General features: G+C 37.7%; 1 long non-coding RNA gene across 3 annotated transcripts; it reads right to left on the bottom strand.

Moving 5' to 3' along the window:
• Positions 1-38,552: 38,552 nt before the first annotated feature.
• Positions 38,553-54,741, bottom strand: LOC111271697 (uncharacterized). Of its 3 annotated transcripts, XR_015315432.1 has the most exons (4): positions 54,270-54,741; positions 48,052-48,419; positions 46,583-46,791; positions 38,553-38,952 (listed from the first exon to the last, which is right to left on the bottom strand). It is a non-coding gene; the product is annotated as an uncharacterized LOC111271697 (long non-coding RNA). The 3 variants fall into 3 exon arrangements; XR_002687042.2 differs by lacking the exon at positions 38,553-38,952 and having other exon boundaries at positions 46,340-46,791; XR_015315433.1 differs by lacking the exons at positions 38,553-38,952; positions 48,052-48,419 and having other exon boundaries at positions 46,340-46,791.
• Between the last annotated feature and the right edge of the window lie 17,348 nt (positions 54,742-72,089).

The raw sequence follows: 72,089 nt of genomic DNA, 5'->3' as shown, positions 1-72,089 counted from the left end.
CTGTCGCGTAAATCTTCAAACAAGACAAAAAAAGAAATAGTTTAGGTTAGGATTTTGAGCAACATCTGTAATGTGGGATGGCGTGAATAACTTCGACAGTTCATTAGTGATTGTCGCCCTGTTTTTGTGGAGTATCGCTGTCGTTAAGTTACGTACTTCTATAGGAACACCGAAGTAGGCGAATGATTTTGAGAATATATTACTTTAGGCAAATCGAAGACTCCTTTAAGATCCACAAAAGTTGCATAAGTACATTGCTAATGCCTAAGGCTTATTTAATGTCGGCAATTAGGGTCTTGTATGCTGTATCGACCGAATTATCTTCTCTGAGTCCATGTTTTTCCTGGAGGACATAGATGGCTTTGGCGCATCTCATTGAGTGTGTTACCAGGTGCCCACACTAAGTAGGGATGCGATTGTGACTTAGATCTCAGCAAAGATCATTACCAGATAATAATAGTAGGAAAAATACGGGACGAAGGAAAAAATAAATTAAGAGAGAGAAGGTTTTATTAATAAGGGTTATAGTAGGTTACAGCCACCGTATATATTGTATGGTCGCGATACCGTTTTATAGATCTATGACGAAAACCCCAAATGAGTCCAGCAAGACCCAGTCTGGTTAGGCTCCTGATGAGGGTAAGACCTTGATGATATAGAAAAAAATAGGTGATTCCAAGGACCTGTTTACATAAAATAAACAATAACTATAAACCAGAAAAAAATTGTTCATATAGTTAATTGTGCATTATACAAACACGTTACAATTCGTTCATATTGAATGATAGCTTGTCCATGATTCCTGAGCCCAAATAGTCGTTTGCGATCGTAACTGTCCTTAAGCTTACAGTTAGTCGTGTTTTAGCAATTTGTCTTATCTCTTTGTAGTCCGTGCTAGTGCCATTAGTCAAAAGTGATTTTATTACCGCTACACAAGCTATATAAAATATCGCCTAACCACAAACCTATACATTTACAGTTATCCCCTTGCAATTCATTTGAAATTCTGTAGTTATCTCATTGCAATTATCCAGTTACACTAATTATGTTTCCCTGTTTCAGCACAATAATTGATGGGTAACACCTACCCTACTCCATATTCCATGTTCTTCCATTGAAATGTTCTAATGGTCTTACTGTCAAGATGCAGTTATCTCCTGAACCTGTTCTAATAATCTAAAAAGCTCCCTTGTTTTGCCACTTTAATAAGTACTACTATCTAGATAAAATTAATCCAATTGAGAAATATGTACCAAATTTTATAAACAATTTCGAAAATTAATCAAATTTGAATTATATCCTTAGCACCCGAAGGAAACCGGCGCCTGAATAAATTGACTCAAACCATTCATGTTATCAAGTATTCATTATTCGGGCACAAATCACAGGCTGATTACTACAAAGTAGAAAGGCTTTTTTATCGCAAATTGAATACTTGGCTTTAAAAGACAGCTACCTTCGCGACATAAATTCTTTGTAAATGTCTAATGGCAGTTGTATCAATAACGAAAAATAACTGTTTGTCTGAAATAACATTATGCAACATTGGGAAAAGGCAAGCGTTTTTTAGGGGCAAAGTATTTCGACAACCGGATGCATATTCTGCGCAAATCCTTTCGCGGTGCAAATTTAGCGACCCACAAATGTTCTCGACCTCGTCATTTTAGAAGACGATCTTTGGTGGAACATGGCCATTACATGAGATTTTTAGTAGAATTGACTGGAGTAAAGATAGAAAGACTAGAGCGTTGCCTGCAATCTGTATTGCTATTAGATACATTTGATCTGTGCAGAAGCGAAAGGCTAATTCTATTTTCAATAGTGACAAGCCACCCTCCAATAGTTATAACCTAACGGTTATACAGTTTAAACGAAGTTCTCCATGCGACACACTTTATTATGCGACACAAATTGGGCACGTTTGCGCACGCAATGCAATTTTCGGAGAAATATACGTTTGTACATTTGATACAATAATCAATGCAACCGTCTTAGCGTTTTCAGACAGTGGTTTGGCGTTAGTCTAAAACGTGAGCAACCTATAAGAAATTGTTGACCTCGACCTATGACCAACTGAATTAATATTACGATCCATAGAAAATAGCAATTGGTGTTCAATAGGAGTTTGCCTGGGACACTTTTCGATTGTTGGTAAAATAATAACTACCTGTACACCCATTAGCGAAGAAGATTACACCGTTAAAATGCTGATCATTGATGCGCAAACGAGAACGGTTGTTGCTTGTGACGACGTTGTTGCGGCTGCTTGCGCACCGTGTCTCTGAACGCTGTCATCGTTAATAAGGACGATGTGTGCTTTATGTCGTTTTCTTTATCAAGTCGAAAAGTCAATTCAGGTACAGAAAAAAATATGTAGCAGTTTGGCTCATCTCATCGTGAGTTTCGACTCGTATCAAGAACAATCTTAGCTACATAAAACTTCGTGACATAAGTGTGACATAAGGTGTGCCTCGGTCGGTGTATTCACTTCTGCGACACTACGATAAGTCGAATCAGCTTTCGGTTAAAGGCGTTATATACTATTTTTACTTTAAACTATTAATTTACAGTTAAGGAACCTGTTTATATTCGTTTTTAGGCTTAGAGATTTACATAAGTATATTTCCACAGCTAGAGAGGCAAATTACTCTGTTTTTCTGACGGTGAGTCATGAACCTCGTGTTGATTTCGTTCCATATATTCGAAAACCAAGCCTTCGTCCTTGCCTACGTTCGACGAAGATTACAGTAGCCGGTGATAAATGTCAATTAATAAAAATCCAAAAAATAGTCGCTTTCTTAGACGCAGTTATCACTTGCGTACACAAATGTACTGCGTTTGTAGCTATCTATTTGCACCAAAAAAGGTCCTGCTGCATAGAACGTACATCAAAGTTTCAGTCATTATTTTGGTTACTGAAGACTCACCAAAATGAAACCCATTCTTCCTCTGAGAAGTTTCTCATAATCCTTTATAAGAAGCGCTTCGGAAGAAAATATTTTTCATTTGCTCCGTCTGGAAGACGCTGCGTTCAGTTGTAACCTTCGGCCGACGACATTTTTCGGGGTGTTCACCCCGAAGTATTAGCTAAGGAGAAGAATACATATCGCGTCTTTATTCAGCTTCGGTATTTTTTTTTGTTTTATGATGTTTTTCAATCCAAATATTTAACCTAGGTGCAGGAACATACATTCGAAATTGACCGATTTTATCGGGATTGTGTTAGAAGAGTACCCTTAAATAAAACACCGTGTGAACTTTATAAACGTCACTTTGTTCTGAAACGAGAGTTTTCAACAAACTTTCAATAATAGCCATCTTTTCCAAGTAGGACTTTCATATTGATGACATCCTTTAAAATGAGAAGAGTGCTACGAAACTTGTTTAACTTTGCCAGTAATTCGTTACCAAACTTCGACATATTAGTAGAATCAAAATCGTAAATTAATTGGAAATAAGAGGAAAATTAAAGAGTTGATTGTGACAGAGTACCTTTATTAATCCAGAGTCATTCCTTTCCAATATTTTACGTCAATTTCAATACTGGCTTATCGAATAAAATTTTTTAAAATTTATATTGTAGGTTAAGTAAGACCTGACTAAAGAATAAGGTAAAACGGCTAAAATGCTCTATATAAGCAAGGCTTTTTTTTAGAATAGCTAAACAAAATGCTAGTAAATGATTAAGGAAGAAAAAGAAATATTTTTTTTAATGATTAGTTTTATACAGTTAGCTGCATTATTTTTTTATTTTATTAGACGAAAGTACATAAAACGTGGGGGGGAAAACCTATGTAACATCATGCATGTTCATTCATAGACTCCGGCTGTAAGTCCTGTTTTTGAGATATGCAAAACATTTTGCATAAGATTTTTCTTCATACCCAACGTCGTTTAATGTGACGTAGGATTCGTTTTTTGAAACGCTACGGTGGTCTATTCGTTTAGATCTATTCCTTATCAAACTGCAACATGTACCGCCTGAACCAGAAGTAATTTTTGTCGGTTGTTCATTACAGGCAATGGTTCAAGGCTTTCTTAACCTCATCACAGCAAATTGAAGTCCGAATTCGGAGATCACCTACTTCAAGTGAGAAGCCTCGTGTTACGGTCAATGTACGAAGTTAAAGTAGAATAAAACAAACTGTTATTACTGGAACATACTGTCTCAACCTTCTTGCTAAATCTTATATAAAACGTATAAAACGAGTTCTCTGTTCCAATTGAGCTGAACGAGGTTTTATTGCTACATTTAACAAATCATGGATTTCTAAATCTGTTTCTTATACTTAGGCCAAGTTTTAATGGTATGAAACAACACGAATGAGACGAGTACTATTCAAACGAACCTCCCTTGCAAATTTGACCATCACAGAAAGTGCTTTTTCATGATATTCTATCAAATTATCAGAATTTTGTATATGAAGACCAAAGCAACATGGCTTTTGTGACAGTAGAGGTAGCATACAAAATAACAGCAGCAGCAGCAGCTAAAGACTGCAAGCTATCTTGGAGAATGGCATCAATCAGATTGGGGTTTTTTGAGTGACAAATGTTGTCGTTCTTTATATCATGTTATATTGTTATGTAATGTAAAATTAACACTTTTCTTGCGCCGAAGAAAATTGAGGCTTTCATGAAACAGAGAATAAATACTCCAATCTGCATACTCCTCGCTTACTTTCCCTGCTCAGCCTGCTTGAACGAGGCCCAATTGAGAAAGAGGTCCCTTAGCCACCTCTCGGTATCACCAGCAGAAGAGTCCCGTTAGAAAAGGCGCCAGCTGCAAGAACTCGAGAACAAAAGGACAAATGAAATACATTCACTTCTTTTCAACCGTTTCTTGGTTCCACACAGAGGAAGAAAACCACCCTTTTTGCCTGTTCACAATTGTAACCTACAACGCTAACGGCGAGCAAGTCTAGATTACAGCCGGAAACTATTCCGGATATGTTGTCACATTGGGATGACTATAGTAAATCCTGAAATTATGTCATGGTTATTACCAATTGTTGAACAGGCCTATAACTACCATACGTTGTCCAAAACAATTAATTTATGCTGAAGAAGCTTACGTACAATGCTAGGCTCCATAACCTTTCATTGAGCCCTGATATTGTCCACTAACAACATTGTGCCTTCTAGTGCCCTGATTAATGTCACACTAATATTTCATGACAAAAATGTGACGTTTAGACGTTAGACTTACACGTGTATGGATTCTGTAGGCGCACAATATGTAGCAAAAGTGCTATTAGCTAGAGTATTACACGAGGTCTGTTTCGACTGATCCAGGAGTTGCGAGATGAGCAAAAAATCAAAGATAAATTACATCTAGTGGTTACTATGTTTTTCTAGTATTGATCCAGATGAAAGTTTCAAACTTCAATAATAAGTGTGTGAAAATTTGTCGTATAAATTGTAGACAAATAAGTGGATACGACAAAACTCCAAATCCAAAGACGCCGATTTAGAGACCATGCATTAAAGCCTTCGGTAGCCTTATTACAAAGAAAAAAGCCTATTATATTTAAGAAACTGCAACATCCTTAAGCGAGCGTATAACTAACGCATGGCAATCACTGACCAACGCAATTTAAGCTTAAGTCTTATTTCTGTGATTTTACAAAACGCATCCACCACCACTTTTGCCATTACGTAGCCTGTGTCGGAAATCACCAACACATTGGGGTTTCACTTGTCCATTCCACCTCGTTTGGTCGAATATATCTATTACCAAGTATACAAATAGATAGAAAAACAAATCACATAAACACGATCGTATTCATCGAAGGTGACACGTGCGGGTCTTGATTGAGTGCTTGATGTAGTCGTAGAAAATGCCTAGTACCGGTAAATGAAGCATTTCAAAAGTTCCATTTTTACGTTAATAACCTGAAAATTTGAGCGCAAATAGACCTCTTAGGCATTTTGCAACCTTTCGTGAAAGTGCTGCTATCACATATCGCCCACTAATCATTATTATGGCACGGCATTGAATCTTGGTATTCCAATAAGTTAAATATTTAAAAAAAAATATGAAGTTCAATTAACGTGCTGAAAACATGTTCCACGCTTGACTAAAATTATATAAACGAACGGCATTATAAAGTAAAATAGGAGTTTTCCAAAAGAAATGACAAACGAATAGTAAGTAATAATAGTAAGTAAATTTTGCAGAACTGTATATACATGGTGTGTTCGTTCAGCGTCACTTAATAGCCAAATAAATGAGGTGCAGATTTAAATTCTATGATTAAAAAAAAAAAACGATTCTGTCAGAAGTCAATATATATCTTAATCGACGTAACAAGAATTATTTCGAAATTTTCACAAGGTAGTCGAAATGTAGGCGTCATAGGTGATAGCTTCATAGAATATGTGTTGTACCCCGTTACGTACAAATGCGTTACGAATACTCATATATTAGCATGCATTCGGGCGTTAAAAGCCTCATAGAATATGGAGGGGACCAGGGAGAGTGCCCTAGCCTACCCCAGCCTTTATTATGTAAGAACTGCGCTGATGAGCAGCGCTGATGTCTTGTCGATATCTTCCTAAAATAGTTAATAATAGTTAAATAAACATCTGTTTGTGTTGTTTATCTAACACATATTGTTCATTTAATTGCAAACGAAAGTAAATTATTTCTATACCTGTATATAACTCAAAGTGATGTAACAAGGCCATACAAAAATCGCTCTCACTAACACATTTTAAAGGCGTGATGGATGCCACGGCATTTCTGTACATTGCAACCTTGTTATTATTTGCAGTTATTGCAGACTAGAAGATTAAAAACTAGCATGAAGTAGTTCGATTGTTATTCTCCAAATATGCGTGGTCAGCTTTAGGCTTCCGAAGGACAGTGAAATGTAGTAATTGACGTTTGGATGAGCATGAGTAAGACTTGTATAATATAAAAAATACCTATTTACCAACCAGAGCAAACACTGCGGTCTGAAACGTTTTGTTATGCGTATACAAATAGAAGAAACACAAATTTCTGCAACTAATCCACAGGATTTGTAGGTTGCTGTGAACCTCTTCATACTAAAACAACTGTCCTTGGATGACTGGAAAGCTTTTCACTGACCTGCGGTACGCTTCACCTTTCCAAGACATCTGTCGTGTCCTGAAATGTTCTCTCCACGCTCTGCTACCTGCAGCAGGGTGCTGTTTCATATTATTCCTCAATGTCACTCAAAACCCGTAATTTCGTAGACGTTTAGACCCTCATACTACTTACTCTTGTGCTGCTTTGCATACACATGTACCACGCGAATAACACACACACACACACACAACCCTACACACGCACGAGGAACTGCAAGATAATACTACCCTTAACGTCTAATATATAGTTTCATCACTAGACGACGATAGCCGACCATTGAAGTGCTCTTACCAGTAAAAATTTGGTTTACGACGAGATAGGGGCACTCCTAGATAGCCCGAAGCAACATTTCCGCTTGGCAGCTACCTTACATGAGGTCTTCTCAAGAAACATTGTAAGGCTCTGTTCCGTGCGAGTTTGTTTCAAAACCCTTGAAATAGCTGAATCTGGTTTAGCTGTTCCACACTGGCGTGTAAGTTTCAGTCGCACGGACTATTAAATATTAGTTTGTAGCATATGTATACACCAAGCATCATCCAACCTATTATTAATGGGAAGGATTTTTATGAAGCGTTGCACCACAGAATATTTTGTGATGAATATAAAAGTCAAGACCCCCAGAACTGCTAAATGCAGCTACATGACAAACTACTTTTAGTGAATTTATAGTCATAATTAAAAAACGGAATAAGCATAGTTATTTTTAAATCGGAAATTCTAATTCCTTTATCATAATGGGCTGTAAAATTGAAAATAACTTCGCAGTTTGTGAGCGGCACAATGCCTAGACTCGTTTTCAAAATCAGTTGAACACACTACGGTGTACGTTTTGTTTCGAATAACTTCTTACTTCGGTCTAGTTACCTTCTCATATGGATCTATTCGTCTTAGAAGTCTTTCTGATTTTACGTCCTGTGATCTTCTAAAAGCTGTTTTTGGTTGTTCCCTGTAAAGTAACTGATCTGTATTCTACTGTTTCTTCAATAGGAACATTAATCCTTGCTTAATTCCGGCACCTGCTACTATCAGGTAACAACAATAACAAATGCTGAGCGGCTAGAAGTTATTTCGCAGGTTTTAGACAATCAGACGTAACCGCATTTCCATTTACTCGTTTGTGATCGTTGTCTAAGGTCGAATGTGATCGGTAAAGACGCAGATAACCTCGGATGATTTTAATCAATTTTACTAATGATGGGCTAATAAAGGTTCAGAGGGTTGTCTACAGCCTCGATGCTTCAATCCGAATTTATATTTTCATACAATGTAGTGCAATTGCATGTACTTGGGTCAGGTACATAAGTGAATGTGTCCTAAAGCTGTACCAACGAAAAAAGCACGATAATTGATTTTCAATACATAAACGAGTACGTTGAACTTAACTGTGTGCTGAACCTGAAAGGAAGGTAAATAAAGAATGTGTATGCACATGATGTAAACAATATTTTTATGTAAAAATGGCTACGTTCAGCTCAGGCAGTAATGAAAGGATTGAAATAAAGCGTATTTAAATAGAGTAAACTTGAACTCAAATAATATCATCATAATCAATAGGATCATGTTATAGAAAATTGATTCTTGTTTCTTTCATTGCACATGCATAGCACTCCTAGAAATTCAGGTCGCGTTGTTATATCCACCGCAGTAACCAATGATGTGTGGGTTTTACGATAGCCTTCAGCTATGACAATTAGACAATGAAGGAACCGCCGAACATACATGAATCTACCGTAAAATATGTTCATTGAAATTTTAGAACGCTAATAGAAAAATACTAATATAAAAATAACAAAAACTCTGCTCCTCTTATAATATTCCGCCGAAAAGCCGAAGTTCTATATTTCTACCGTATTCTCTAAGGAGATCTCCTTCCGATTTTCATCTTAGCACTGTAGGCGTCTTCACACAACTACCATCGAGAAAAATACCGATATAAACTTATAAAATTCATCAGTACAATACACAAAGATGGTTCTCATACGGCAGTTAGCTGCCAAGATATGCTGTACTCCTATATATGTACGATAATAGCTTCATGGCCTATCTACTATATAAAACGACCTCATAGCGATTTGATATATGTTTATGAAGTTGTTCGGGAAAACTGACTATTAAGGATAAACCTAGTGTTTAGTTCAAAATATTACATCTGATGTGAAGAAGCCTTCCACATATGTTTACGGGAGGGGGCCTGGTGGCTGACGATGAATATCAAGGACCATGTAGGAACAAGTAGTAAGCATCTACGAACAACTACCCAGTATGTCAAGTAAGTATATAGCGTGAGCCTTCATCGTAAGAATACTTACTTAAAATTCAAGTGGTCTATGGCAGAGGTAACCAACGTGTTACGGAGCGATCCGTTACGAAGGGTTAGTGAGCGGCCTGAAGTGGCCATTATTATATCGTCCTGCTAAAGTTATGTGGCTTATTTGCCATGCTTGCTTTCCGATAGCTCGTTTCAAGTTGGTGCTTAAGGAGCTCATCACTTGTTTCACACATACTCTTCTTAAAGGCGTGGACTTTCGTTGCTGAATCGTCAACCCCATTTCGATACCGACCTCTTAATGACCCTAGATTTCATTGTCCACGTTGTACCTGTCCAGATGCCAAGCATCATCGTGGCGCTTGTATATAGTCAAGCTTTTAGAACGCATTTCCGAAGTTCTATCTATTCTTGAATGCCAAATTTATGCGCAGAGTCTATTTGAAATCCTATGGCATACAGTACAGCACCCTCCACCCTTACTTCATGACAAGCGTGGGCCCTGGTTCAATTATACCTGCAGCACTCTCCAGAGAGCCTTGATGACTTTCACGCTTATAGTTGAGGTACAGTAAGTCGAAAAAGTATGCTTCACGAAAACAACAATACCTTGAATGGCTCCAGATCCGTCTGGTAGATGATGGAGAACGTTGACCATACAAGTGACGGTCTGCCCGATTAGCTCCTTTTTTAGATATTTACGTCAAAGTATACGGTATTAGGCGCGGTGCTGCTTTTCGCTGCACCATAAGAAAATTGGAGTTTAGTACAATGAGATGTTTTTTAAGGAAACTTCACACTGTGGAAATTAATGCAAGGCCTTGGAACCCTATGTAGCAATAAAGCTGCCTATTTAGATTGGGTCTGCAACGAGCATCTCAAATACGCCGCCGTTCTGCCACTATTTAATAAAGTTTATATATTTGTCGTATTATATAATATAGTGGGGAGATATCACCCTATTAATAATCTCCAGAGGCATGAGCGACCCAGTCGCGCGGGTAATAGCGAAGAAAAGCATTTGTTTTGAGCTGTGCTCTGGCTTGCTCTCTAAACGACTGAACGCCAACTTAGAAAGCGTAAACGTCATCTCAATTGAACAACACAGATTTAGAAGAGAACGCTCCACAGAAGTGGCATGTAGGATTGTAACAGTTGAGGTCAAGAGATTACTGGCCATGGGCCGTACATTCTGCCATATGCATTGTTCGTCGATTTTAGAGCGGTCTCCGACTCAACACCTAGGTACAATGTTATGCTCACGCTGGCCGAGTTGACCATCTCTATTAATGTATTCAATCTTCCCTATGTAACCGAATCCTCGCTTTTGGCATGGACAACTATCCTCGCTCAGGGGGACTACCTAAATCCGTTCTTATTCCCCATCATGCCGAAGGGCGTTTCTGACCAAATAAGAGGACTGAGAAAGCCATTTAAGGTAGTTTTGTATACAGACGAATTAGTAAACGTGAAAGACGCAAATTGATAAACGAGTTCTAGGTCTGACACTGACCGTATACCTGACCAGAGCGGACGTGATGAATTTTAGAAGAAGAAGAAGCAGTAGAGTGACCACTGTCACTTTGTACCTCTCTAGGGTTTCTGTACTTGGGCTTGCTTTACTCCTAAAAAGACCAAAGTTTTACTGCGCTGCACACGTCATTGAAAGATGCAGGACGGGAGCGTTGGTCGCATGGGCAGTCAAATCGGCTCATCCCTTGCTTCTTGTAACCGCAGCTTGTTTGAGCTCAAAGTATCGCAACGTATGGAATATGCTTCCAGTAACGAAAGCTTTCAAGAGAAACCTTTGCCCCTGGAAGCAAAACTTTATGGAAATTTATAGGGATTCGTTTGCTTCGGATGAGATGGGGAACAACGACTAAGAAGGGACGAGCCAGCTAAACAAATGTGTCGTCGTTCGCTTTAGTGAGCTTCGTCGCATAGGTTCCACCATAAGACTTTGCAAACACCAAAGTTTTTACGGGTTTCACGATACGTGTAGCTGCTCCAGATGTGGGAGAAATTGTGATAGAATCTAGATTTCATGCCGTTCCTTGCTTCCTAGTGCCATTTTAAAAACATCTAGCAAATCTCTTGGATGATCTTGGTTTTATAAGACTCACATCACGAAAACTTTTCTATATACTCTCTTTGATATTAGGATGTTGTGTTCTTGACCTATATACACAAAATTTTGACTATTTCCAGCAGAAATAGATAAATAAAATTTAACTTATTTTCTAAGAGCTTCAAAGGGCGAAACTTTTTTGTTTTTTTAGTCGAACATAACTAACCAATGGAATTTCTATTCTTTTATCAATTAAGAGCAATTGAATGTAAGTATACGTAGTTATGCTGTATGTTGAATTAACATTTTGATTGTAGGAAAATAGTAACTATTGTTATCAAATCTATAAACAGTTATAATAAGGAATAAATACAATTTACTATTTCGAGGAAGTAGCATTTCTGATTTTATAAATTGTCGAAGTTCTTGCAGAGTGTAGACACAAAAGATCGTTCTAGCTAGATTTTGTTGTAACCATTTTGTTTTGAATCATTGACTTTTTAAATCGAAAGAATAGGCTTTTAAGGGAAACAGAAAAGTCGAGTTAAACACTGTTAAAGATTTTAAGCGCGTGAAGTATGGGTTAGTGACAATCCATATACAACGTCCTAGTGATAAGGATTTTGTTTTTATGACAAAAATCTACCGACAGAAATGTGGGTATAATAATTCTTTAGTTAGACTAACTATATAAGGAAAAAAAACTGAGCAAAGGCTAGGCAAGTGGAGGTGCTCTCTAACTCTGACAAGTTTAAAAAAATGAACCCTCTATTTTCTATTAACTATATAACTATACTATTAGTGCCTTTTTCCTAGTCAACATTTCGAGAATCTTGGTCAATTTGTAATAGATACACTTTAGGCCAAACGCTCTCTTTTGATCAGCTAGAATCCAAAAGCTATACTTATGCAGATTTCGGTAATATTAGTTATATTTGAGAGAGGAAATCAGATACGCAGGCCAACTTCTAAGACTTAAATTGTCTTTGTCGGTACAACGACCATTGTATAGCAAGTAGGAGCTTTTGAGAGTTGGTCAAGTCCAGGAAACGTAGCCAACTTCATTGATCTTATTATTTATCAACTATCTAGGGTTATATACATATATCCAAATGGTACAAATAAGTCGTTCCTGTCAAAATACCAAAAAAAAGAAAAAAAAAATATCATTACAATGATAACTACACCCATATGCCGTGAATTTATTATGCAACGAGAAATTATTTCATTCGTACGATGCATTACAAATGCGTTTGATATATATTACTACGCACTATTCAACCCCTACTGCATGGTAGGTTTTGAGCCAGGTATATTCTTCGGCACTTTTATTCTCATACTATAAATAAAAATTATAACTTTATATTAAAAAAAAAATCTCTTGTTTGAATGAAGCTATATTTAAAACCTCCGGAACTGAAACATTGAATTTTAAAAAAAATAAATTTGTCGTAAATGGCGTGTTTCGGGCCACACTTTCAGTCGTTTTCAGGCAACCCAGCTAGGCACTAAATCGTTGATGTCATGCTGCCCGTCATCGTTCATCACTCTATATTGGTTTATTTGGGACGACCACTCCATGGCTGCTGGCTACTTCGGAGAAGCGTCTTTCCTCAGACTCAAGGAGGCAGTGCAAAATTGAGGAGCAGCTACGATATCGAGCGGTATCGGAGAACGACAAAAATGCAATTGCTCTGCTTCCTCTGTGTGCTAGCTTTTCTGCGCTCAGAATCGGGTGTTTGGGCGACCAGTAATTATAGCCATCTGAACGGTGTCTCAGAAAGAAACCATTAAGTAGGATTCGCATGAGGACGTCACTTAGACTTGAAGTCATTTTTGAATCGAACTAGGATTGCAATCATTTAGCTGAATAATCGACCTTGTTCGAAAAAGCTTTAGCGCTACGTAACGCTTCATTAACCTAATAGGTGCTGGGCGTATCGACACCCATGCGCTAAATGTTAATAAATATAATAAAAGTCTATGCTTGATATATGTACATAACATTCAACCGCACTAACTAGAAGACGGTCTTTTTTACATTTTATTAGACAAAGCTAATATGTTCCAAGCACTTTCTTTATCTTTTCATCTTATCGAGCAAACAAACAGAGAATTAGCTACGATACGCCAACGTTATAGGTTGTATGAGCAGAAACGATATATGTTGCTTTATAAAATTTCTGCATCTTCTGTCCATAGGAGTTAACAGACATCTCATAGTTCGGGACTTCTCGTTCTAACGTAGTTTTTTAGCAGTCTACCGGTTTCTAGAATTAAGCTGTTATACTCAAAATATTTATATATAAAGCAATGAGAATTATTGCTACGACCTGTTATCTCGTTTATATTATGAGCAAACATTAAATGGTATGTTCATTTGAAACAAGCCTAATTCGTCAATTGGTTATTCTAACTCACATAGTTCATACAAGGAATATTGATACGCTTTTAGTGTGAAGTAGAAAATGTTTATTTACATAGATCTTAAAGCTCAGCACATTTCTGCAGGCCACCGGCAGGACCGAGTTGAGTGTGTCAGCACAGTAAATCTTCGTTTGTGGATAGGGAAATGGTTCTGTATCCGACATAAAACTGGCGAGAAAGGCATCTTCCAGATCCGGTTAAGTTGCAAGCTCTCTGTGATATTTTGATACGGTTTTCTCTCTGTGATACGAATGAACGGTTTTTTGCCACGACGTCTTTCACCGGATAGTGCGTTAAATATGATGAGAGATTTTACAACCTTTGTATGCTCTCGTCAGTTTGGAGCGGGTGTTATAGACGAATTATTAAACAGGTTTACTCTGTACAATTGCAGCCTCTCTACGATCCTGAGAGAAGTCATACGAGTACAAACTGAGAACAGGTACCGGTTTGAAAGTGGTTCTTGACTAAACTGGAAATTGATCGAGAAAGATGATCGCTGCGATAGCAAACGATTAACGGCTAACGAAATATAATCAACTCTCATTAAGTGAAAACTCTAGAAGTTGCATGCGTATCTTTAGAGTTGAAGGTTTTAGGTGAGCACGGACAAGGTGACTCTTCAACGTTTAAAGAGGAATCCGAACCTCTAATCAAGTCAAGCCGTTGACCGTTGACCTTCATGGAGCATGAGTCTGGGATCGTTTATTGAGGTGGAATAATCGATTGCAGTACGTTTTGTCCTTCGGCAATAGTTCCCGGCAAGTCCGCCCAGGAGACGCGGAAGGTTACTACCTGCAGAAGCTTGAGTGCCATAGTTCTGGTGACGATGGGGTAGGATTCTTGACGCCAGAAACCATGCTCAAATTTTACTGCCGTAACTGAACGAGGAAAGTTGTGTTTAACAGTCGTTTCTATCAGTAGATATCAGTATAAAAAATGCAAGTGTTCTATCAAGACAGTATATACCGCTTTACCTTCAGTAGGCACCTCGGCAAAAAATTCATGAATTGAGGTTTGATTCGATTTAGCATTTGCCGTATTCAACAAATCTAGCTGTCAACGATTTTTTTCTGTTTCCTAAGCTTTAAGTTTCACACACACAAAATATATATTTTTGTCGAACGAGGAACTTATAATATTCACAAGAGCGTAACTTGCAGGCCAAAATGTCAACTACAACTCGGACAGGTGGGAAACATCGCACGGAAAAGTGCGTACACTTACAGGAAATGTATATTTGGAAATAAAAAAGCACTTCATAAATCAAGGCTTTTTTCTGCGTTAGGTTAGAAACTTTTTAAATGGCCTAAATATTCGCCTTTAATTATGTTTCATTTTCAAATCATTGCATTGCATGTATTATGAAAGCATGTCCGGCAAGCGCCAGATCGTCTTGTTTTACCCCACAGACGGGGTAGAGCAGTCTCCCTGAATCGAACTTTCATGGATACAGTATGCTTCGTTTAACTATATCAAACTTAAAAACACACGCGACACCTCTAAATCAAGTCAAACACAGTTTTGTATTTTTGAAGCTATGCGCAGGCATTTCAATGTTAACCTCAAAATGAATGGCCTGTCTAACGCTGGTCCTCAAAAGCGTTTTATAGCTACAAGGAGAGTTTAATGTTTAAGTGATTCAGATAAACATATTAGCTAATAATGCCCCATTTAATGAAGAGGTTACAGATTAGCCCTCGTTCATCGGTAAAGTTTTTTTTTCCGGAAAAGGAAAAAGTTTTTTGACTAATGCACGCCTTGCGGTAGCTTTTGTACGTTTAAATCTAATCAAAGAAGTGCTTTATTCTGTCGCCATCGAAACACATATCTGTAAACAGATCTCCATTGTTTTACCCTGTTTACATCATCTGCACCTCTGGACTGCATCATCGTGCTTCATGTTACGCGTTCCGATATTACAACGGTGGACAGCTCTTAGATCATGGCTTTATCCGTTTTCAGGCCTGTGTTGCACGCTATTGAAACGTACATTAGAGCGGGAGGAACATTATAGAGCTGTACGTATAGTTTAGAATTTTTTTTTTTGCACAAATGCTTTCATCGTTCAGAGTTAGCTTTTCGTGTGAGAGTGGCTATAACGTCGTTTTCACATGGGAATACAATTGTCACATAGGCGATGCACTTTAGAAAGGTGGCGGTAAGTATATTTTTTATATATGTCTATATATATAAAGCTCTTTTATAACAGAGTAGTTTATATAACTTTTCCTAGGAGGCAAGAGTTGAAACGGGGATTTCGGTGCTCGAAATGCAATATGGCGCATTTTAGCGCGGAGGACTTTTAGACCATGGTTAGCTTAAAATCAGGTTTAAAAGACCATTCCCAGCACACTTTAACGGTTTCCAAGAAGCAGCTGTTTGCCATTCGTAATTGACTACTGCATCCACTTTTACGTCGTCAACGTAGACTTTAGCATAAATATTTGTAACTGTAACATATTTATATGAGTTAGTATACAATATACACATAAGAGGGCCAGGAATTGTTCTCTGAGGGCAGCCTAATGAGGCTTGGGACTAAGAAAAACGACTACTACCCTTTCGCGCGTAAAAGTCTCCTTTATTTAGAAATAGTGTAATTTAATTAAGTAATTTCTTCCCTACGTCATATTTCGGTAAAATTTTAAGCAGTTTATTATGAGCCATTGTTTCAAATGCCAATCCAGTATCAAAGTATATAAAATCAAAAATTTTACCGTCGTTCATCCTAGTCATTTTGTGTTTCTAACACTTGCATAACGACGGTGTACTTCGAACTGCTTGTTCGAGATTAGACCTCTACAATTTCCATTTTTTTTGTAGACAGTAGAAAATATTAATTTTTTTTCCAAAACATGCAACAAATATGAAGGTAATTGAGCGTTTGTTGCACGTGTCGCTTTTGTCCGTGCATCTGTGGAATAGGCTGAGGGTTGAGAACTACAGCCTCCAAGCAACTTATCGTAAGGCCAATTTCCAAAAAAAAAAAATAGTTCAGCCGTTTGCTTATAATTCACAATGCTTCTAAAATTTAGCACCCAATTAAGTATTAATCTCTTACTTTCAACTACCCACAGTCATATTCTATACGTTTACCCAACCTTGAGTCAATTTCCTTTCTCCCTTGTTGTTGTAATAGCAACAGTCATCTTCATTGCTCTGTGAAAATCCCAAATTTAGCCACAGATATGTTTTGATTTCATATATGAATATTGTTAAATTAGCTTCGGCTCGTAAATTAGCTCGTGCAATTTGCAAGTCGGCACATAGTCCTTGCGGTATATTCATTTATATTTCGTCTGGTAAATCAGCTGGGAGGGATCTTATAGATACGGCCATCTGTTCCAAGTTAAAATTCGCTGATGCAGAGATGGATAGCACTGCTCTAAGCGCATCAGAATCGAAAAGCGATTAATTCCCATCATATTTCTGTGTAAACCCTATTTCTGCTCGGCCTTGTCTGCCGGCGCCACTAATACTTGGCTGTTCTTTTCTCATGACGCGATCTGCTTGTACTTCGTCCGATTGCTTCCGGAGCTTTTCTGCTACAGACTTTAATAGACTGGGTTTTGAGAGCTTCATGTTGTTCGACCGCTTGATCTGTCTACTGGAGGATCCCAGAGTCGATAAGCGTTCAACGTAGAATACACACCGACATAAACCACTGACTAATTTTCGTTTAATTGGGTTGGAAACAATTATTATCGCCACTCGCTTTGAATGACTGACGATTACTTAACAAAGACTTTCTTTGTAAAATCATTCCGTACAGTAACAGGCCGGTTTGCTTATTAGCGGCGACTATGGTTAGATGTCCTGCCTATGTTGCAGCTTCTGCCCATTACCAGTTGGGCGTCAAGTAATATTTTTTGAACTAGTCCGAATATACGTATATAGGTAATGATAAGCTCTGCTTGTAAAATACTCAGACTTTTCCTATTTTGATACTATCAAGTTATTTTTCTCAGTCTGTGCGTAGTGATTACTCCTCTGTATTGGATATCACTGAAGGTAATCTTATATGGATTTTGATGTTGCTAGACTAGTATAAGGCCTTAGGCATCGCTGTATGTCTCTTCATAAATGGTCCATTACCCCGATATACGGCCATGTGCCGAGCCAGTGAATCCAAGCTCAGAAGGCACTTGTCTTTTTTTATATTAGTGGCTCGGCACAGCGACCTTCTATTCACTTTGAGACCTCCTATTCACAAGGACACAAAGTATGACCCGTAATGATTGAATGAGGCTATGTTGTATGGCATGAGCAGCACCGTTTGGACCTTTTCCACTGGAGACCAGAATAGTATCCAACGATGGTCAGTTGACAGTTGGTTGTAGAGCAGGAGACAAAGGATAAGGTGGAAATTGTCGAACACGATGAGCTAGCTAGTGTTGGAAATGAAGGCGCAGAGCTAGATTTGGCCTATCCTCCCAGCGGAAAGGGTTACGCTCCAAATTCTGATATAGTACGGGAACTTTCCTTCAGTGTCGCAGTTGTAGTTTGTATTGCCATTGCAACGACTGCCACACAAGGTGCACATGGAATCGACGCTGAAGGCTCGACAACGTTGAGAAATATGCATACGATCGCTATACAGTGAGAATAATTTTCCGTGGGCTTAGTCGCCGCAAGCATGACGCTCTATATAAGTGCATCTCAAAGAATTCTCGAAGATGTGTGTTATTTCACGAACCAATTCTAAGGAACTATTCCTTCGCCTCTCGCATAGCATCCCGTCCGATGCAATATTATTGGGATATAAACGCATTGCTTATACGGCAGATGTTCGTAGTAGACAGCGTAGGCAAGCCGCAGGAGTTTATTCGTTGAGGAGTACGACGTTGGGCATATGAATGAAGACTTCGATAATCTCCTGTTGAGGCGGACAGGTATGCTCCTTTTTATCATATTTTACTTGTTTATATTTTTTTAATATCACATGTATATATATATATATATATATATTTTTTTTTTTTTTTATATATTGTTAATTCTGTACTTCTCCGTATGGAGTTTCTATATTAATGGAGTTATTCATAAGGCGTCAATTTCCATTGATATTGATTTTGTATTTTTTATGCATATACGGCTGACGTGGTTAAAATTATCATCAATATGGCAAAGTTGTTACGGTAGATCCAATGGCAGTTTCTCTCTCAATGGATTATATATTACTTGGGTATTCAGCTTAGGTGTTATGATTATATTTTTTAATATTTTTCGGTAACAATTTTTCCTCTATTAGCGGTGCATTTTATCTTCAACACACAATTGTTCGTTGTTTATATTTTATTAAATGTAAATATTTACGTTGTTTGCATTTTAATAAAGCCGTTATTGATTTCTTGTATTGTGCAGCTTGGTATATCTTTTCATGTAACCGTCGTGATCACAATAGTCGTATGCAAATTAGTAGACTTCTTGTTTGGTTCTCCAGGATCTCTTCTAGGCGCTATAAAGATGAGTAAGAGTTATTTACATACGTGTACAAGGTTTATCAGTTGTTCAGGGTTGCTAAATAAAGGTTTGCTTCGAATTTCCTTTATAGGATTTGTTTTTTTTTCAGACCCAATCAAATCTATTCAAGCCGTGGATTTTTTCGTAAAAAATAGTATCTTACATATATGTGTTTCGTTCTTTTACAGCATTCTGAGTTGCTTTATCAGCTTTAGGGCAATTTGGTTGCCCACTAGCATTGTCAAAGTTTTATTGCGTGTAAATACTGTATCGGACATAGTGCACAACATTATACCGGCTCTTACTTCTCAACTTTTTCTCTAAGGGTTTTAGATTTAGATGTCAAATCATATAAAACAGGGTTCCCTGGTATAGAAATCGGTCGGCATCTAAATATGTACAACAAGGTTAATATATTTTTTATTTATGCAGAGATTGTTTATGTATACGAACAATTTGGTTACTTAAATGTTGCCGCCAATGACCCATTGGTTGCAACTATAACATCCCAGAAAAATAATCTCGCCGCCTTAGTTTTTATCATACACGTATTATCTGCTTAGCATTAATCTAGTATATGCCAGAAGATTATTAAGACGTTCACCGAAGAAGTACGGAGCTCATATGGGCTTTTATGTGACAGGTGCCATAGTTGAATCCGCCTTGTTCTTCGTAAACCATGTTCCTTAAGGCTGTTGTACATAGATTATGTTTTCATATCAAATGGTTTAAAATGCAGTTATTTCGAAGTACTAACACTTAGAAATGTTCGAAATTTTTGAATCTCGCTACCTCATATCAAGTCTCTCTGTCTTTTGTCGAAATAATCTAGTTTACCTTTTAACCCGTTTTCATTTTGAACACCCATGAATATCGGATTCTGTATAAGTCAGCGGTATCTCAGTGGGTCTATAGGTAAGAATATTATTAAGGAAGTTCCACCGGTTTTGTCAACCACGCTGGTCCTTTACACCTTTAAGGGTTTGCACAACTTACCCGCGCATACCGATGTCCCAAAATACCGAACTAAAGTGACAGTTAACCCACAGGACTTACTTGACCGACGTCTATACATATTTCGATTGCGGGAAGCTAGGCCGTATTAGAATGGATAGCGTAAGATTTCGACCCTAGGCAAGCAATAGTTATAAGCCAAGCATTAGAAATAGCAGACAACTCGTTTTAGCTCTACATCAGACTTTTCTGCCAGAGGGTGCTCAGGACACTCGTCTCAGAGACGGACGTAATAAAGACTGCCGCTGATGCGACATCACGGTCTAAGGTACGGAGGGCGTAAAGTAAGAACCTTTACCGAGCACTATAATCTGAAAGTTGGAAGAGGGAGTTCGTATTCGTACGTGATTAAGGACGGTCTCGCACGCAAGGTCTAGGATGCTCCATATTCGCTCGTCCCAGTCGGAGAAAGACATCACTAAGCGTCACTCAGGGAGAAGTGGCAAGACAAGTCGGTACCCAGAAACGTCACAGCGCTTGACAAAGTGCTTTTTATCAGTGGCGGATTTCACGAATTCGAAATCGAAGAGCAAGTAGTGCGACAGACCCAATGCAAAAACCTGTCGACGGCGGAAGCGGTTCCAGAGGGGCAAGATTTGCTTTATCCAATCCCGGCGCCGAGACGTTGCTTCAAGAGGAAGCATTTGGACTTTTTGAAGTTTTTGAGAGTAGTAAAACTTTCTGTGTTCAATTATCCGTTTCGGCTACGGTTATATTATGCTGAGGACCACATATGTACAGTCTCACAGGTCGCATAACCTATTCTTTTGGCTACTGTCGGTGTGTGATTACACATTTCATTTGTTTTCATCAAAGACCCGCGGCCTTCAGCCTGCTACAGAAGCGGCAAATGAAGTCATAAAGAATCTAAAATGCAACAATAACGAGGTTCGACCGCTCGACTTTTACTTTAGTTGATGATCTTGCATTTCTTTTCAATAATGGCATGTTACCGTAAAAACCGCAAAACAGTGGACAGAATTATTTAATTATTTCAACAATTTTATTGCTGCAAAGAAAAGATTAGATCTGAAATTCTATGTAACACAAAGTACTGATGAACAGTTTTCTGCTACAAGAGACATTTAATAGAGAGTAAGATAAGCATCCCGAATTCGCTGTGACAAGAATTTGTTTTTGAGCATCCGCTCGATACCTCGAGTTTCTCTGACTTTATACCTCAGTCGCATAGCGCACGTACCCCTTGAATAGATCACAGACTACATTTCGGTTTTTATCGACATATCTGATCGCAAACGGTAGAACCCGAAGACTAGATATCAAGATAACTTTATTCTCGAAATTGAAAGAGTTTATTTCGAGCCTAAGTACATTTAGGTTCTTCAGTGATTGCTAAATATGCGTTTGCTATGTTCTGTTGCTAGAATATGATTGGTAGGTCTCTCAATGGATATATCAACGAGACGTATCAAAGAAATGAAAAAGAAGGCACAATTGATTAATTTAATCGTAAATTCCTTAGTGGCCATTTTAAGTATTCTACGTAGATACGTTGAGTTGGTTAGAATATTTGGGTATGTTCGTCGATTGTGCGCTATGACTAGTGGAGAATGTTTGTCCTGCTTGACATGCTTTTCATCTTTAAATGTTTATCTTTTATGTTTTAACTCATTCCGTGTGTGTATGCTGATTTAACACACACACACACACACACACACACACACTCTAAAGCAGCTTTATCGTATTCCGTTAAAGAAAGCCCAAACAGCGGAACTAAACTCCTAAGCTGCACTACGTTCACGTTTAAGTTGACGAGAAAGTACCTTATTCTATTACTATTCTAAAAAAAGCCCCTACTTAAGTTATAAAAACCACTCTCAGAGATATAATAAAAAAGTACACACATTTTGCGTCGTATATAAAATAATTTTATACGCTTAATTGGACTTCCATGCATATATAACATTCTGCACGCTCATTGCTGGTACGTAAATTATCTTTACATTGGTAAGCAGATCTAAACATCTTCATTTTGTATGACTTCTTGCTCACACACACCATTTGCAGAACTTATGGAAACTATCGGTTTTACGTAAAAAAAAATACATCTGTTTCCTTTCGCACAAAATACCTCAGCTAAATTTTCCTAATCACAGATGTACTCAAAAAGGATAGTTGTATATACTGTCTGAGAGAAAATCAGCACCTTCTCTTTTAGATTTCCAGATATATAACTGTTTTTCGATAAAAAAAAAATGTAAATTGTACGTTATTCACAATTCAAAATTCAAATTGGGATTAATATATTAGGTATTAGGTAATTTCCTCTCCAGTTAACAAACTGTTGGCGTTTTTGCTTTGGACTTCTTACTTCGAACTCCTAATAGAAGTGATATAACTACTAGCAGTACTGTAAACCGTCAGTTTCTGGTAACCAATCGAGTGTAAAGTCCTATTTAGGATGCGTACCATTAGTTGATTTCCCGTACATTATACTATGGGGACTTTCAATTAGATTAAACTATAGAGGTAGTCACGCGAGCACCACCGAGTACCTGTTCTGCTAATAAAAGATTCTAAGGATCTAACTTGGATAGAACTGATTTGTTCCGCAAAGTTTAAAATAGCGCGCCAACGTCGAACAAATTCCCCTTGTATCCTGATAATTTACTTTATCACTGAAGCAATCGACGCATCAAGCCATATCGGTGTACTGTTAAGCGGAGATCCATAATAATCCACAAGGAACCACGGATATTTTGAGCTATACCTATTTGTGAGGCCATATACACCTCCTGTGTTTACTACATCATTTATAAGATAAATGTATTTTTAGGACGAATAATTAACGTTACTTGAATTTAAATTAAATTAAATTAAGTTTTTAAGTGTGGGCAAACCTTTCTAAAGTTTCTTACTGCGCGGAAATCGCTGCTAGGTCTCCTATCCGCGTTTTGTTTTGTCGCTCCCTCGTCGTAACAAATGAGACTATAACAATGGTCCAAGTGATCTTATTCAGCTAACGCACAGTGTACACACCAGATATAGTAATAGAATTACATTATGTTAGCTTTTCTATCTTACGCGACAGAAAAGCTCTGGCAATCGAGCACAACACTTTGCATGTAGACAAACGACATTAATAACGACGTTGCGTTAAGGTCTCTCGATAGGTTGCATCCTATGATGAGGAATTTTGTTGAAAAATCACCCAAGAAGACTTTTGCGCTTTAGAAGAGCAACTCCTTTTTCTACAACGTTAATATAAGCCCGTAGTCATCAAAACACAAACAGAATTTTTTTGATTAGCCTATGTTCGTTAAAAATGTTTGACAAAAATAGCTGCTAATTTAAAAAACACCAGTTCCTATTGTATTGATATGATGCGCAGCCAATAATAATAATAATAATCTAGCAATTTTATCTAGTCTTTTACATAGTCTCCCACTTACATTGCCAGCAAGACGAACACTAACTCCAAATTAACACGCACATTTCATAACTTATAAAAAATAAAAAGTTATTTTTTTATTCACGTTTTCGGTGTTTAACTTAAATGAATATGAATTATGGAGACAATGTTACGGGTGAACTTTATTCATTTTCTACTGTATCATGTATGTATTAAATATATATGTATATTATCAAAGGGGGCTTTGATGCGATAAAAATACTTCAAATCGGATTAAAAAGGTTAGATAAATTTGAAGAACGATTTACCATAGAGATAATATAAAACCATACGTAAATAGTGTTTCGGCGGGCGTGCTCAGGGTCAGCCACGGTTCGTTAATATGATATTATTCCGAATTTCCTCAAAAATATATTTTGAAACCCTCTTCTAGCGAGAACTGTATGTCATAAAAGAATTCTGTCTTAAAAATTCGTAAGGGGCTACAGTAGATTTTACTGAACAGTAAATTGCCGCAAAGTGAAGGGTGATTATCAGAGGGGCCTATAATGGAATTTTCACGGACGAAGCTGTCACGCTCACCAAAATCTTACGCAAGACAAGTTACTCAATAAAAGGTGTATCTGGGATCACTTCAATGGCGTGACTGAGTTCCGTATCATGTCTTTAATTGCCTATCAGCTTGCTTAACTTATCAGCTCATGGCCAAAAAATTGTGCTTCAAGAAAAATTTCAGCACGTGGCTGCTTGAAATCGCGCTCGTACGTCGTACAGATTGTAGCCCTTATCATAGTATATATACTGTTATTTTTATGACATTCCTAATACTATACATGTGCTCTAGTTCTGCTAAAATTTTTTTCGTAATAGTGCACAATGTCGAAAGGTAAATGGACCGTTATCTAGATATAAAAAGCTTACTTAATAGGAAACTTTAATTTTACAACAGTACTTCTAAGTACTGGGTACAGTACAGGATAAATCTAAATGCGCTGTTGTCAAATTATAAAAGGTAAGTCTCTTTGATCGGTGTGAATATTATTACAATTGTTTCTAATACTAAACTCTGGTCCGATTCCCAGCATGTTATAGGCAACAAGTTTGTCGTAGAGACATCGGCTGTAAGAAGTTCTAATTCTAGCAATGGATATGATACCTCATTCCATATTCCATGACCATTAATTTGCGACAAGCTTAAATTGAATACTTTTGGGACAAACTGCTGCGTCGATTTGCGGGACGATCTGTAATTGTAGACTACGCCAACCTATATCGAAGCACAGGGAGTCCCGCATGAATCCAGAATTCATCTTAAAAAGTGTTACAGCATCAGCAGCGTAATGCACCTGGGTTTTTAGGCATTTCCATAGGTCAGCCGCTTGCTGAATGTATTTTTTTTTTTTTTAATAATGTTGTTACGTTATTGGTTATATAAAGGAAAAGTACCACCTTGCTTAAACCATATGTCTTGCAAACCTTTATCGATTTGGGTAGAAAAAAACCTGAGGTCACCATTCAGAAACAAACAAAGATTATGGTTTCATCAAAAAAAAGGATCAATTATGGTTCCAGCGCACATGCCAAACCAGGCAGTGATTTTCAAAGATATAAACCCCTTTCGTGGGATTCTTCATTCACTACAATTTGCGGACGGTAAAGAAACTTTAAAATTAAAGCCCGTCCCGCCATGTTGAAGACAGGAACAGATGTATGCGGAGAGGGATTGTAAGAAGACGATGTGCATTTACAAAGAGTAAGAAATTTCTATATATGTTACCGTTATTCAGTTTATGTGAAATCTCAATTATAACTGGGTTTGCTAGTAGACGAAGACACAAACATATTTACAATGACTCCTTGCTTGTAGATAGGATGGTAGGTCCCCTTATATCCGAGGTGCCTGTCTTTATTACATGACTATGGTTTATCTTCTTCTTAATTCATACGTTGTTGACCGGCCGGCTTCCTTTGAAAGTGCCTTTACATGGCCCTTATCTTGTGAGAGAAAAACCCCGCTCGTTCTGAAAAAAATATAATCCACTCAATCGAAAAGTATCAATCCGATGTCGCGATGATTCGATTGTATCAACTATTTTGCAACTATTCAGCCAAATTGGCGTTACGCGGGGCATCCATGGGAGAAATACTTTCCCCTCGGAGAAGTAGCCGAAAGATAGTACGGTTCATATATATATATTACAAGTATGCTTCCTTCTTAAGAATGATGAACTATTTTCGCTGTACCTTTTAGTAGTAAAAATTAAATCGACTGCTGTGTCCGTTTTGTAGAACTGAAAGAAACCAATCTATCCGATACAAAGCTTTCAACAGGAATTTTGAATAGTCGTCGAGCAAATTTCAAAAGATCGTCACATTTTACGAAGACAAACTTTCCGCCGTAAATATTCATAGGAATCAAGAAATACGATCCGTATGCTGAGATAATTCTTATTTCATCAATTATTTAGCAAATTAACCAGATTACCATTACTCTACATTATAGGAAGAAAACTAGCCTTCGGAAAAAATGTTTATACATTGAAGGGCATGGTTGAGATAGCTAATAATATTTCATCAATGGAAAAACATTTGACAGAAACAACCAGTTTATCGCTGGAAGCCAAAAACTTGAAACGTTGAAGTTCGCCTGCAGACTTGATGTTCCGCTCACAGTGTAGAGCTATAAATAAGCCACCATTATAAAGTTATACTATACTATACTATACTATAAATCTTTAAGATATCAACTTACCCAGATAGTTTAGAACATCATTCATTCATTCAGTCGGCTGCGTCTTAAGCGCAACTGTTCTGGGGGTTGGAACTCCAGCGACCCATAAGAATTCCAATTATTTCAAGGAGACGGCTTAGGTCGGATAAGGAAATAGGCAAACACAGAGTTACAGTGGTACACTGGATGAGCCCACGGGCTTTGCTCCGCGCCATTTTCGGGCTCGATTTAACTAATTTATATATTACAGTCACTCTCACCGAGACTTTCGTGTATGTATTTTGCTGCATGCAAGCTTTACCCTTTTCTAATTATTTTATTATCAACGAAGTTAAGCATAAGAGAGGTCGTCCTATGCTCGGCCTGACGCAGACGGTAGTCCGACTGTAAATCTACGCCTGTGAAATTATACTAATACCCCGCAGCAATAATTCTATTAGCTCGTAGCAGCTACCTCTTTACAAGTATTCTGTTTGTCTAATCCACTCAATATGCTACTCTATGCTATCAATGACATCGTTACATTGGCGCAATCACCATATCATCTTGCTTGAGTACTTGGTTCCAACAGAGCGTATAGCACCATGATGGTTACACTGTAATGACAATCTCGTTATTCAAGTGTCGTCTTTATTCCATCACTCTTCACTTACGCCACCGTCAGCCTATCCTAACAATTTATATACGTTGCATTTAAGCTAACGTAAACCATCGGTCAATTTCGAACCGCCACTCTTACTGGCACCTGTTTGCAGTTCTTGTAAGGTCCGGTTGTATTGATCTATTGTCCTGTCGGAAGAACCCGATTACAGTGGTCATATTTGTTTTATTTTGTGAAATTTTTTCCTCTATTCTATAGCCGTATTCCAGCTGGACCAAGTGCCACAGTAGCTTCGCTATTCGTTGTAACTAATCTGTTAACGTACTATATGTACCCAACAACGGAGGCAAGCTCGATTTCGAAATTGTCAATAAAAACTCAGCGGAACTCCACTTGCATATGTGAAGTTGATTTCCGACCGTACATTTGGCGCTGGGCTAAAGAATCATATGTACCGAGTATTTCATTAGTCGTCCCTAAAATTGACCCAGTTTCCATAACGTTCCTTTCCGGGAAAGAATTGCTTTTCGGACAAAGTATTCATCCGATAAAAAAACTGTGTTCCATATTTATTGATTGTAGACCAGGTCATTACCTTAACAGTAACTAGCAGGAAAGAAAAATGGAAGGTTTAACGTTGAATTTATTATGCAGAGCTTGAGGAAAACAAGCACCCTTCTGCAATATGGGTCTTTCCAAGGTTCATAGCAGTCGTTTGATAAAAATAGGTACTGACGCCGAACACCCTTTTAAGGAAAAAAGGCGTTCGTTAGTTGTAAATTATTCTGACTAGAATGACTGTTTTAACGTTATAACAGTAAACATGTGAAGCATCGAAAATACCTCCATAGACCAACGCTGCACCCATTTTCCACAGCCTCCAGCGTAAATATTTCACAAACTCTCAACGGTTGTCGAAAATGCCAAAAATGGGTCTACGTACCCGTGTTAACATTACGAAACAGAAACTCAGTCTGGGGGAACATTTATCCAACATAAAACATATACGCTATAAGGGTTCGAATTTCGTCAACCATTTCGCAGGTTAACCATTGGCGTTAGATTTTCGTATGGGAAAAGAAATTGCGCCTTTTAAAAATTATCCACAGACGTGAAAAAAAAACTGAGCTAATTCACATTTTATTAATTATATAAACTATTTTGGTGAGAAGAAACACTTTATGACTAGCTTAGAAAAATATGGAAAACTATCATTTAGTTCTATTGACCAATCGTTGTAAAGAATTTTAAAAGGTAAAACGACTTGTTCTTGTGATAAATATTTCCAAAATGTTCAAAAATTGTCCAGCAAATCGCAAAAAATTACTAAATTAACACTATGCTCTGTAGGAAAACTAGAGTTCCTCGGATAAAAAGTTTTTATGCAATTGGATCTATTTTGCACGCAGCTCTCTCCAGTATGAAGCTCTAGCTATCTAAAAATCAGCCCAATACGAACACTCCACAAGATCGATACGTCGATGATTGATTTGCCTGTCTATTTATGAGGTCAAACAGAGTAACAATGAAACCAACATACGTACACGAAATTTTACATATATATATAGAAGTAAATACAATTAGCTATGAAGTTCCACTTATCGAGTTAACCTTTATCAATCATATTTAGCCCCGTCGAATGGCCAGTGGTTTATTAGTTGTTTTTCTATTTCACGCACGGTATAGTATCGATATAAAGTTGCCACGGTTGCTCTGCTTCACGATTCGTCACCTGCGTCGTTCATTTAATGATAAAGGATGTAACTTTTTCTGTTCAACAGTATGCATAGCGGAGGCAAGTATTAACGTAATAAGGTCAATTGCTGCTGAGCATTGACAAAATAACGATTGTATGCAGCGAGGAATGATTTTCTTTCGTTCGACGACATGCGCTGTTGGACCAATCTGCCAGTGTTCTAGCTTGTCCTTAATCACATTAGCCAGTCACCCCTAAATGCAGTACTATTTAAAAATTGGACACCACAATATAATACTGCTACATACGAATAGAAATGTTTAGGTGATTGACTGACTGATTAAAAAAAGTAGCTACATTTTCCTATATTCGGACGCGTTCACTTTTAACATCATAACTTGTCATTTCGCCAACGCGCCAGCACTTCACACCGTAGCAGGGCCTCTCGGCATTTTACGCAATGCCTAATTCTCTGCGATGCCATTAACCACAACCTTGTGCTTTTCTAGAGTATCTACAGAGACAGATTCCTTTATTTGGCGTTTTTTAAATAAAATAATGGTTCGATCGACTTCCGCCTTCGAGGAAACGACCAACTGCTAATCGCATGCATCTCTTGTTAAAATGAAACCTCTACAAGTTCGTCCACGTAAGGACGATAGGCGGGCAATTTTTAAGCAGGGCAAAGACGCGCTTTTGGCTGTCGTCTTTCGAAGAAGTGAAAGTAGCACCCGCAGCCAGCATGACTATGATCCAGTCACTGGACTTTCAATGTTTCGTTCGATGAGCGCTCGCACATCGCCATCTAGCTTTGCACTTATTACTGAGGACGCGCCATTCGTCTTCTGCGTTAATTCCAACAGTGTTGCTTTAGGTAACAGCTAACTCATCAGCTGGCACCCTGCATTAAACTTGTTCAAAGAGAAACATCAACGACTCAATGTATCCAGAACGAGCAATGAATCGATAACGAGTTGCAAAGCAAATCATTGATCTGACCTGATCAGTAAAAGTAGCATCGTATTAAAGATCTCCTCTATTTTTTCGCTGCATCCCGCTTTTATTTACCTTTAAGAATGCCCTAGTTCAAATTTCCAACGATAATAATCGCGCTATGTTATAATATAAAGTTTGGAGAGCAATTCGGTCATAAACGAGAGGTTCATACCATTTTTTCACGATTATTACGATAAAACTGTTTCGATAGTAAAATATAGAAATATATTACAGTGGTTTTAAATTGGAAGATCAGTTAGGTGTATGACATGCTCACACAATTTGAAGTATTTACGTGAAGAGACCATGCATATCATGATAATAGCAAAGGCGGATCAAGGTATGAAGCGCCCAGACAAGAACGTATTTTTACTTTCATTTATAAGACCGTGTTGGTAACTCTATAAGCAACTATCTTAAAACACGTGACACTACAGCCTTCTTCGCACGAAATTAAGAACACCTCACTACAGAGCAATATATATATTTCAGTTCGACGTCCCTTTACGATATTATTCAAGGTACTGGTATCAAGTTTTCGACATTAAGGAGTAATTAATATTTTCTGACTGATTTATGTGTGTGTGCTTAATCTAACGCTTTGGGTCACCTGTGGGACACGCTTCAGGAAAAGAATATTACCATCCGACATTGGGAAAGTTTGTCAGAAGAACTAAATCTGATAAAACTAAGTTTGAATAACTGAAGTGGATAATGTAAAAATACGTAGTGAAAAAAAGACAATTTCCTTACGTATAAAAACTAAGTGGGTCGCCAAAATTGTTGCAAGTTTTTTTTGCTAGGCTATGTTAGGCTCCACAGTGAAGCCTCTCGCATAATGGAAAAGCTTGGTCATATGGTTCGGCTAACCCGAATCGACTTACGGTATGCTGAATAGCATGTGACAGTACGTTTACTATATACTTATGCACTTTTTGCTATAAATGGACTATGAGTCCCGTTAGGTGCGGTAGTTTTGCGTTCTTTTAGTTACGAGATAAAAAAAAAAAGGGATACTTGTTAACGAAGTGTGAATGTACGTCTGTCGGCTCGAACAATTTGCTAACGACAACTCCAAAACCAAATTTAGTAAAATTAAAAACCTGACTAGAATTTAGACAAATTGAAATGTCATAGAAGATTATTATCCAGATAACCTACACAATGTTTGAACGGTAATAATTCTACTCTAAAGGCAAAGCGTACACGCGCAGAGTTTGCATTCTGTTTTATTTAATTGTAAAGCGACTGGTACTTAGCTGTACGCGGGAATCATCGGCCGCCTATAAAGATGAAGGACCATCAGGATCAAATGGTTATAACCTACGGGATTCTTGTGCAAAGCACAAATCTGACTAAAGTTTTTTGAAAGATTGTAATATTTAATAAATTACAGGGTACATAAAGGTATTAACACATGAAAAAAGTTTCCATTAGACGTTTCAGCTGTGGAGAACACTTCACCGTTGCTTTCAATACATTATTTAAAGGTACTTGCAGGTCTCTCTTTTTGACTGCGGTCCTGAACAGTGACTGTCTGTTGGCACAGAATCATATACAGCACAAAAGCCTATTCGTTCAAAGATGATTCTTTACAATCATAGTTAGTGAGTAACGTGCCTGGAAAATTGCTTTTACTGTAAGAACGTGTCTACCACTGCGAGAATTACTAATTTTATATATATATATATATATATGTATATATAGTTTATAATTTTGGGTACTAATAATTTTGGATTGGAGATAAAGATCGTTTGTAAGATGAAGATCAACAAGGTTCGGTACGGCTTACTGCCTTGGAACATGTTTTCTAAACACTCAAAAACATGTGCATTTTTGGCTGAACGAGTATCAAGATACTAAAGTTCGCATACAGCCTAATTATAAAATAGTAAAATAGTGTAAATTCAGCTTACTTTTCACCGTCTGGCCGAAAGAGTGAGCATTTAGACTAGAATATTAAGGTCGCAAAAAGAGAATATTTCAACCGTTGAGGTGACTGCTCTAGAAGTGCGCGCCTCGTAAACAAACGTCGCAAATGGCCGCTGCACATACAACTACATAGCAATTAGATATCACTGAGCCGAAAAATCTGACAGGGTTCATTTAGCGAATCACCGATTTGTGTTCGAAAATGATAATTTGACAGGTAAACATCTATCCGAGCAAGCGATTGTTGATTGAGCAAAGCTTTCAAATTAAGAAAGCATATGTTTAATCCGATCGAACGCGCGGGAAAGCCAGTAAATCGTTTGGTAGTTATCGGAAAACCTTTCCAAAAACCGCTCTATCCAAGTCACGGAGTTCCGAAAATGATTTAGGTTAATCAATAATACGGCTTTTTGGAATACGCCAGCTGACATATGTGGTCGCGGCCCCCTCAAACGGCTCGAAGGTTTTAAAAGATCTGAGTAGCTTATGGAAGGCGTTGAAAAATAATGAAATGCTATATGGTCAAGTCCCTTGCGGCTATAAGAAATGGTCACCTCCAGAGAGTTGCGCTGGCGACGGATAGAAGCTGAATTTCGATAATACCAGTTGTTACGAAAAGTCTCTATGCCCAAGTGGCCGCCTAAGTGCGTCGAACATGGAGCGTTCTTAGCGGCACACGGTCCGCTCTTAATCATTGTATTATCGCCATTAATTTTTCTAATTCTCAGTCTTTCGACGACCTAGCTAGAATATGAACGATTAAATATAAGTTATATAGAAAAAAAATGCTTTTCGAAACAACGTCCCCTAAGGGAAATATAGATCTATGTCAATTATATTCTTTTTTCCTAGTAAATTCTATGTGACTTCAAAATAGATCGTATGATCTATCGTAGTTAACAGTAAAAATAGTTGTTCAGATATCTACAGACTTAGCGCAATAGCTTCCTGAAAATATTTGGCAAGCGTGCGATTTTACTAACCAGTATCTTGGCGAATTTTGCTGCCGGCCCAGTGATTTGGTTCACCCCGTGAGCGTACATTTCTCTTTAAAATAGAAGTTTTCCACATGTCCATTACGAATATCGTTGCGTCCTATTTATTAGCCAATTAAACTTCACACTGATGTTTCTCGTATGTCTCATTTCTAATGTTTAAGACTATCATATCGGCGTCTGTAGTTCGAATTTATATAGATGGGGTTTTCAGACATTGTTCTCGGATAGCAATTTCGCAAATAACTTATAGCAAACGCAACCATACAGCTGAGAAGTTGGCACTGTCGTTCTCTATTCCTTCCTTTGAGGGCACATTTTTTGGAATGCTTTTTAGGTGATAGGCTGGCGACCTCAACGCTCCCTTCGATATTTGCAAAATATGTTTTCTTTATAAAAAGGGTTGCTAGTGCAATGTCCTCCCTTGTTGCCGGCGAAACGATTGACCGTAGCCAGTTGCACTGGTGTTTGTCCGAAACAGCTTGCTAAAGGTCCATTATTGATTCTACATACTAAGAATCTATACGGCTTTTTCGTCAAAAGGTTTCTGGGCTGAAGTACAATCATACGTAGAAAACGGTATTTCGAAGGCAAACTCGAACAGGCCGAATCGAACTTGGGATCAGGCCGAATTCACATTACAGTTGTCTGAGGAATTTGGTATGTAACCGTACTATCATTACCCATGAATGATTCTCATTAATTAGCCGAACAATTTCCATGTATCTCTACAGACGAAACTCACTCAATAATGTCATGCTTACCTTTGCTGCCTTGATGTCATGAGGCAATGCAAAGGAACGCTTGTCTTTTTGTTGTGCCCCTGTAATGGAAAGGAATACACGGATAGGGCTTGTTGAAGTAGTTGACGAAGTAGTCATCGTGCTACTATATTTCTGCTCAAAATTGTGCTGGAACAATTAGAGAAAGAAAGAGACTAATTTTCGCTAAGGTCTTAATGCCAATATTATGAGTAATGTTATGTTTTCTTTGTTTTAAATAAAGAACTATTTGATTTTACGTTTATAGCAGTATGCAAAATATAGACGATGAAGTAGTTCCATATTTGTCTCCCATGTATTCGCATATTATTGAAATTTCCCTATTAACGTAAGGGGAATATAAGAGGACATTATATATAAGAGACTATTGTAAACCATTTCGTTCTGAGGAGATGCCTTACGTCTGTCCCTTGATGCGTAGATATCGCGGGAGTTCATTATCTAAATCATATACTTAAACAAGCTATGAGATAAAACAGTGACTGAAATCGTGTTGATGGAAACATGCATTACTTAATAATCATTTTCTTCATAGAGACTGGCGTGGCTTTACGCTCAGGCTGTGAACATTGCCGATGATTATTAGACGATGCTGGATCACGGAGGTCTCAAATTTGTTGAGGAAGCTAGAGCTTAGAAGCTAGAGAAAATGAATGTCATAATTGCTAATAGCTAAAGGAAACCTGACATATCGGCAGATGTTTTTGCAACTTATGTTAATGCACCGTTTTCGATAAACGCTGTTATTTTCGTGACGAATACGGCCCGTGACAGTCCTACGTATAGTAATAATAATCCCGTTGCTACTTCTACATAGAGCGACGAGGTGTTGATCTTAGTAAGCCTTTTACTAACTATATGTGTGTACCATACTATACCAACTGTATACCTGAACACCATTCCCGTATGGGACAGCATTTTTATTCTGAATTATCTTAGTGCGTTAGTGTTTTTTTTTAAAATGGATGGAAATCACGGCTCACACAGTTATTATAGTGCTCCGGTGTTCGCCTGTTGAATTACACAGGATTCGTTCGCCAAAATGATTGTGATGTGTTGAACGTTTCCAAAATGCAATTCATCTGAAAAACATATTTTTCCCAATTTTCATCCGTTTTAGCATTTTTAAACACATTTGAAACCTCCTTACTTCTGTTTCGCCGTGGCTTTTTGGCACATTTACGAGAATTAAAACTACTTATTTCGGTTCAATTTCGAAGCATCCTTATGGACGCAGTTACTTTGCGCTTTGCCAGTCTCCGACGCAGTTGGAAAACCGTTACCATTTGGCCCTTTTATAGCTTTGTTAAGATGGTCTTGCCATCGCGCTGTATCGTGCTTCGTTTTCGATGTTTATTTTCTCTTTTCGTTAATACAAAGGCACCGCACCCTTTACTTTCTCGGCTACATTGTTAGCTGCGTACTTCAATCTGACCCACTCAGCGTATTCTCCTCGGGATCGCTTTTGTTGTATGACTCTGGCTATTACGGTCCGTTGCTCTTCCATAGGGTCTTTTCGTATTTCACAACGAGTTTAAGCATAGTCACAAAATTGCGAAAACCATTGAAATTTACTTTAAAATAGTTTACGATCAGAAGAACGTCGTTGCTATAGAAGATAATTGCTGTTGTACACCGCGAATCCTCTGGGTCTCTTCATGAACGGAAGAAGAAGTCGGCTACCTGAGTTGTGCGTGATGGGTCGAATGTTGATACAGACGTGTGGTGAACAGCCTTTTCAGTAAGTACCATTCCTTTCATAGCAGTTTAAATATGCTTTTTTGGCGACCTTGACGTCACGTCTGCTATCATTCACAGTAAAAGAAAACAGCCTACGCATAAAGACCGCATGCAGATTGTCTATTAGAATATTGATAAATCTTTGATGAAATTCGACAGTATGTTTATGACGAGTTACAGAGGTCTAGTTCCAAGTTCGTCAAAGAAGCAAGGGATACGGAACAGACTGCAAGACGGAATGGATTCAACTGTACAGTGCATTTGTGACAGGAGCACCGTCATGCCGTCTTTATATTTGTCCCGTTAGTTTTACAAACTTTTGCATTTAAGAGATGGAAGAGTCGGTAAACGTTATTGAAAATCGGTAAAAATCTTAAGCCGGAAAAGTTCGCTAATGAAATTTATTTAAGAACGGAAACTGGGAGGCTGGCAACTACAAAGGAGATTATCTGATTATGGAACCTGTTGAGCAAAATATCATGAAGCATGGTTTCTCTGACGGCTTAATATAGGATTTATTAGAACGGAACTACGGAAATGTACCGAATTTCTCATGAATTAAGTCCAGGATAGATGGACCCATGGGGAATGTAATCCGAAAACAATTTGTGCAACTATTACCAATGAAAGGCCCGTCTAGAGCATACCGCCAACATAGGTTTGACATAGGTGGCTCTGTGTCGTCCGTTAGACGAGAAAATGATGTCGGACTGAAAGAAAGTGACTACGGCGGCAGTGCTGAATAGAGTCGGGTATAAGCTCATGCTTATGTTTGCAATGGATATCAAAAGTCACTTTCTTGCAGAAAAGGAAACTGTCTACATTAGCAGATATCCCAATTTCTTAAAGATAAGCTAATAATTAGGTCGGTGTGATTATTGGACACAATATTTCACTGCCCCCCACGCTGCACGAAGGAAACAGAATGAAGCAATAACTTCAGTCCCCCATATCTTGCGGATTTAAGTTCGGTTATTGGTGATTTCAATTGTTTTCATAGTTTAAAAAGGGATGATGAGTGTCGAAGGGTACCCTACCGTCGATTCTTTCCCACAGGATGTAGATAGTTACAAAGCCATGCAGAAGAACCTGCCGTCGTGAGCTTGAGCACTTTTCAATCTCAAAGTGATTCTCCTCTAATCATCTTCACTCGTACGTGAGACGAGATTGAGGCGTCACTCAAATACGCTCCGCACCAAAGAATCCGAACGGAAATAAACTTCAGATTGTTAGCAAATCAAAAGGACAAGTCACATGGAAAGTGGTAATGACGTCGCAACAATGATAAGCCAAAACGAAGTTTCTGCTTTTCACGTTTCATAGAACATTAAACTTGCTTATTATTATTATTATTATTATTATTATTATTATTATGAAATTTGCCAATTATCTCGAAGACCGCTGCAACTATTTGTGCTTTTGTTTGTAGGCTTAGCTAGGTAGGTTAAAAGCTTTAGGTTAGGTTAGGTTAGGTTAGGTTAAAAGCAACATACTTTTCGCTTTTTTTGTATAGAGTTATACGGAAAATATTGAGAATATCTCTCGGAAACTTTATATCTAATTTCCTATAATATAAGGGAAAATATGACTTTGTTCGACTTGTGTCAGAAACGACTGAAAACATGTAAAACATCTTAATCTAAAAAATGCTTGGTTATGATAATAATTATAGACAAAACTGGGTTTTGTTAAAAAATATTTTGTACCATACGCTGTCTTATGTGATTAGTTTAACCAAATATTAAGAATATTGTTAAAAAGTTTAGAGAAGCCTACTGACTATACAGGGTTAACGGATTTCTCTAGAAGGGTTGTCACTAACTGCAGCGAAGATCAGGAAAATCAAAATATAAATACAGGTTCTATATTGCACAGTTCCTTGAATGATTCGGAAAACCATTTGTCGGTACACAACAGGCCATCAACGGCGTTAAATGCATAGCAGTGTAAAGTAACCATTATAGTAGAGATCAACGGCAACAGTATCCATATTACGTGTAATCTCCACCAAGTAGCATTTCCAAGCCTTTATAGGACTGGATATTTATATAAATTTCCTTTTGAGGTAATTGATTGTGACAGAACATTCGAAAACAATTTACATCAGTATTCTATCGTTAGGCAGGGTAGTATCCAAATGTTCAATCTTGAGCAAGCGAAATGCTATTAGAAATAAAGAAAAGAATTGGGTGAGTTAAGATTTGCGTGAAATGCAACATATCGCAGAACTCTGGACAACGGGGACAAGGCCAGCCGTCGTTCTTCACAACTCCGCCAAATCACGCATGGTTAAAATTGTAAAAGTCCCCTTTAGAGAGGAACCCATCGTCTATATCGGCTGCCACCTTGTCCGAGCAGAGCTAGATTAAATCTGTAAGCGAAAAGGGTTCCGAAACCAAACTCAACGATTTCCTTAACATCAGCTCTAGAATTATCTAACAAGAGAGAATAAATAGATTGCCTAAGAGAAAAAAAATGCTAATGCATAATAAATCAATAGCTTGTAGCGTTTATATATAAATCTTTGAGAGGTTCTAATCGTATGTCGAATGAATAAAAAAAAATATTGCTTTATGTGATTTAACATTACCCTCTGGGGGAGAAGGAAACATTTGGAGGAAAAAGTAATCGGCTCAACCCCACGCTCAGCTCATTTCAAGGTAAAACCTCTGTAATCCCTATAAAACCAGATCAATGCACGCGTGCTCCACCTTATAATTTAGCTTCGAAAAACAAAAAAAAAAAACATATACTTGCTCAGAAGCTTAGTTTTAGCCGAACTGTAGATAGAGAATCAACAGCTGAAATCACTATAATATCATTCAATATCCTGTGGATCAGCTGTGCAACGAACAGAGATGCCTTAAACTGTTATTATTCGGTGTTAGCAAGGACAAAACCCGGTCCCACAGAGGAGCTCGGAACAGGGATATCACAATCTCGTAACTCTTTTTTCTGTGTCGCTTCTCTGAAGTGAAAATATCGAGTGTCTGTTATTGTTAAATAAGACGGAACTGCCTAATATATGATGATACATTGATGGCACTAATTTTTCAGATTATATTTGCTAGTGAAACATTGTAAAATGCGCTTCTAATCACGCTTGTAGTAAAATTATAATTACTCAGCCGGAAACAATACTCTGCAAAACGACGGGCTTTGCTTTCATTAAGACTACGAGTTCTCGGTGAGACTGGCCAGTCACTGCCGCGGGCTACTGGCTGAAAGGGTTCATCTTTTTTTAATCATAGCCAGCAACATTGACATAGCTGTTTTCAAACGTCCAATCAAAGGCCAGTACATCGATATTAATAGAACGAATAGCCAAAACCTCATTATACACAACTTTATTTTCATTAAATTGGGTACGTTAGTTTAGTACGGAAGTTTTTTGATACAGAGTTTTTTTAAATTTGTTTGGAGTTCTTTTTTCTATTATATATACAACGCATTCACTTTTACCATGATCAAAACAAGATACAACCGTGTTTTGTTATGCGACCGACATCGTCGAAACATTACTGTTTCTTCTTTCTCCAGTTACTCCTTTACCTCGACTTTTCGTAGAAATGTTAAGAGTCTCAACGTTTCGTATCGTGTCCTCAGAGTTTGCCTGCTTGAGCAGTTCGGGGCCTCCACGGAAATGTATAGAGGAATTGTAATTTTCGTCGACAGTTGAAGGCGATATCGGGAAGTCACAACGACCGCCGAGTGCACTGTCCTTATCAAACTGCGCGTGTTGTTGCCGGCACTAAAACAAAGAGCCTATCAACATTACCTTTGGTACTTTTCAGATGGGGACCAGATAAAGTGAGGATCGAGTCTGTCTCATGTCTGTTCGTAAGTAAATCACACAGTTGTGTTAAAGACATGATGCTATACGCACATGCGTGTATAGAAAGTTTGTTTGTAAAGCCTTGGAAATACATTTTTAGATTTTGTCCTTTTCTTGAACCTAAGGAGGTCATTTTGCACGGAGTTTTCAAGCACTATACGATTTTTTTTAGTGTGTTTCCACTTCAGGAAAAATTTGACGATTTTAACTCCGGGCTTTACGTTGAAACGTTTACAATTTTTTTAAGGCTAGTATCCATTCACGTTGGCGATTTAGTTACTAAGTAATTTAGATTTTTCAATGATACAAATAACCCCGTTTAGTACAGGCTTCAACGATATATTGTAAATTCAGGGAGCCCTATCTCTTAATGAGGGCACTTCGTAGTGATCGAATCATTAGCATGTACTTTCTGTTTGTTCTTTGCTAATTACAGGTAGTCTAAATGACGCATTGACTATCAAGAATCACGTTCAGACTATTAGGACCTTATTAAAAAAAGATAAAAGGTCTTCAGGTAATTGTTTTGCATACAGAACTTCATACTACCGAATTCGTATGTATTGAAATCAAAGGGTAACTAACTACGCTTACGTTTAGTACATTCTTAATTACACATTGAAATAGCTGATCTTGTACAGTGTACGTGCTATCCGATACATTCTCACGTACAAGTGTACATATATCAATTGTTATCGTCTTATTATATTTATAATTTTATTGACACTTTCGTTCCGTTTTGATCTGCTTAAGATTTAAATAACTGTGCCATACATAATATCGAATATATGTATTTAGACTTAACACGAGGAGTTCACTGGCAAACTCATATAAGCACGTACCCATTATCAAGCAAAACAATTTTTCTAGCCATTGGGAGGATAAAAAGTGGTACTATACCAAAGTGGACCAGCGGGCTCCATGAACCCGTACAGGAAGAAGAGATTTTGTGAAGCCCTCTGCATATTTACATCTTTTCTAACAGGTAACATTTAAGACCTTCATCAAATTAGCATAGGGCCATAAATTCAAGGACCAATTCTAGTATTTATACGTGAAGTAATCGGATATCACCATGATATCCCCGTTGTTAGAAAATATTAATAAGATCATTTTAAATGACTAAAAGTTGGTGTTTGTCGGCTAAGTATAATTTTAACACTATTATCGAAAAATGTTTGCGTCTATAAAAAAACGTGCAACTTTGGGACATAGGTATTAGGTGGTAGTATCGCCGAATTTATCAATAAATTATAACCAATGCTAAAGCCTATAAAACTAAAGAATGGAGCTAAAATCAGTCTCAAAGCTCATCCAGTTTTACATTTATTTCTAGCCAGACTCGCTTACTGCTCCTCGAAAAAATCGATGAGATCTTTTGAAGGAATATGTACGATGTAATTACTAAACCGATTGCAAATGAGCTTCAAAGTGGTAAAGATTTTGCTAATCTCCAAATTTCAATTCCACATAATGATGAAAAAATCGCTAAGCTTCCATTTAAAATCGCGTTTAAAACGTTATCTTTATCTTCCAACCGTATATATATTACTTTCAAAAGCACGCCTTCTATTATGCTCTTCATTTACCAACTGAAGTACAGTTAAGTTCGTGATGTGCCAAACAATAAGCTTCTTATGTCTTTTTGCGATATCAAACGTCGTAGGACACTTTGACGTGAACTCTAAATGGTTTAAAAAGGAAGGTCTCAGACTTTTGACTAACAACTACGGAATGCTTCGCCGAGATCCACGAAATTCAAATAAATAAATAAATAAAGGAATCCGATGGCGTTGTCTTGTTTTGACTGGGCTATCTGTTGCTAGTCTCGAGATGACATTTTCTATGGAGAGTAAATGCGCCATGTAGTGGCGAAATGGGTCATGGCGTGCAACTGAATACGTCGAATCTTTACACCCTGTCTTCCTAGTTGCTATCTTGAGCTTCGCCAGGCGTCCCACCCTACGGCATATGCGAATCAGATATAGTCCCCTTCGCGACCGCGATAACAGACTCTTCGTAATAATGTTACAATTGCAACGACGGTCTGAGCAATTCAACCGTTTTTATCGCTTGATAAAATGCACTGGTGGTTCCTCAGATGTGTTAAATGCAAATCTTCTGTTGGAGTACATTTTCTTCAACTGGCTAAAATTGTAACACTGTTTAATACTACAAACCTGAAGGTTTAGCGGAAAAGTATTATAACTGTTGCTCTTTAAACGGGATTTTCAATTTACATGGAACAATATGAGTCAACCACATTTGCTCTTCTGCATCCTAAAATGGCAACGTTCAATTATGAAAGATTGCCCTCATGCACACCGGGAGAATCACCCACGATCTGAGCCCGAACATCGAATAATAAATGTTAGGTCCCAAAAACGTATGTTAGAGTGCTCAGTGTCGTAGAACATTAACTTAAACGTACTAAACAAGTGACTACGAGTGAAAATTCCTAATTGAAGCTATAAGACAAGCGTTATATATTTAACTCTCCGAACACAAGGACCTTCGTCATATAGGTTTGAATTAACAAAAGTTCCTATAGGATTGTGCGATATTTGGCATCACTTTTCTTTTTTTCTAAGTGGATTTGTAGGTTTTGAGAAATATGGTATACTCAGACTTTTAGTTGACGGATTGTAGTAGACTGGAAAAACAGAAAATTCGACTGATTAATGCATATGAGTTCTATCTAGGAACTATAGCGGCTCACCTCGCGAGTGATCACGATGATGGAGCCGAATTTACCATTGATAAATGTTTATATCAGGACGGTGCATAGACACATCAGTTGTAGAAGCTTCAATGGAATCAAGTTAGATTTAGGAGAGAATACGTACATTTTTACTGTTGCTACGAGCAGCTTCTCGAAAAAAGTTTAATTTGTCAGTGTGCCAGTACTTGGCCTTCATGCGGGAAATGCACATAAAGTGATCTACTTCACCTAGCAATAAATGCTTATAGAGTATCGTCTTAATCTTAGTAGCCATAGTCATAGCTTTTTTTTTTTTAGAAAGAAAGAGTATACATATGTGTTGTATCACTGGCGTAGTTGCACTGAACCATCAACGGCTCGTGCTGTTCTACTTATGGTCTATATAACCACACCTTGTAGGGAGGTGTGAGCCAGCGACATAAATTACTTTAATTGATGTTTTCTCGGAAATGAATACATTGTAGCGAGTCCATCTGGGCCACATAATAGAAGAGCTATTGACTAATACATTGGTATATAAAGTCTTCATGTGGCCAAAATAGGCTTATTGTAATTTATTTATTCCCATTTAGCCCTACAAGGAAGATTATGTGAGATAGCGACGCGGCCATATGGGCCAATAATAATTTCCGAAAAAGTCAGTCGCTCAATAAAACTAAAAGTGTTTTAATAGAAGGAGCTGTAACCATGACTAGGGGAGCCGATGTTTTGTAATCACTTACTACCAAGTTAGGCAGGTCAACGATTGTGATTCGTATAGTATAGGTGTACATGAGTTCTGCTCTGCACTGTAAAGCGGGCTTTCGAACCACTTGGGCTATAGCGTATCCATGAGTGGCATTTGGTTCGCGGGAGGAGGAGAAAAAGTCAGCGCTATTATTCAAAGCCAAAATGTTATTGGCCAAAGTCAAGCCTGTATGACTACATAAATAGTGGCATAATAATTCACCTGTGTGAAATTCTGACCGATGATTAAGGTATGACTAAGCGTGATGCACGTGGATGACAAAATCTGAAAGATGCAGGTGAAGTTATCAAAATTTCTTTGAGAAGCAGCCACCCGTAACCCGTTGTTGACAGCAACGACATGTCCTAGTGTGTACAAGAAACTACGATTGTATTTGTTTAGCTTGGTATCGATACCCATACACGCACTCCTAGTCAGCTGAGCTGTTTCAATTTGTTGGCAAAATTAGCGTCGGCCACTTCGTTCATATATGCTTTAAATGCAGTCACCCATATAGTTAGACCCCATCCTGGCTCAGATAGGTTCCAGGATGATAACGTAAGATAACTGAATGTATACCGCTATCAGTTTGCATTTAAATATGTAGCTTTGGGACACTCAAAACAGCAATTTTTCCTTATCGTTCAACAAAAACTCAATGTAATTATAAAAAGAAAAACCTGTCCCATATAGATAATTCTTTTATTTTGGTTAAACATGCCTAAAAAGATTTGAATCACACCAAATATACGACCCTATGCATATGAAAATTATTTTACGCAGCTTAATTCTTTAAAACCTCGGTTGTCAAGAGTTGTCTATTGGATTCTTCGCCCCAGCGTTACATCGTCCACAAATAACAGTCAGTTTCATAGGACTGGATGCAAAGTGTGCCAACTAACATAAATAGGAGACCTATCAAGACCACAGCCTCTGCACAGTTTGTTGATATGTTTTGTCCTTGTAAACGCGTTCATTATTTTAACAGCGAAAGCTTCATTCTTCCCTTTGTTGCAGGACTTAAGTTATTCGGTTAGCATGGTTCCAAAGGTATTCTTCGCAAAAGTCGCGGTATACAATATTAGCAATAGGCACGGTTGCGTCTGTTTATAGGGTAATACTACTATACGATTTAAAAAAGGCAGCAAAAGTTCAGAGAAATATTGGTCTTTTTCTTTCTTTAGGTATCTTTTTATCTTAATCTTTAGGTATGTAATATTGCCTCTAAAATAAAATTTATTTTATACACTGAACAAATTAGAAATTGCTTTTTTTACTAGGTACTTCAGTTAAGGTTCTGTTCAAATAAACTTTATTCAAACATACAAGTCCCAAGACCGTACTAGTTAGAAGAAACCAAAAGTCAATAAGGAACTAAATAATAGTCTCATTTCATATACTTAGTGTACAATAAAATAAAATTAGCGTCGCCACCAAAGTACTGTTAGCGATGCCTAATAAATCTTACTAACTTTAGGCGGAATAGTTTGCGCTTTTATATGATATATATATATATATGATATACGATGACAAGAAGTTACAAATATATTCGTTTATAACTTGGGGAACGCGCTAGATAGCTTCTGCATTTAGTTGACTGAGCTGTACAGTGTTTCATGGTCATCTCTAAAAAGACATTTAGAAGGTCGGCGGCGGCGAAGAGAACATGCAGTTCCGTTCAACGTTAAGCACGAAAAAGCAAAAAAAGCACGAATTCCATGCCCGTTGAAAAAACTTAATCTACGGACGGATTTTGACAATCCTAAGATGATCCGCATGGCATTACGCTGGATCGTTGATACCACACTTAAATGCTGAGAGAACGACTTACTGCAGACCAGAATAGCGTACGTAATTATCGGTCCAGGAAGGGATCTATGAAGGCACAGAAATATGTGTCAAGAGAAACCCTTAGCTCTAAAGCTGGAGAGCATAGAAAGAAGCGGCATAGCCTTTTGGGCACAATTAAAAAAAATGACCAGCTCAGTCTGAACTTGGTCGAAATGCCAAGCCAAAGCACCTTGCTGATGAGCTGAATTGAACGACTGTCCCATCAATGCTGATTAAGTTGCTTGCTACGTTGATGGAGCATTGAGAAGCTTTAAAGAGGACTTATTCCGTTTTCGAAATGTTTACAGAGGCCAAGTGTATCATAGCTACATTTAATGTCAGTCAGTTCATTCGCAAAGTTGCAGATGTCCTCGTAAGAGCAGGAGGCGGGGGGTGGGGGGAGGGAAGACCGCGCGATGAAAGAAAAGTGGTCAACAAAACAAACGGCGTATAATCTGTTTCTATTCTATCTACAAAGACGAGCAGTCTAAATATAACGGGGATTAAATCTTGAGAAAGCCCATATTGTCGCTGCGCACACTTAAGAAGTGATTGGTCAAATTAGGCTTGAACTAATGGCAAACGACAAGGAAAAATCACACTAGGATTTTATTTCTGCGAAATTTATTTCTGTGCGAAATGCTGCCAGAAGCTTTTGCAGTGTCAATCTGGGGCTACCAGGAAGGCATTTCTTGCATCACAAAAGCAATTGATGTAGTTTTAGATATAACAAAGGGCCAGGTTACAGGATCGAGAACGAAAAATATTTGCAAAAAATATGTTGAAATGTGAGTTTCAAGTTGACGTATGACATATTTTTCAAAATATTCCGCATTGACGTAGATTGTAGTTATGGGTTTATAGTTTGTCGGTCCATCACAGTTGCGCTCGGGCAAGGCAACAACTTGGGAGACCTTAGATAATCTTGGAAAAACAAAAATCTGAAGAGAAAAACTAAGTATATGTGCCGGGGAGCAGGCGACTACTAACAGTATTTCTAGAAAAGATTCTAGTAAGCGAACCATTGAAGTCAGCTTTCGTGGACATGTCAACTGACCAAACTAGTGAAAAGACTAAAGGGAAAGCAGAGGGGATATTTTAAGAGGAATGTCGAAGTGAACCTAGCTGAGCTGTCGTTCTCGAAGCCACTTTTGTGTTAAAACACATAAAAATCAGCTACTTCATAGGGTTCAAAGGCGATACAATCGAAGTTCACATTATTTCGTGGACATGGCTAAGGCCATATCGTCGGCGCCGCTGGGATACCACGCTATGGCAACTCGCACTCCGATACCCCCGGCTCGAAGAAAGTGTCTGAGGCGAAATGCAGCTGTAATACGTTTCGGAATATTTGTACATCTAACAGTTTAAGTTGAACGACACACAGGTTTGGAATCAACGTGTACCACTCTAGACCAAGAGAATACGTTCAGAAGTTAAAATATACGCATCAAGAATGCCCTTATTTAACAGGTACGTGTTTTCTTTCTTGTGTTTTACTTTCGTAGTGTCATGTGAAAAAGACGTATAATTTATATGCTCGATTTGAGTGGACGCACAGCCTCGCAGGTTATTCGATTGAAAGTTGAATATTTATTAGTAATATTAATATCACAAGATGCATGGAGTCCACCAAGATCAAACATTCTGCTTAGGTGGGCGAAATATTCATGGCAAGGCGTTACACACCACCTTCCTCTGCCATTTAATTAATCAGGCTGTCTTGAATCGCTCTAACTGTTTTCGTTAAAAAGATACTACAGCACAACCAGATTCGAGCCTAATTTCCTTTGCAATGCAGGCCTTTTAAGAAACAAGCACCTGAACACATGGCATAGACAGCTGACTTCCGTTTAATTTTGCACTACGTTTACGGATTGGGTTGAAATACACCGCTTTTTTATATTCCGTGCTCCTGATCGTCTTGAATGATGACGATAAAGAAGCCTAACGAATTCTTTATGAAGAAGATTATCCGTTCATGAAAGAAGCTAAGATAGTGATCCGTTAAGATTGAGAACGCATTTTGAGGTCAGAAAATAGATCTTATTTAGTCAAACGTTAAATCATACGCGAATACGTAAAAGCTCTGGCTCATTCCCTAAATTGGGTCGAGTTAACAGTGAATTGAAAGGTATCAACTATATTAAAAAGCTAAAAGAAAATGGTTGAAAGACCCAAGCGCTTTCCGCTGCTGTTAAGCCCGAGTCTTCCATCCGCAATCTTCCTTATATCGGACGGACCTATTTGCGCAGAAGAAGGCTTACCTAAAAGCATTGTGATAATTGAATTACATCCGATTTCCGCAGTGTTAAAACAGCTATGATATATGCATGTTGTGTAATTTGAAAACACAATGCTTTAACATGGCGTAGGAGAGTGTAATGCGTATGCACCCCACGAACCACATGTGCAGCATTCAAAGCGTTCCCGCGATAGTTCGAACGCTACCTGGTCGTCTATAGATTCAAAATATCTGTAACAGAGAAAATTGGAATAATCTTAATATGTAATATCGAAATATAAAAAGATCAGACGATACAAGTACCAAGACTATTGGCAACATGCTCAGTGGCCGGTATTAAAACCTAATCTAATAACGATTAACTTGGTGGTCTAAGAAACCCTGATCGCTGCACACCTATATCGCTAAACACCTATATAGTGATGAATGGTTTCTTTATTTCGGTATCGTACTAACGGTTAACATTATTCTGTTTACTCCTGGGCACGTTAAAGTTGTTCGAAACGCCGATCGGTGAATCGGGTTCAAAAAGAGTATACGTAACTGCGTATATATATTTCTCCTTCTTTTTATAACTTATTTGTGATGTGATAAGAAATAAATCATGCTAGACCGGGCTTAAAAAGTATAGCGACGACTATAACTTCAGATTTTGAATCGCCCATGGCTTCTGAATAATTTATAAGTATGCAAACTAGGATGCGAGCTTCATCCGTTTTCGATTTATTCTGTCCGCGAAAAATAGAAAGAAGAGCGTGCAGTTCATTCTCGTTGCTCGTACTGATCCTGGAAATTTCACCGCTGACAATTTCACAATGCATGCCATATTAGTCAGTGGCTCCGTACTACCTTAGCGAGCACAGACCTTAAAAAGGGGAACATATACATTGCCGAGCTCTAAATTCATAGTTTAAACAACTAAACTACAATATATACATTTTACATCTCTATACAGCTTCGTTTTAGAGCGTGACATAATTAGATCACTGAACAACTGACAAAGTATTTGATCAAGGGTATGTGGTAAGTCGGATATCGACCTGATTGCCCTTTTTTTTTTTTTTTAAATAAATCTTTAGGATTTCAAGTCTATTATTAGTGTCGAGCAGGTAGTCACAGGGTCTCCGCTCGGTTTTGATTTTATTTCTGGAGGAATCGGGCGTCTGGTAATGGACGTTCCGCCGCGATCAAACCGAATGGTTCTTCGTGGGTTCCAAGTGCACGACTGCCATTAAGCTCTGACAGAACTCATTCCTTGGGCATATAACGGTTACCCATAAACGACGATCCTTTGAGGGGAAACCCTGCTAGCTTCGAGAAACGTATCTTATTACTTCGAAACATAGAGAAAACAATAAACTAGCGAACTGCTGTCTATAGCGTTTCCGCATCAGGATCAATCTACTACTTTCCGACACGTCGTCTTCAACATTCTAACTCTTCTTTCTTTCGCAAAATGCCATTGAGCAAAGCCGAGTCAGCGACACCTACCTTTTCATGCTTCCTACGATTTCATTAGCTGTCGCCTTATGCAGGTTCCTGTGATGGGCTCCGCCTTGTAGCGTTGTACTTGTTCGTTCGCAGTGTAGGACCGCATACTCGACTTCGTGCTTTTTTCCAGCCATTCGTGTTTTGCCAGTTTTTATCATATGTATGAACTAGCCATGGTTGGTTGGTTGGAGGTTCTGCGTATAACCGGTCATACAAAGTAGAGTTGATCGAGATTAGGGTGCGTGTTCATGGCCCTGGTCAATCTTGGTATGCGTCCTGCGTCGATCCTTGGAACTTTTGCAGTGTAGCCTTCCGTTCCGTTGTAAGGTCCAGTTTCCTTTCACCGTAGCGCTCGGCTCGTTTCTTACCTAGTATAATCCTACGACCTTTTAGCTCGCACTAGACGCTACTAGAGACGGTTGGGTCACGCTGATCGGTTGACTCATTACTACTGCGCCATCTTGGGCACGTGACAGAAAATTTAAAACTTATTAACCCGAGTTTCATCATACCTGGAACTACGTTTCCGTTGTACCAGAGATGACAGAAATTTCATTTTGATTAAATCATCCTATATGCGTGGCTTCTCATCGGAGGGCAATGATACGTTATAATAGATAGTTTCGCCTACTTTGCAAGAACTATTGGCAAAGTAGATCCAGTCCACTGCATAGTTTAGTTTGTAATGAAGTCGATGTGTTGCACTAATGGTGCGTTTAACGCGGAAACGTCCATAGAGATATCGATGTCACGAATTTGGCTGAAGCATCCATCTGGGGTTAGATAATAGCGTAATAATAAGGTAGATAATAGTGTAATAATGTTACAATGATATCGCAGCGGGCCATGCTATTTGACGCGTTACCGTACCTACTAGACTTCAAGTACATATAGACACACTGGTCATGTGCTGCAGCGTAATGATGAATGAAATAAGAAGGGCGTTTTGGTAACGATTGTTTGCAACTATATTTATGTAGAATTCGCAGGAAAGCCCATTATTATTTCGTTGTCACTAGAAACTTGTAGCAGAGACTAGCTTGCGAAAATAAATGGTAATAATATAAAAGCTAAGCTCAAGGAAACTTAATTTTTTAAATTCACCTGTGCGATGTATGCGAAAATGTAATTTGGTGCCTCGCTATGCCATAATATGCATGATGTCTATACGTAAATAAAGATTATTTTCCCTTGCTCTTTGCTGGCAACTCCTGCAGCAAAAACGAATTCCTCCCATACAATTTGTTAGTTTAAAAATGTTAGGCTTTCAACCACATAGTTTAAAGTTTACTTTTTCTATCCCGTCTCATTATATATTTAGAGCTGCAAGAGTTTAATGCAGGTAAACCCGATACTATTCCAGCTTGTTTCCTTTAGCTATCTAATGTTGGATTAAGTAACAATTTTTTACAACAGGGTATTGATGCTGCTAGCGAACTACCTAGAGTAAAATTAGATATCTGTTATAGACTTGCCGTAAAGATGTTATAGTATGAAAATAGCTAATTGAAATTTGTCGGATCTTCTTCTGCCATTAGAAAGAACCAGCGTCTGATGATCTGATACAAATACCAAACCCGCCAGTGGCGCAGCAAAGGCCATCATCACTTAGCCGAAAACAATGGCACACTCTGAAACAGTTATGTGCATTGTATCTTTACGTGGCCTATAACAAGCGTGGCCTATAATATGTTGACACACATATTTCACACGAGCAAAGTAATATAACGAAATGGACGTAACTGTACATTATGTTTGGATACTTGTTAATCAGATATCAGCATGTTCCACGATAACGAAGGATTTTATTGCACTCAAACCCTTAATATGATGCACGATGCGCATAGAAGGGATAAACTCGTCGAACTCGCCCAAGAACGAGAACCCCTGAGGCAACTGATGCAGAAAGTCGACAAGAAATCTGATGCGAAGTACAAATTATACACATAGTGGATGATTAAATTACTGACCATCCCGGCACCCTTACTAAGATAGATTAGAATCATAGGAAATCATTTAGAGTCCTGTATTAACTGAGAATATGCAACATCATACAACCCGTAATGTTGAAGAAATGACTCCTAAACAAATTTGTTCCTAGCAGCACAAGTCTGCCGGTTTAACTGGTGCTATCGCGTCCTTCTGTTGTCTTATTTAACTCTATCGGAGATGACGTCGGCAACGCAGTGTTTCCACTTCACTGAAAAAGAGCAGCGTACTCCTCGTTCACTTCGAAAATAGCCAGCACGCTTATGCTCGATTGATATCGCTGCCAGACCGCCAGCGAACTGACTCACCACTTAGCTCTTCTGCGGTACGAAACCATCGTTCGAGGATGTTGAACAAAGACAAACGTAGTATAGGAACACATATTGATAGTTCAGCGAACGGCATAGGTCCACCGCCTCAAGGGTGCTACCGTGTTCGCCTAACTTTTACTACACCGAAGCGGCTCCGAGCGGTGCCGGACTCTTTCTGTATATATTATATACATCTATACGTTATAACTCTAAATCAATAAATATAATCAGTCAACATTATTTATAGATAAAGTATCAGTTGAATGTGTTCAATTAACCAGCTTACGAGAAAGAATCTGCAAACATACATAAACCACCAAACGATCCCTATTATTGCAGCGTAAATAGAAATTGCAATTGCATAAAGAGACGGATGCAAGAACCAGTAACAATCATCTTAAACTTGTACTTGGAAACTGCACATTATCGTCTTTTGTTAATTAATTAAATTAATAAAAAGGTAAGGAACGATTTTTGAAATAGACGCGCGCTGAAAACTAAGCAGTAATAATAATATGAGTAGTTTATAATATTTAAAACAACTTGAAAGCGGAACACAGCCGGATAAAAAGTATCTGCGTTTTATTTAGCCTATGTAGTATATGTGTTGTATTATGCTTTGATTAGTAGGAACGCTTCCTAGAAGTCTGCCAGTTTGTCCTCGGCCAGTAAAGCTATTTGAGTCTATACTATTACAAATGAAAAAAAAACCTCGACAGTTAGCACCCCACTATTGGGTGCAGTAGCATGACATTGATTGCTTAATTGACATATAATCGAGTCGCCTTAAGCCACAGCCTGGTCAGTTTCGCCCACCAATCTATCTAAACTCCCTTGACATAGAACGACACCGTCGCGAATCGAACGTTCTAAATACTATATGCTTGATGCATCTTGCACTTACTGGACTGAAGGCAATAAACTTATACCACGACATTCCTTCTGCTGCAGCACCTGGGCCTATTTTCTTCTGGACAGAATTATTTAATATATAGATACTCGTCTATATTCGCATATGTTCAAGGCCCGGATCGTATATGTTCTATTTTGTTAAGAATTTACCTTTATATAACGAAATTGATACGTAGGAGATACGAGGCAAATAGAAATCGTAAAATACATAGGGAACGAATAAAATAGATGCCATCAGATTAGTCTCAAAAGACCGTTTGGGTTGACCAGCAGCTTCTAACATCCGTCGATGTACAAGAAAGAATTAGGCGACTAGAGTTCTACGTCATAGTATAAAGTACATGACCTAAAGCAGCATTTCACATCCTTGCTCACTTCTGTCACCGCAGAGAATCGTACACTCAAGAATAATATATTTATACTATTAAACATTGCCTAACCCAATCATATTTCCATTCACCAAGGGACTCTTTTACTAGGTTAGAAATCGGGCATGTACACACTCCGGTTCGTGGTGGAAGGAACCAGTCCTTAACCGGCACTAGCCGATGCAAAACCCTAAGTACTATTTAGATATGTAGAATAACAGAAACATTTAACAAAGAGCACACATAGGCATAATATTCAGACCATGTGTATGATAAAAAAAAAAAAAAACTTAAATGGATTTTGTACTGTGGACATTCGTACTTTACAGAATGTGTATGTATAAACTCGTACAAGATGTGTCAACAGTTCATACTCTCACTTCGAAATAACATAGCCCTTCTTAGAACCTAAGACAAGAAAGACACTTTTAGTTTTATGTCACTGGACAGCCACTTATTATTTACTTATATGTGTTTTCACACGGTTTTTATTGAAGTTTAAAGTGATAGACACACTCTAATAGTCGTTATGATTAGATACATTTTTACACATGCGTACCTAAATCTTTAAGCCAAATGGTATAATTTGCTACTCACTATGACGTCTTTAGTTCAAGTCGAAAGAGCTACAATACTTGGCCGAAAACAGTTCCTTAATAAGAGGGTACTTTAGTTAGAGTTCGCTACTACTTTTCTTCTACGTTGATTACTACTATATTCTCTACGATGGTTGATTTGTTAAGTGCAATGAAAAGATTCATGAAAAAATAGTCATCGAAAGTTACCAGTACATCGTCGTGGGTTAGAAGGTTTCAAAGCAAGCTAAACAAGAAGCCCGCACAATCAAATACAAATTTTTGCCTAAACCACTGAAGCGAAAAAAACAGCTATATACACGCACTCGGTACCAAAACTGCCCTGGTAAGAGTCCCAAAAGGAAAAAGCCTAGCTGGTATCGAGCGGCCGACCACCGAAGAAAATTGGGAATTCTGAAAGGGGATGCCGTACAGGAATCGGTGAATTATAGAAAAAAAACCTAGAGAATGTGAATCATCGTCGTTCACCATTAGAAGAAGAAGAAGAAGCGAAAAATTGAAAGACAGGTACTGCTTAGAAACGTGATTAGTATTTAAATGTCCTACCGAGAGACAGCTAGAAAGGGAAGCACACATATGAAAAGTGCGCGAGATATCTACCCACGACCGACTGTCGTCAGTAGTCACCTAATTCCTTTGTCGTTATTACGGAATGAGACAGTTAGCATAAATTAATAGGTCCACCAACTGGGCATGAGATATTCCCCACAAAATTTCAATCTGGAGCATTGCCTTCGGCCGATGCAAGCGGAACGTGCAAAAACTAGTTATCAAACTAGACTGGTCAGTTGGTTGCATAACCAGGGACAAGCTTCTTTTGAATAAATGAGTATTTGATATGACTATAAAAAAATCTTTAACCAATCTTAAGCAAGCTTTGAAAATAAATCTCGCAAGGTACGCATTTGTTGCATGTATATAGACATGTATAGAGCGTTAGGGTCACTTTCAGGGGCAGCGTTGTACTTATGAGCAAAGAAATCATAATGCTGCTTGGTACGTAGTGTTTGACGGCTTATCTTTGTTGGTATCGGTAAATTATTACAGTTGTACATTATTAAAAAGCGAGCTGTATTGATACATATCATCGAAAAGGTTTCAATAGACAATATGATGCACGGTCCTAATGCACACTCGGGTGCTGTATTTAGTGAACTCTTCTAGCCACACTACTACTGCATGTAAAAAAAAATAGCCAGCTTATTTCATACGGTTTAATTAAATATTTTATATTTAATAAGCAAAGAACGCTAAATGAAAAGAATGGCTTGATTCGATAAAGCCTAATCGCTGACGTTTTCAGTTTACATGTTCTTTGAACGACTTGCCTACTGACGAACTCGGACGCCAAGCAGCGTCTAGCACAGCATTGACCACTAATCGAGTGGCGTGCGTTTACAAAAGCTACGGGTATGACTTTTTTCCAAGCTCTCATTCATGGCTAGCTTGCAGCTGACAACCAAAAATTCTAAGAAGAATCGGTAAGCATAGAAAACAAGAACGAAAAGTTGTGTGCTCATCAAGCGACCTTAGTAAGCCGCGCAAGACTTTAACAGTTTTGGCTTCGTTTAATGTATCTTCATTGGGTACTGTTTAAGGTATACCTTCTCAACTGCGTGCAAACTAATATGGGTCGACCAAGTAGATATTCGACACGCGGCTCAAAGCATGTAATATCTTTTAATAAAACAAACAAGAAAAATCTTTAATCATCGCTAAAGTAAATATATGTTGGAATTTTTCGTCCGACTTAACTTTCGTGATATTTATTCCAGTAATTTTAGTTAGTCGTTATTATCTAAAAAAGAGGTCTAAATTAAAGAACTATTTCTTGGAGCACACTCAAGACCATGTTTGTTTCTTTTATTTATATTATCCTTAGATGCCCAAAGGGTTACCGGGTATAACTTAGCATACCTTAAAACTAAATAAAATATTTTATCGAGTTAGTTTTTTTTTAGCCAAATAACTTGCAGAAAACCTCCAGAGTTCATTCTGACGACAATGAGATCAAATATGGTAGCATTCATACGTGTACGTACTTAGCTGGAGACATCATCTGTCCAAGATGAATGTTAAATTCCGTTCACGGACAGTTCTCCTTAATTTTGGAAACAACCATTTCTCACAAGAAACGTTCGTGTTCTTTTTCCTTGATGATAAACATATCCTTCTCAGTTAGCCTTTTCTCCTCGACGCAAAGAACCTACACAGTGTGTGAGATTCCTCTTTTGAGGCTGTTCAAGACAACCATATTGATTGCACCGAGTACGGCAAGCTCTAACCATCTTACATTACACAAGCGAGCGTCGGTTGACATCTACAATTTCTGTACTTGTCCAATGTAGACATCAACATCTAGAGCATGAGATCCGCCTAGTAAAGGCGTTTCGGATTCTTCCCCAGCTAAGTTTTGAGCCGCCGTTGTGACACTAAAATCACCCATATCCATCTCTTGCTGTGGCAGAATGTTGTCCATAAGGCTTTCCCTTCTGATAGCTGATGACTTTAGCAATGAGGGAGAGGGCCAAGAACATTCGTTTCCCCTAAAAAGGGTTTGGGGAAACCCGTAAAAGACAGGACAGGTCTGCCATAGAAAAGAGCAGCCGAACGATTCAAGGAACTGCTCAAATGATAGGGAGATCAGCATTGAGAGGGTAGCTTTGAGCTGCGAGGAGTGCTAAGGTTCCTAGCTAGTTACTGACGCCATCTGAATAACTCTACTCGCCACTGGGACCAGTATAACGATACGATATACTAGTTTGTCAAGATGGTTGATTCTGAAAGAAAGACAAGCTATAGACTCACTAACGATGAGACGCCATAAAACGTGGAACATGCTAATGGAGCCTCTATCCTAACCTTGTACTAAATGGTGACGAATACGCAGTTGCATGTGGTATTTATTGCATCGTTTATTAAACATATTATTAACACATCAGGTAATAATAAATCACTCACCACTTTTGCGCAATTTATACTGAGGTGCTGATCTGTTAAATCTAGCCGCAAACTTAGAGGGAAAAGCTGTATTGACAACGGAGGAAAAAATTTACTTCTAACAGCTCAGCTTATGCGTTCTTAATTAATTAATAATTAAGTTAGTTAATTAATTAATAATTAAGTAAGTGTGAAATAAATGAATTCATAACGATTAATAAATAAATCAATTCATTTATTTCATACGGGATGTATATATGCTAAGAAGCATGGGTTTGGCTGTGTTGCCCTCAGACTGAACCAAAGTCTGTTATCACGCCAAAAGAAAAAGGATTTTGGCCAATAATATCTTTACTATTTTGATTATACGTAGTCTATATTCCTACAGCTTACAAGTTGAACGCGACACATAGAAGATAGGCTTTTAGAAGAATAAGACAGCAGTCAAGTAGGGGCTTGTGCGTCCAAGAAGGTAAACTGGTAAATTTGTAGTTAGCAAACCTGACCTGTGTATGCGGCATTTTAATGACTTCATAGTGCTGATTCGACATATGCATGTGACACTGGACTAGTTAGGGACGAAACATACCTTCAGAGTATACAGAAAACATTTGTGCATGCCTCGTGGTTTAAAGACACAAAATCAATTATTATATAACGTAATGTGGAGATGGTTTAAATGCTTTCTTAAAAGCATCTAAAAATGCTTTAAAAATGTCCGAAAATCTGAAGAATAATTTTGAGCTTAGCCAAGTTATCTTCACTACAATGATCACTCCACCAGAAACGTGCCATCAGCGTATGCTTTTTTTGTGTGGCGTGTCTCGAGCCCTTTTCGTGAAATAATATATATTTTACTATTTTTGTGTGTTTATCATATAAAGTGAATCTCACAATTGTTTTGTGCCCTACATGTTGGTTACTAAAAACTACCGTCAGCTGAATTTGTGGTAGTGTATAAGTTTTTTTTATAAGTATCCCAAGTAAGTCCAAGCTTAACCTTGCAGACCAAACGTCCTCTTTGTAGTTCGAATTTTCCATCCGGTGTCACCGTTAGGCTTCCATCAGACGGCCGACTTTCAGCAGACCGCGACGTGTGTCTATGCTTAGGCTCGCAACTAGACCACAAGGTGTCCTCAAGATTAGGCAAATACATTACCCACTAAGCTACCACGGGGACAGGCTAAACATCCTCTATGTTACGAGTTTTACGTCCGGTGCCGCCATTCCATTCAGGCGTTCCATCAGACCGATGGCTCCAACTAAACATCATATTGTCCGTTATGTCTCTCAAGTTAAGCTGTTAAACGATATATACGCACGTCATGACTTAAAACATTTCAAATTTTGCAGAACTGAAATTTGAAGGGGAACGTTATTTATTGAACAACAAGTCTTGGAAGAAATGGAAGTAAGTTTTGTTTCAACACTAACTTTTTAATAATTTATACTTTTTTTTTTCTTTTTAAAGTTGCCAGTGAGTTCGTTCCTGTTACATCCTCAATTGGATAAAATCCGTTCGAGTGAATTCTAAACCAGTACAATGGAAAAAAAATGCATTAAAAGACAAGCTTGTCACAACTCGGCAAGATGTCGTTATGTCGCGATATGTAGCTTTATTATCTACGTGAGGTTCCCCCATACACACACACAAGTCAGCGAAAATGTCAAAATTTGTAGTGTGGCCGATTTGTATTGAAAAAATAAGTTTACAAATGGACGTTTTTGGGTTTTTTTTTTTTAAATCTAAATGGAGCAAATGAAAAATGGACTTATTTCTCTATTGGCCCCCGTTCGTCTAAATGCCATAAACTAAAGCTCGAATAGAAAGAGTTGCTCGAGAACTTTCGGGAAGGTCTATATTATATATAATATGGATAGAATAATGGTTTGAAAGTACAATAGAAGCAAATATCAACCTATTCCAGAATCGGGTAGCAAAGAAATTATGATCCGATAAAGTATAGCCCAGTTCATCTTTGCTAACAGTGTGTGCTGTGACAGCGCATGGTAACAGATATAGATCTAAGCGGGTTAGGTATTACAAATAAAAGGACACGTAGTGCATAAACTTTTGTTTATTTTTGAAGAGCAACGTTTGAAGAACATAATAAGTTGATTATCGAGACGAAAGAAAATCAACGTTTGATTGATGTTACATTAACGGATTCAACTAAAATGTTGTGTGCATATTGGGTGACTCTGGTTGAGGAAGCGATGTGATTCTCTCTTTTTGATAGACAAAAGAAGAACTCAAGTTGTTGCATCTACTAGGTTATACAGCTTGAACGGATACACCAAAAGGGATGAATAGTGTTCGCAAGGTCGAAGGCTCAACTGCGTAGCGATATCCTAACGACGTTTGACACAAGATGGACATCGAAAAAGACAAAACTCAACATCAAGCTCAGATATGCCTGAAGTTGAACAAAAAACACCTTTATTTACACGGAGGGGCTGTGTGGCACGTACAAAGAAAGCAGGTTAAGAGCATTTACAGGAACGACTTTTGCCACTGTTAATTATAGTAGCTTAAATATTGGCGGAGGAAAGAACACACAGTCGTATTTGCATTCTGAGATTTATTAGGTTCAACATTTTGTTGTATAGTCATCTACTATAATAATGAAACTTCTAATTCCACTGAAATAATTACTTTAAAATTTATTGTCTCTGAGATATCGGTTTTATTTGAGGTGTCATCACAATAATGAATTTTTATTATTGAAATATTGTAGTTATTATAAGTGAAAAAAAAAGAAAACGTATTTTTTTCAACATAAATAATACGTATGAACATATTGCCTATACAGTACTTTGAAGAAATCCAATCGCTTAAAGACTTCTTGCTTTCCTAATCGATAGCTGAATTTTAATCTGACCTATTTCGTGAAATGATATACATACATTGCATACAAAACAGTACTTTCATAATGGTTGTCAAAGGGGTCAAAGCATACTTGATTAGCAATACCTTTGTAGATGTAGGAACGAAACCTTTCTCCATACGTTTCAAGACTGGCGCCGTTCAAGTGGCAGTAACCAACTAAAATAATGATCATGCATTACGATTGAAAACGAAGTAACGGCCTTACTTTAAAGGCGATAAGTCGGGACAATTGGATAAGTTGCGTTAGAAGGTTCACTTTGAAACATTTTTTATTTAGCTGATAAATGATAGTTAGCAAGTTATGTCAGTTGACGATTTGTCCTCGTAAAGGTTAGTTGCTTAATTTGTTGTATATCGACAGCAGAAGAGTTAGATAGAAAAAAACGTCCTAAACGAGGAATCCGGTATCTGCAAGTCCAGCAGTAGGAGCTGTCTCACATGGCTGGATTGGTTTTTTGCCTCAAAAGGAAAATGAATGAACCAGAAAAGCAAGCCTAAGGAAGGAGAGAAGATTCCGCAAATACGCCGGCGTCCCCACCTCGCCTTCCCTTAATGAGGTTCCTTGCTGATTTCGCTTAGCTTAATGACGCCATCTATGTAGTAGGCGGTGTCGACTACGGCCGTATTGGTTTCAACAAAGGAGGGAAAAAAGGACGTGGAAACTATTTGAGAATTGTCCATCAAAACAGTCATCATCTATAGATAGCGAACACGACGTACAAAAATAATGAAAGTCAACATCGCAACATTTACCCTAAATGCTAAACAAAAGTGTTTGCCATAAATGGCAGAGGTGCGACAGAATGGTACGGAGAGTAATATTTGAATATTTGAACGTTCATCATGTATTCGGTGGTTATCCGGCCATTTTGCCGGATGACCATTATCATATTTTCAATTAATCTTTTATATATATAAAAAAATGTTTCTACCTCGGATTCGGTCGGGCATAGGACCGCTTTGCGAGCTGCATTTTGTATCATTATTGAGTACATAAAGTGCAGTATTTAGTTGTGATAGTTTATTTAGTTGAACTGAAAACAGGGAATACCCTGAAGATCTAATCCGCAGTCGCATATTACGATTTAATACATTGTGATAGCCATGGAAGTATTGATTAAGATACCCAAGTTACTTTGGACAACCTGTGTTTACATGCACTCCAAATTAGAAAACGTAAAGCTTGCGGAGTAAATGTCAGCTTGACTTTCGAATATATTCGACGCACTATTTCGGAGTTGTTCTTGTACCTGGACAAACAATAGGGCATTACGTCAGGAGAACAAATCTTTCCGTGCCACAAGCTACATCATACGCTACGCCTGCATATAGAAACATCGCTTTTAAATATTAGTTAACAAGAGTACGATGAAACCAATTAATCTGCAACATTAGTCTTAGATATTTTAGCCATTAATAGTAGCTTTTTATTTTTTAATAAATTATGTCTTGAGAGTTATCTTAGTTGACATAATCTTTCGTCGCCTCGATGGCTCCTTAGTTCGATAGCCAATCTCTTATTATTAGAGTCTTTCATACTATCTTCCTGAAGCTTCATGCCAATTGTTAAGTAAAACAACGAATTTAGAAGTCGCGACGTGTTTTATATATTGTAATAACATTCCTTTGTCTCTATGCGCAGCATGTATAAATGAGTGAAACTTCGTCTAGGTAGCGTTCAGATTTACTCAAACCTCTAGAACAGCTTCAAAACACTTAATTTACGCATTTAACTATCGAAATATGAAAAGTCTCCATCAAACCTAAAGAAAACGATAAATGATAATATAAGGTTTTTATAATCTAGGCTTCAAAGACTGGATTTAAAACAGTCCTTCACTGAATCACTGAAGTGGTTGAACATTAATAAATCGAAGCTCTTTCAAAACTTAACAGTTTTTGGTTTTAATTATTCAGGAAAAGGCATAGAAAAATGTTTCGCCTCAATGCCTGTGATAGAAGTCCTGAACGTTTACGTGACGTGAAAGTCGCTTTCCGGGGGGGCTCTTCATTCCGCGATTTCCTTATTAAGCCACGTCGTTAGGCTCTACTTTGCAGGCCAGAAGAATACTTAAGTGGATATCAAATTATTAAAAAAATTACAATAGTTTTACATAAGATCAAATATTAATGCCATTTGACCCGAACATATCGCGTAGCAATCGACGCTTCGATGCATGGTATTTCAACAATTGTTTCTACTCTGTCCCGTCCACTCTTGATGAAGCCTGATAGCGCCTAACGTGTGTTGTTTGTTCTAACTTGGTAGAACGGTGAGAGACAGAAGGACACAATGGTGTGGAGCTCTAGACCCGAACGCCAAAATAATTAAAATCGAAAACAATGTTCCTCATCGGCTCTGTAATAAGCCAAATTTACAACGGGACATTAGTTTTGTAGAAAAAGTATTTTGTGCTGGAAAATTAATAATGTTGTCAGGACCAACGACTGCGAAAGCACATACATCTTAAGCTAACACGAATGCAACAACCATCGCGTGCAACGTCAATTACGTTGTGCTAGCATTTCAGTTAGGGAGACTGTATTCATTCAGTTTGTCAGTCAGACTGCGATCTGTTCGTTCATCGAACGAGATTATCTAGGATAAACCGTTACCCAGTGCTCACGATCAGGCTAAAAAACTAGCACAATTATAGTACCTATATACAGGATATTTCAGGGAAATTTAGGAAACAATTCTCGCAGACGAACCAAGGCCAGTGCAAAAGTGAGGGCTTTGTTGACTCTATATCTTAATTCTATGGAAGCTTATTTGCAGAAATAAGAGGTCGCTAACAGCGACCCGCAGCTGCTGCTGCTGCTACAACCGATTTTGGCGACTACTCGCATACGTGTCTTTAGCTTTTTGCATAGGGCCGTATTTAAACCAACGTGCTTCGTCGTTCCTGTTTTTTGTTATTACAGAACCTAATAATCTTTTTTAATAGAGGAGTTCGTTATCTTATTTATTTTGGCTTTATCTAGGTGAATTTCACCCTTTTAGATGAAACGTTTTGACGAAGGCACAAACTACGCATGTACCTCTGGTAATCCATATCCGGAAATATGCGCATTTAAGGCACCATACAGTGCAGAGCAGGACATACTTATGTTTGGTTGCTTGTGACCTTTGCCAGTTCAAAAGTCAGCGTGCCAAAATGTTCAGAGCATGTTCATTCTAAAAAGCTACATATTTTTATAGCATCCTGCTTCTTATATTGCTTCTCATAAAAATGTGCGTCAACTTACAGGTCGGTAATAAAAACTATTTCTAATAATACTTTTACTATGAAAGCAGCGTTTGTTTACATGCACTTGTATAACTTCTGAGCGTGTATCCAAAAGAATCACAAGCATGCGAAAATTACTTTTTAGGTTTACCTGACAGTGACGATAAGTTTTCCATGAGTGGTATTTAACTAGAACTGCAGTATGAAAGGATCGAAAGAGGGCGAATTTATAAATACCATAATAAATAAATAAATACATGAAAAAAATTTAAAAAAAAACAAAAAAATAGAAGAAAAATAAAAAAATAACGAACTCTCCCTTTTTTTTTTCTATGTGTGTCTAATTCGATACCCATCTTGTCTAGTTTTGCTAATAATCTGCCCAATCCACGATGACGCTGTACAGATTAGCCATTATTTGCAGCCCGTATAATTGTTAGACTTTTTCCATCATTTAGACCATTTCCATCATAGTATGTGGAAGATTAGCGATTTTTTTTTTGCTCACAATTACACTTCATGACGAAGCAGTCTTGGTTGCCTTTTTGTAGACGAAATATTATAAGTTTGACGCACAGTACTGCCATTTCAGGTGTTTTTCATGGATTGAGGTTTTATGAAGAATGTTAGACGCTCGACATCAACAGGATACCAAATGGTAATGTCATGCGATCTAGTAATCAAAGTGTAATAATTTTCTAGTGATGCAAACGAGATAAATGCATGTTGTTTTGGTAGTTATTAGATACTAAGTAGCGAGATAACTTTAAGTCGTATAGCTTTCTTTAAACTGAAATCTCCCATGCAAGATTTACTTAAAAATTAATAAAACTATGCGATCTTTTCTCAGGTCTTAAATATCCGTGCGTATAGCTATTGAAATAGTGGCAGATCAAGCTTGTTCCGAGTTTCCGAAAGTTCCGAGACCCCAGAAGGTCTACTGAATTCTAGTTAACTGTAATGTTAAAGGACCTGCGAAACTGCAAAGCCTTGTGACGTACTTATGACTCTCCTCTCCAAAAATTCTTCAATGACCTATCAGCTGTCTAATCCTTAACTAAGTCGAGCTTCTGGTCGAAAGTTACCGTTGGGCGGTGCTTCGAATTCTGCTAACGACATATTAATACTTTACAATTTGTATGTATCACAACGATAACTTTGTGATAACTGTGAAATGCGTAAACACGAGCTTAAAACTCACCCAGCAGCAAAGACTCACCCAGCAAAGAATCAACTTTCTATTTTAGAAGAATGAAATTATGTTTACGTGAAACAAGTTAGGTTCGCTGAAATAGTAGTCAGCCCTTCAATAAAGAAGATCAATAAAGATCTTTTACCGAAAATAAATCCTATTTTTGGTACGAAAAGTAATTCTACCACACATAAAATTAAATTGCCTTAGTTTTTTTCCATAAAAAAGGGACGCTTATGATATCTACGCCTCTCTATATTAAACACAAAAGGTGTTTTAAAAGCAGGAAAATTCCTCAATATCCTTTGGAGGCCAGTAGTTACGCCGTCTTAAGGAACGAAAGTTCAAATGAATACTCTATGGCCTGCATTATTTCCGGCAAGCAGATAGTGATCACATTTTGAAGATTTTTTTAAGAAACGATGTGATACATTGTTTGATGCTAGAGTTTAAGACCGGATCACTGATGCTGACAGTATGAAGGTATAGTATTACATACGCATATGTTAATTTTTTCGATGATTTTGTCAGACGTGATTACTATAAACTTTTGATGAAATGAAAAAAACAGGAATTAACTAAAACCCGACTCTATGCATAAGCAATTATATCCATCAACGTTCCGTATTCGTACGCGCCGACAATGGTTTAGAATGTCTTTTGCTTACGGAAGTTTTAAAGGTAGTTATTGAAAGCCTAACATACTTTGTAGTTATATTTATTGCATTTACATTTATTCCATAAAGGTAATCCCTGTAGCTGACTGTAACCTAAAAAGCCAAGCAGACACTTCTCACACCGAAAGCATAGAGCTGCAGGCTATCGATTAGCGATGGTGCACCTATTTTCTAAGTGGTACACCAAACATTACATGAGTGTCTTTGAAAATTAAGGAATTAAGGACTGTCGTTTAAAGTTGCTTCAAAATACCAATACACATTTGTGCTATTTTTCTGCAAAAAGGTCACTGTTTTAGATCAATTTGTCCATTGCTGGTTGTATACTAAGAAGCACATCCAGACTGTTGAACGTGGTATAGATTTATGGATGGAACGAGTATTCTTTCGATGTGAAATTTAGTGCAATACTACTATCTGATTACAATCTGCAAACTTGAAACAACCTTACCTGCAATGACGTAACATACTCTGCATAAGTTTGTGTAAATAATGTCGTAAAAATCTTTCATTCCAACGATATTATATCATATGTTATTGTGAGACTGCTTGATCTTAGTAGCTCACAACACTGCTATCACGATCTTCGGCTATAAGGACATCAAGCTCAAGACATAACGGTAACTTTATATTTATGATTGAACCCTTGAATAACAAAGTATGTGACTGGAAAGCCATACTAGAAACGGTATGGCAAAAATATGTTCAAGAAAGTGACGGCCTTGCCTGCGTAATCGGAATTATATATTCATCTGGCTCGTGCCCTCCCGCGTGGCCTTTAATATTTTAGAACTATCAACTATGATATCTACGATGAAGCCTTCTGTATTTTTCCTCTATTTTTCAAACTTCATTCCGCCTAGTGCTGTACACACGTTAACGACTGCTGGTTCAAGTGTATCAGTCTGTTGAAACTTACATAGAAATAGTGTTACGTTTAGCCAGCTGTAATATTGCGCACTCTCGGATCGGATTTTGAGGCACTGGCATTGCTAAGGTAGTGATAGGTTATATCAGGCTTTCTAGAGTCGCAATTAGCTTTGAACTAGATGATCAAATTGAACGATATATTCCAATTTAAGGCAAGTCTATCCCGTAAGGAACGAAGTTAAATCAAGTATTATATTCACTTATAGCAACTATAGATAATCTTAGTTATTGCCAGAATATGGCTATGTTGCATGGATTCGTATTTGTGATAGTTGTTCCATATTGTTTTCCATAGCATAACAAAAAAAATCTTCCCCAGAGGGTTGGCTCAGTATTCTCGATAGGCAGAGCTCTTAGCGTTCTAGCACAAACAAAAAATAGAGAATTCCCTTCATTACTAGAACACCTTCGATTTTTTCCGAAGTAATTAACAGGCGCATCAGGCAGTTCAGAAATAAGGGACGCAATGTTAAATCGACGAAAAGTGGACCCGAATATCAAGAGAGGGTGAGCGGAAAGAACCACAATTTCAATCTCGTCCCGAAAGCAGCTGTATAATAAGTGTTTTTTTTCTTTAGCTTTCGATAGTTAAATTATTAACTAAGTCAACATACAAAACTAAACTCTTTCAATGGACGAGCAGATTCTACCGCACAAAATGAACCCGTACTTAGATGACCAGGCGAAAATTCGACCCCGAATAGTGAGGTGAGACATATTGATACTAGAAGTCTGAATATAAACACGATTTACTTTGCAGTTTCATGAGTTTTAGCTTACATACAAGCAAACCCCGACATAAGAGTTGCTGCAAGATTTTGTACGCATATATTTAGTAATATCGCAACGAGCTTTTAAAGATAAGCAATCGTTTTGCCGATAGCCGAACCGCTGCTATCAAGCTATGAAAAGTTACACATGCTTTCTTGTTCTGGCGGAAGTTTATAAAATGTGCGGTAGCTTTGTAAAGAAGTAATAATTACGAAGGGGATTACAGTGCCATAGGTTCTTTGTCATCAGGTCCTATAATTTCCATCGTGCCATAATCTCGGATTCACACAAAAGAGTCGGATATAGTAGCTCTCTATTGTGAATGGAATTGCCTTTAATAATTATACACCTTTAATAACCATTTGTCTTAGGCAGACATATGTTGGGGGGCGTCATCTATACACTAACCTTAACGTGCTACAAAATGATGCTTTATATCTCCTCCGGCGTTTCATTGAATACCCTATTCCAGGTTAATTTAGCTACGGATAGTTCGAGATATTAAATAGCACATTGTCGACGAAACTGTTGTCGCTGACGGTTCTCGAAGTTAATGACATCGGCAATTTGGTCTTTAATGAGAATCCGAGGAACAAAGTAAGTTCTTTCCACTTTGGTCATCTCAGCTTGAGCGATCTAGTAACGTGTTAACAAAAATGCTTTCATCGTGGAAAAAATAAAGTAAAAATGATAGCCATCTAATGATTAATACTATATTATTAATATCACACGGGTTGTCCAGTGAAAAATGTTCGTTGAAATGAAAATAAATCGTTTAAAGTAAAAAAGTAAAATAAAATTGGTTTGCTGGTAATATTATTACTACTACTCGACACCAAACTTGGCTACTCAAACAATTAAATATAATAATAGTATCGCAGACAGGTTCTTCGTCGTTTTGATGACCATGGATTACACAATGGGCTCCTTGTTAACCCATATGTTTACCTTCTAGGAGATTCTTCATTAAAAATAGTTTGTATTTACTGTTGATTTTTAAGTTTTAATTAGTATTGAATGCAAGACTAAAGTTTGTTTGAGCGTCATCTGCTTCATTGGGACCCCAGGGTAGTCAGCTTAGGTGTTTCCCACTTGTTTTAATGTGCAGACGCAAAGAGACAAAAGTTGCTATTTGTTATCCCTCGAAGCAAGGAAATCTCCCAGATGACGGAGCTTCGACGCTTGTCCTCTACTGAACACCCGCGTTGGGAGAAAACTGCAGGCTCAGAGCCTACAAGTGCCCTCGAATGATTACATTGCGTTTAATCGAAGTGAAATTTATTCTAGCTAGATGAGCATGTCTCACGCTCATCGTAATTGGGAAAATTAACCAAACCGTTTCTTGGTATTTAAGCTATACAAACGTACAGGCATAGGTTCATACATACCTCAATATTTGTTCTTGAAAACTCTCGAAAAAAAAAAACATTATTACGCCAAAAAGGTTCGTATGTTCCCTCTGCGATCACTTACGCAAAAGGAACGCCAAATTAGTAATAAGGCACTTTTATTATTACAAAAAGATGAATACTTAAGCAGTTTCGCTGCATCTCTTAGGGCTTAGTTTTCTTGAATACTAAGTTAATACTAATAAGTACTAAGTTGTCAGAACTAGACTACGGTGAATGTTTGCAACAGAATTTCTAACATGCATTAGCCTTCTGAGGGTTTATCGGGTTCAATAACGCATGACAATATTTCATGCCCTTTGTACATCTAATCCGTACCAGGCTTTTTCCTTTCGAACCTCGTAAGTCCATAGGTTTTTCAGTATACTTCATTTTTGATATAATTTAAAAAAGATTCGCGAACAAATTGGTGACACCGAATCTAGATCTTGTAAATATACAAAAAAACAGGAATCGCAGTGAAAGATTCACCTTTCCCTTCATTTTTTTGTTTTTATCAGAAAATCCATGTATATATATATATATATATATATATATATATATTCAAGCCACAAAGGTTTATACTTACAAATTTATTGGACTCAAAGCTTATTGAAAGCTGGTGTTCTTCTTGAAATTAAAAGCAAAAACTAGGCCTGTCAGCACTTCTGAACTATGCGCCGAAAGGAGCACAGCAAATTTTTGAAACTTTAATGGTACAAGATATTCAATATGTAGAGACCAGTGACTCTGCAAAACGACATTGAATTGTAGAGAATGACAAAGGGAAAGAAAAGTTAAAGTTGTCTCTTTCCCTTTAATAACATCTGGGGTAGAGAACTTTAGTCCAGCTGTGAATGACTAGCTAGTAAAGGTATTTTTGCTTATGTACTATGTGCGGAAGGAGGCAGCTTAGGTTAAAGGCCACGATAAGTATACCGTTTTCTCTAGGGTGCGGAATTAGGGAACAACCCAACTGGGACCACTAAACTTAACAGAAAATTTCGCCAACTTAGAACTCGCTGATTCGAACGCGTATCTGGCCCTCCCAACGTCGCCAGGATAACCGATTTTAGCCACAATGTTGGTTGCAAGCAGCTATAGCTTAAAAATATAATGTATGTTTTCCGTAAATTGACGCCGTACGTCGGAAGCGCGAACTTACTGCAGTAGTATAACACAATACTATTCAATAACAATTCTGCGGACAAACCGAGTTCACGTGTTTCTCTATGTTTGTTGTTTCTTGCCATTAAGAATTAAAAATTGCTTATAGAGCTTATCAGGATTAATGAATTAAAAGCCAGTCAAATCTGTCCTATGAGTGTTATCTTAATAATTCTAGAACACTATCTCAGAATAGTCAGCAATTATCCTTAGACAGCTAGCTGTTTATTAACGTCACTTATCCGTACACGGCCCAGTCTACTATCGTTCATGGAAATCTTTCATCCTACCAATAGGAACTTTTCGTATTGCACGCAGATCAACTATTTTAAATATGCCTACGGATTAATTTCGTAATTGTCTGTTTAGTAGCGGACATAATAATAGTTTCGTTTCCAGTTGTAAAATGACTGCGTCCAAAAAAATAAGAACCACTCAAGGTATGCAGTAATATGTAATATTGTGTGAATCATAGAGCCAAACAAATCCTAAAAAAGAATAAAGAAATATTGTTACAAAGTACTTTGTTTCTATAGCCAAACGTAAGGTTTTTTTTTAAAAGTATACCTGTTCAACGTGACGTTTCACATAATTCAACTTACGTTGTAAATGGATCTCTTAGCACAGCGTTTCTGATTAGACTAGTTAAGAAGTTTGCTGTTGGCTGTTATAGCCTTGGTTTTTTTTTTCTATGTTTAGTATTGAAGTTATTATGCATTGCTTCAGAGGGGTTTTGCTGGACGTATCAGTGTTTCTCACAATAACTACCTCCTGTTGAATTGAGCTAGCCGCACTATTCCTGTTCACATCTTATAAGAGTACAGTAAAACACCTACTTTTTAGCTTCATCAGAAATCAGATCCCCGTACAATTTGTCCTCGTTCTTATTGCATATATCTCTATGCCTATTTGTAAACTGAAGTAACGTCTAGCCTCAAAACGTCACGGACTATGTATATTTGAATTTGCGCTGATATGTAATTTATAGAAGAGTTTAGGAGGAAAATTCAATGAGATAGCTAGTACCGATAGCGTACACAGATTACTTTTGCTGCGCCTGTCGCGTCCTTTGACTCTAAACTAACGTCGAGACAAATAGTTAAAGTATAAAAAGCGATGAAAATATAAAAGCGTGCCTAGTTCATATTAGACATGCTGTGCGCTAGCGGTGCGGTTGCCAAAATAAACAGCGGTTGCCCATTATGGCCTCGTCATTTACCTATATATGTAATACTAGACTACAAGTGTGATAAAGTAAAAAAACAAAAATTTTATGGTACGCAACATTATTTCGTGCAGTAGATTATACTAATAATATCTAGTAGCCTGGGCTCAGAGAGTACCTTTGAACAGTACGCCATAGGAGTCTAAGCGCTAAAAGAACTATATGGTTCCGGCGAGTAGAGTAAATATGGGATGCGTCGGTGAGTGTTTTTTACTAGTCTACTGCGCAAAAGTGTCAGGCTCAGTAAGTTTGCAGATTTGTGGCGTTCGACACTGTACACTTCTCTACTCATCGCTATCTATACAGATAACTCATTATTAGACAGTTCAGGTTCAAACGAGATCTGTTTACTACATATCTAGCCTTATCTTGATTAAGCCTTTGCGGCGTAGTTGACTTTACATTTTTTATAATCTCTTATGACCTTTAATTTTCTACAATAAGCGTTATAGCACTATCGTAGAATTGTGTTCGACTGTTTCAATATATTTAATAAAAACTGTGACAAGGGAGTATGACCGTTTGGCTTTCGTTATTCAAGATCTGACGGAATTTATATTTTAAATATGTTTCTGCTTTGTTTATAAACAGGACTGTATCTAAACAAAGAAAAACAGATATTTAAACGACATAGCTTACATGTGCTAAAGGTATCCTAACGGTAATTTTTATTCAATGTAACCCTTATTCACCGCGATCCAGACAACTTAGAAGGTTATTTCACACATTCCCTGCGCAAATGTGAGAGTATTTTCTTGATAGGACCAGTTAGAGAATCGGCGTTGTGCTGTTGAGACCTGTGGCATAATTTAATAATGTATCGTAAACGTAACTGGTTCAAATATGGGTTGTTCGGTGGCCAGATATGCTTATTCCGTCTGGCGGAATGCCCAACGGCGGTGCCGAATACAAGCCTTACAATACTTAACTCCTAGCAGCATTTCGCTGGAAGACACACGAGTCTCTTTTAAGCATCGTAGCTACCCATGGTTGCACAGTAAGTTGTAAAAGTAATTTGTGCTTAGTGATGCATTCGCCTTTCTGAAAGAAATCAGGTAACATAAGTCTTCTTCACAGGACACCACTCTCAGAACTTTGATCAGCTATGATCACATTGACTTAAAACAAGCTTTTCTCTGGAAGCATCGGTTTTGGCGCATGCGATTATTTCGAAAAGTTTTGATTTAATTGAGCCACCTGATTTAAAGCTCTTGCATCCTAACAAGACTGTGCTACACTTTTCAACTTGGCTAATGGTAAACCCATTAAATTAGATCGTGAGTTCTAATAATTAATAACAGTAATTAGCTATTCCATCGGAATGATCTGGTCTATAGCTCGCACCTATCTATCGTTGCCGCCATTCCGTTATTTCGAAATGCGCATAAAAAAGCTAGCAGGTATGCGAGTAAAAATATCTATAATTTTCTTGAAATTGAGACAATTAAAATGCTTGACTACGATTTTAAACGGAAATAAATTCAATAGATTGAAACTGTATATGAAAAATGTTTAGGAGGCATTGGGCCGGTTTTATTTCGATGATTTTTTGCTAAAATCAATCTTTACGAATATTTTGAGCGGTCGTTAAATTCTCAGTAGATTATTATTAGTGTATTCTACGATTTTCTTCATAGTTACATGCAAATTCCATTTAACAAAGTGTCATAAATATACTTTAATAATTACTATCCGAGTCTGTCTGAACACCCAGTTACCGTCGTGAACTACTTATTTCTCTATTCAGTCAATGGCTACGCTGCGGTGTAGTCTCTGTGAATAGCTAATAATATTTTTATGATCAAGCTACTCGTTCAAAACGGGATCGAGTTTAGCGATTTGGTACGACACAGCCCGTGACAGAGTAGATCACCGTCTTCCTACAAAAATCCTAATGTAAATAACTTTCTTCTTTACGGATTTTTTTATTTCAGAAATGCTATTATTACTATTATTATATTATCTAGAGTAAGTGGTACTTCAGCTTCTACATTAGTTTTAGACCGATATTCAGAATATATTTAAGTATAGGTATAGATAAATAAACTTTGTTCATATAGAGTTACTGACACAACAAAACATTTTTAGGCAGGTCAAATCCTAACGAGGCTGTATCGTGCGAGTAGCTGAAAAAGATTTATTCTTCTATAATTTACTATAATTATATACAATAGATATAATTGTTGCATATTCCTAAAAATGAAACATCTTTGAGAATATTATAATATATTTGAGAGGAAATTTTCAACTAAAAAACAAAGGATCTCTTTTGGCCAAAATAACAAAGCGATGGAAGCCCGCCAGTATTATACCCATATTCAATTTAGTATATGTAGAAATAACATACCTATTGACCTCGGTCAAATGAATACGGTTAGAATGTTTGAAAAATGATTGCTACATGATGGATCAATACATTTATTCGTGCATACAATTGTGACTGTGACGCAAAAACGATTATCGCAGACGGCTACATAAATACACCTAAACAGGCGAAACATCATTCTAGAGTAAATGTACAGCAACGAACGCTTACGGTGTACGTGTAGCAGCTACGATTGATGCAGCTACGATTTACTAGAGCCTTATGAGTTGTACTTGCTTGGTTACAGCTAAACTGCTACCAATTGGAAGGAACGATGGACAACCTCCGTATCAACGAATCGAGATTGAATAATCTCGATTTGTTGATAGTAAACCACTTAGCTGACATCGCAAGCACGTCAATGGCAAACGGGCGGGATTTAGCTTGAAGGCTCTCTGGTATCCATTAGATTAACCAGGCATCGCTCTCACAGATTACAATATTGAAAAATATTTAGTTGACTGTCTCCATAGATCTCGATGTGGTATTGAAATTGCTCTTCAAGGCTTTCTGTCTTTCTAGATGTCCACAGTAGCAGAAAAAACAAGTTATCTATGATATAAGTGTCAGAGAGTGGGATATACTAATGATATGTACTTACTAATATAATAAATTACAATAATAAATTTAAAGTAAATAAATTAATTACGCCTGTGAAAAATTTAAAAAAAAATACTTATTCCCTCGCTTTTTATATCGAATAATCTAATAATTAATGAAATAGGTTTTTGTTTGTAGCATCATTTCCGGCACTAATAAAACCATAGCTTAGCCTAAGGATTATATCGTTTAATGGTATTCGGGCAAAAACAGAAATCCATTCAGATGTTAAAAAATCGCTACCCCATATATCGCCCGCTTTATATGACCCCATTCTGTCTTACACCACATGTACCATCAGTAAAAGGCACCAACACCTTCTGATTGTCTTTAACGGCGCTATGTGTGCACGATCGAGAAATGCATCTTTTGATATTGCTTTGGCCATAGGAATTTAATTGAACTCAGCCAGTTCCAGATCAAAAGGCAACAGAAAGCATTGTGGGACAATAATACCCTACACACCGGAGTTAAATTATAAACAGCA

This window comes from Varroa jacobsoni, unplaced genomic scaffold, assembly GCF_002532875.2.
Source record: "Varroa jacobsoni isolate VJ856 unplaced genomic scaffold, vjacob_1.0 contig00878, whole genome shotgun sequence".
Classification (NCBI taxonomy): domain Eukaryota; kingdom Metazoa; phylum Arthropoda; class Arachnida; order Mesostigmata; family Varroidae; genus Varroa; species Varroa jacobsoni.
The sequence above is the reverse complement of the archived record's forward strand: the minus strand, read 5'-3'. Positions and strand labels throughout refer to the sequence as shown.